The sequence below is a fragment of the Hyperolius riggenbachi genome, chromosome 10 (assembly GCF_040937935.1).
Source record: "Hyperolius riggenbachi isolate aHypRig1 chromosome 10, aHypRig1.pri, whole genome shotgun sequence".
Taxonomy (NCBI): domain Eukaryota; kingdom Metazoa; phylum Chordata; class Amphibia; order Anura; family Hyperoliidae; genus Hyperolius; species Hyperolius riggenbachi.
Genome location: NC_090655.1, coordinates 208,677,003 through 208,748,921, shown reverse-complemented (window position 1 = coordinate 208,748,921; position 71,919 = coordinate 208,677,003). Strand labels below are relative to the sequence as shown.

Genomic DNA, 71,919 nt, shown 5'->3' with positions numbered 1-71,919 from the left:
GTGAAAGACTGGAAATAAAGTAGACGATGGTGATAGAAGGCAGCACAGGTGAGTCTGAGATAAATAAAGTTTGCATTTCAGTGTTTCGTTTCAGGAAAGGTGACAGAAGATGAGGTGGAAGACTGGAAAAAAAGAGGAAGATGGTGATAGAAGACAGCAAAGGTGGGTACGAGATAAATAAAGTGTGCATTTCAGTGTTTCGTTTCTGGAAAGGTGACAGAAGATGGGGTGGAAGTCTGGAAGAAAAGAGGAAGATGGTGATAGAAGTCAGCACAGGTGAGTGCGAGATAAATAAAGTGTGCATTTTAGTGTTTCGTTTCAGGAAATGTGACAGAAGATGAGGTGGAAAACTTGAAAAAAAAAAAAAAAGAATATGGTGATGGAAAGCAGCACAGGTGAGTCCGAGTTAAATAAAGTGTGCATTTCAGTGTTTCGTTTCAGGAAAGGTGACAGAAGATGAGGTGAGAGGCTAGAAAAAAGAAGAAGATGGTCAAGGAAGGCAGCACGGGTGAGCCTGAGATAAATAAAGTGTTCATTTCAGTGTTTAGTTTCAGGAAAGCTGACAAAAGATGAGGCGAAAGACTGGAAAAAAGAAGATGGTAATAGAAAACAGCACAGGTGAGTCCGAGATAAATAAATTGTGCATTTTAGTGTTTTGTTTCAGGAAAGGTGACAGAAGACGAGGTGGAAGACTGGAAAAAAAGAAGATGGTGATAGAAGGCAGCACAGGTGAGTCTGAGATAAATAAAGTGCATTTCAGTGTTTCGTTTCAAGAAAGGTGACAGAAGATGAGGTGGAAGACTGGATAAAAGAAGAAGATGGTGATAGAAGGCAGCACTGGTGAGTCCGAGATAAATAAAGTGTGCATTTCAGTGTTTCGTTTCAGCAAAGGTGACAGAAGATGAGGTGGAAGACTGGATAAAAGAAGATGGTTATAGAAGGCAGCACAGGTGAGTCCGAGATAAATAAAGTGTGCATTTCAGCGTATCGTTTAAGGAAAGGTGACAGAAGATGAGGTGAAAGACTGGAAAAAAAGAGGAAGATGGTGATAGAAGACAGCAAAGGTGGGTACGAGATAAATAAAGTGTGCATTTCAGCGTATCGTTTAAGGAAAGGTGACAGAAGATGTGGTGGAAGATTGGATAAAAGAAGAAGATGGTGATAGAAGGCAGCACAGGTGAGTCTTTGATAAATAAAGTGTGCATTTCAGTGTATCGTTTAAGGAGAGGTGACAGAAGATGAAGTGGAAGACTGGAAAAAAAGAAGAAGAGTGTGATAGAAGGCAGCACAGGTGAGTCTGAGATAAAGTTTGCATTTCAGTGTTTCATTTCAGGAAAGATGACAAAAGATGAGTTGAAAGACTGGAGACAAAAAAAGACGATGGTGATAGAAGGCAGCACAAGTGAGTCCAAGATAAATAAAGTGTGCATTTCAGTGTTTCATTTCAGGAAAGGTGACAGAAGATGAGGTGAAAGACTGGAAATAAAGTAGACAATGGTGATAGAAGGCAGCACAGGTGAGTCTGAGATAAATAAAGTGTGCATTTCAGTGTTTCATTTCAGGAAAGGTGACAGAATATGAGGCGGAAGACTGGAAAAAAGAAGTAGATGGTGAATAAAGACAGCACAGGTGAGTCCGAGATAAATAAAGTGTGCATTTCAGTGTTTCGTTTCAGGAAGGATGATAGAAGATGAAGTGGAAGACTGGAAATAAAGAAGACGATGGTGATAGAAGGCAGCACAGGTGAGTCCGAGATAAATAAAGTGTGCATTTCAGCGTATCGTTTAGGGAAAGGTGACAGAAGATGAGGTGGAAGACTGGATAAAAGAAGATGGTTATAGAAGGCAGCACAGGCGAGTCCGAGATAAATGAAGTGTGCATTTTAGTGTTTTGTTTCAGGAAAGGTGACAGAAGATGAGGTGGAAGGCTGGAAAAAAAGAAGATGGTAATAGAAGGCAGCACAGGTGAGTATGAGATAAATAAAGTGTGCATTTCAGTGTTTTGTTTCAGGAAAGGTGACAGAAGAAGACGAGGCAGACGACTGGAAAAAAAGATTAAGATGGTGCTAGAAGACAGCACAGGTGAGTCCGAGATAAATAAATTGTGCATTTCAGTGTTTAGTTTCAGGAAAGGTGCCAGAAGATGAGGCGGAAGACTGGAAAAAAGAAGATGGTGAATAAATACAGCACTGGTAAGTCCGAGATAAATAAAGTGTGCATTTCAGTGTTTTGTTTCAAGAAAGGTGACAGATGATGAGGCGGAAGACTGGAAAAAAAAAAAGAATATGGTGAATAAAGTCAGCAGAGGTGAGTCCGAGATAGATAAAGTGTGCATTTCAGTGTTTCGTTACAGGAAAGGTGATAGAAGATGAGGTGGAAGACCATCTACTGAACCCCATTTCGCTTGTTGGAAGACCACCTTATCATTGGATTAAATGGGCAACTGGCTACTTCATATAATAATAATAACATTTATATCGCGCTTTTCTCCTGGTGGACTCAAAGCGCCAGAGCAGCAGCCACTAGGGCGCGCTCTATAGCAGTAGCAGTGTTAGGGAGACTTGCCAAAGGTCTCCTACTGAATAGGTGCTGGCTTACTGAACAGGCAGAGCTGAGATTCAAACCCTGGTCTCCTGTGTCAGAGCCGTAACCATTACACCATCCAGCCACACCTACTACATCCCTCCCATTTCTAATACAGGAGCCATGTAAAAGGAGCAGGCGTATCTTTCATTAACCACCCTGGCGTCCAATTGATTGCGCCAGGGTGGCTGCGCAGCACAATTTTTAAAAAATTTTTGGGGTTAAATCATGTAGCTAGCCTAGCACTAGCTACATGATAGCCACTGAGCAGCGGCATCCCTCCGCCGCTTCCGATCGCCTCAGGCGATGAGAGCAAACAGGAAATCCCGTTCAGAACTGTTACGTGGCGGGTAGCGGCGGTCGCGTCCTACATGCAGCTAGCAAAGTGCTAGCTGCGTGTTTAAAAAAATATTGTGAAAATCGGCCCAACAGGGCCTTAGAATCACCTCCAATGACCTAAACTGGATGGTTACAAAGTTCTGTCAGTCTTCAATGTGTTTGCCCGAGGAAGCTGTAGAATATGGAAACTGATAACAAGATTTAAAGATGTTTAGAAAATGTATTTTGTCAATGAAAGAAATGAAAGTGTTTGCTTTACAATTCTCTATCTGGGAATATCTTCTTGTAATGAATTTACTGCAGGGTTAGATGTACCTCCATTTACAGAATAGTTAACAATTTAAAGCAAATGTGAAGTGAAATTAGAATAAAATAAAAAAAAAATAGATACGGCTTTGGGTCATATAGAACCTTCTTGTTCCGCTCACGGTCCCCTCGTTCCAGCCATGTCTAAATCTGCCACCATGGGAGGTTTTGGGAGCTTGAGTAATCCCAAAGATGGGCAGCTCCATACTGCGTATGTGTAATGATCTGCTCTGCTGTCTGCACAGGCAGACAGCTTTTTGACCATTTTGTAGGTCTGAGTGCTGCAGGTCCCTGGAAAGGAGACCTGTCTTCACTCTGCAACTTGCTGAGCTGCTGCTCTGGTGAGGAATTTGCATCCACTTGGAATGCAAATTGCTTAGCTGCTTCCTTTGATGGCTTGCAGTATAAATACCATTTCCTCCCAGAATCCCTTGCTGGTCATAGAGGTTTGTTCCTGCTAACTTACCTGGAGTCTCAGCCTTTGCTAATTGTTTGCTAAGATTATCTTAGAGTAATTCCTTGGGAGTGCACTAGTATTCCTTCTAGCGTAGTCAGGTTGTAATTATCTGTATTGCCTTTTCTGTTTATCTGTTGCGATTGTCTTGTCGCCAGCGGCGGTCGACAGGAAATCGGTCTGTCTGTCTAGATCGCATCCGCCCTAGCGGTAGTGGCGGTGGTTCCTTCTCTACTCTGTGAGTGTAGGCCAGAGCTGCGGTTGCTACTGGTTACTCCTTCTGTCTGTCTTGTCTGTGTTTTATTGCTTAGTTAGGGTTGGCGCGTTTTGTCTCTGTTGCGCTTTTTGTGCGGAGACTGCGCCATTAGCGTGTTTTGTCGCTGTTGCGCTTTTTGTGTGGCTACCACGCTTAGCGAGTGTGTTTGTAATTTTCCTTGGCGTTCTGATCATTGTTGTTTGCTGTGTCTTTCTCGCTACACTTGTGCTCTGTCTCTACTCGGTCTTGTGTCACTGTTGGCAATCGCCACTCTTGCGACTGCGTTCCCACCTGGTTTCCGCTGTTGTGTGTTCACCGTCGCCGGATGGCGACTAGATTGGTGGACACACATACACCCAGGTCATTTCCTGTCAAAAAAGTACTTGCTGGTTGAATAAAAGTAACTTTAAGTAAAAATTTGCCAGGGGTATGAATTATTATGGGCAAATCTATCTATCTATCTATCTTTTGGGACCTCTTTGGGGGTATTGCTCATATCTTCACATTTATTGTATTTTATATATTTTTTATTTAACGTATATTCAAGAAGTGTATCATCATTAGTTCATAGCCAAAGCTAATTATACATCTATTTTGCAACTCAATGACTTTTGCAACATGAATTGTGGTGCTATGTATTTTTTCCCAGTAACCCTCCAGGACAGGTATACTACGAGATCTGACCCCTCCCAGGAAACATCCAATAGATCTCTCTATAAGTATCAACCCACCGCAGGTGTCCGGCAGTATGGGTGTTTCCTGTTCCCTGGAACAGGTCTCTCTATTGTATGCCGGAGTCCTGGAGAGCCTGGGTGGCTAGGGGCTAGTAACGGCATGCTGCCTGGAGGAAATGCACAGTGGTCGCAAGGTGGATGGGTGCCAGGCGGCTTACCTCTTCATGCCGCAGGATATCGGAGTGTGGGGAAGAGATGGCTGCGGCGAAGACGCTGTTCGCGGAGGCGACTGGCTGAGAAGTGGGCGTGTGGGAACAGAGCGGTGAGCAGGAGGCCGTGCGCATTGGGTTCCCTCTTCCAAAATGGCGGAACGGACGTTTCCGGTTTCCGTAATGACGTCACTTCCGCCCGCCAGCACAGAAGAGTCGCAGCAGCCTGGCGTCCTCTCTCACTAATTGGAAAGCAGAGTGAGAGATGGACGCTCCTCAGGATGCCGGGGAGTCCAAGCAGGAGGCTAAGAGGGACCCCAGGGCGGACAAACCTGAGGGAGCAGCCACTAAAGACGCAGGAGCGGTGAGATGAACGGTGGTTCTCTTATGGTTGACAGCTAGCCTTAGCTGTTTTGTACTGAGATATTTGTGCATATTTTGTTACATCTGTCCTCAGTGTTTGTTTTGTTTGTTGACAGGGGCATGGTTTGTTTCTGTTTTATCTTTTACAGAGCAATACAGCTGATAAGCCCAGGTCAAAGCGGTGCCCAACATGTAATGTTAAACTAGCACATGGCTGGGGCAAAACTTTGTCAAGCTTGTACTATAACAATACTTAATCAGGAGTCAGCTACATCATATAAGTATCTAATGAGTGCAATGAGAAACGAAATGGCAGAATCTATCAAAGTATTTAGAGATGCAATGGCGGTTTCGGTGACGCCAGCAACAGTTGCTAATATTGTACCTGATAATGCCTCGGGCTCGGTTGGGGTAGAATCTACTAACACTACACCAGCAGGGGTTCCCTCAGGACCTCCAGAGGGTGGGGATATGCCGGTTGAGGGGGATACTGCCGAGCGAGGTAATGTACATAAGAAAGCACTATCTAAAACTAATAGACAGGTTTTGTCGGATTCAGAGCCAGAGGATCTTGAGTTTGAGGATCTTTCTGATTCTGAGGAAGAGGATGATGACGGTGGATTAAATTCTGATAAACCCACAAGATTTAAGTTTGCAGCAAATGAGACAGAGGAATTACTTAAAGCGATTTATGATGCTTTGGATTTAAAGGCAGAAAATCCACAGACAACCTCGGTTCACGATGAATTATATGCAGGGATGGAAGGCGAACAACCTTTAGTATTCCCGGTACACAAATCAACTAAAAGTTTGATTAATAGTCAGTGGAAAAATCCGGACAGAAAAGTGTTTTTGTCCCGGGGATTTAAGCGTAGATTCCCCTTTGCAGAGGAAGACAGCAAACATTGGGACAAATGTCCCAGATAGGATGCAGCATTCTCTCAGGTGAATCGTGAAAATGAGTTGGCCTTTGAGGATGTAGGTAATCTCAAGGAGCCATCAGATAAGAAAGCAGAATTCGCATTAAAGAAAACCTGGACGGCGATTGGTTCAAATTTTCGGCCTGCAGCAGCTACAACGGTGGTGGCCCGTACGTTAAATCTGTGGATGCGGCAGGTTGAAAGGCACATCAAGATTGGTTCAAGTAAAGAATTGATTTTGAATTCATTCATGGTTATGTTCAAGGCAATCCACTTTATAATAGATGCGGCGTCGGAGTCAATCCGACTAACCGCCAGGGCCGCAGCATTAGCTAACGTGGCCAGACGAAACCTTTGGATTAAAACGTGGGAAGGTAGTAATATATCCAAAAGCAAAGTATGCACAATTCCGTTCTCGGGGGATTTATTATTTGGGCCCGAATTAGATCAAATTCTTGAGCGCACGGCTAATAGAAAGAAATCTTTTTCAAAGAAAAAAGAGGTTCAACCGACAAAGAAATTTTTTCGTCCACCAGGTCAGTTTAAGCCAGGTCAACAGAATAGACGTAAGCAGTGGTCATTTAACAAAGTTCAGAGTAAGCCGAACGCCTTGTTCAGAGGCACGGATGCTCAGCCCAAACGTAAGTGACAACGAAAGTCAGGTGGGAGGAAGACTGGGAAGATTCCTCTCATACTGGAAAAAGATCGCGACAAGTCCCTTTATAATAAATCTGATCGAGAACGGATATCACATAGTGTTTCAGGAGAGGCCTCCGAAACGTTATGTAGTGACAAAGCCAGAAAAAATTATAGAAAATTCAAGAGATCTCGAGCAGACGTTGCAAGAGATGCTACAAAGACAGGTGCTAACAATTGTCCCGATAGGCGAAGAAAAAAGAGGATTTTATTCAAAAATCTTTATGGTCAGGAAGCCGACAGGGAAACTGCGAATGATTTTGAATCTCAAACCAATAAATCCATTTATAAAGCATGCCAAATTCAGAATGGAATCAATCTATTCAGTACGGAATCTTCTTCTTCCAGGCGGTTACATGATAAGTATCGATCTAAAAGACGCATACTGGCATGTGCCGATCGAGGAAAGATCGCAGGCGTTTCTGAGATTTGCCGTGAGAAGCAGCAACGGTGTTCAACACTACCAGTTCCGTTGCCTCCCATTTGGGATAAAGTCAGCACCTCGTATTTTTACGAAGGTGATGGCGGAGATCGTGGCAGAGCTTCACAGGAGGGGGATCATGTTAATCCCGTACCTGGACGATCTATTGGTTCAAGCAGATTCAATTCACGATCTGGTAAGTCACAGAGAGATTGTGATAACAGAGTTACAGAAAGCAGGATGGGTGATCAGTACAGAAAAATCACAGATGGAGCCTGCACAGATAATTCAGTTCCTGGGGTTCTCAATAAATTCGGTGGAACAGAAAATTTTTTTGCCCGAACAAAAAGTGATAAAGTTGATACAACAAACAGAAAGATTCAGGTCCCTCTCAGTGATATCTATCCGGGAAGCAATGAGCTTGCTGGGTCTATTGACTTCATCAGCACCAGCAATACAATGGGCAATGCTCCACACAAGAATTCTGCAGATGTGGATATTAAAGAACTGGGGAAAAACAGTTCAGACGCTAGATCGCATGGTAAAGATACCACAGCAGGTAAAAGTGTCCCTACTGTGGTGGGGGAAAAGTCAAATTCTATCAGAGGGAAGGCTTTGGCAGTTTCCAACCGAAATAGTATTGACAACGGACGCAAGCTTGTCAGGTTGGGGAGCACACGTGCAGGCGTTCGAGGTACAAGGTCTTTGGGATCACTGTTTGAGAACTCAGTCCTCAAACTACAGAGAGTTGATGGCAGTGAAGTTAGCTCTAGTGGCAGCAATGCATTTGTTAAAAAACAGACACGTGCAATTAAGAACAGACAACGCAACGGTGGTTGCTTATGTAAACAGACAAGGGGGGACGAAGTCGTTCAAGTTACTAGAATTGACATTAGAAATTCTGACATTGGCAGAAGGCAGTCTAAAGTCCCTGACAGCAGTGCATCTAAAGGGGTCATTGAACAGTCAGGCGGATTTTCTGAGTCGCACACAGACATCAAATACAGAATGGACCTTGAATATAGAGGTGTTCAGATGGCTAGTCGAAATGTGGGGAGTACCTCAAATAGATTTGTTTGCAAACAGGGAGAATGCGAGATGCAAACAGTTCTTCTCTCTGAATGCAGCGGACCATCCAGTAGCAGTAGACGCGCTGGCCCAGAGGTGGGAATTCACACTGGCATATGCATTTCCACCTCTGAACATATTACCCCTGGTTCTCAGGAAAATATGGAGGTCAGACGCAACAGTTATATTGATTGCACCCGATTGGGACAAAAGGTCATGGTATCCACTAATGTTGAGGATGAGGATAGCCGGTCCAATACGATTACCCATGTCAAACAGATTAATCACAGTACAGGGGGAGGAAGTAGTTCACCTAGCAAAGTGGAGGCTAACGGCTTGGTTACTGAGAGGGTTATCCTCAGGGGGAAAGGACTGTCAAACAGGGTGATTGAAACCCTTTTGAATAGTCGCAAATTGAATACTCGTAAGATTTACAATAAATACTGGAAAACTTATAATCTGTGGTTACAGGAATCTAAGTTTGAGTCATCTGAAATTGGCACAATTCTGGAGTTTTTACAAAATGGAGTTGATAGTGGGTTGGCCCTAAGTACTATTAGGGTCCAAATATCAGCGTTATCGGTTTTTTTAGACAAGCGATTAGCGGAGGATCCGTTAGTTATTCGTTTTTTGAAGTCGGTGGACCGTAAAAGGCCGGTTCGAGTGAAGCCTTATCCAAAGTGGGATTTATCGACGGTTTTGAAGGCATTAACAGTTTCCCCTTTTGTGCCAACAGAAGACTTAGATTTGAGGTTCCTAACACTAAAGACGGTTTTTTTGATAGCCATAACTTCAGCAAGACGTATTAGCGAGTTAGAGGCATTATCATGTAAAGAACCCTTCTGTATAATATATGATGACAGAATTATTCTCAGAACCAGTGAGGAGTTTTTGCCAAAAGTTGGGGACAGATTTCATAGATGCCAGGAGATCATACTTCCCTCTTTTTATGATAATCCGATAAATGAGAAAGAAAGGACGTGGAGTACGTTGGATGTAAGGAAGTGTCTGATAGAGTATCTCAATAAAGTAAAAGATATCAGGAAGTCAGATAGTTTGTTTATTAATTTTTCCGGTAAGATGGCTGGGCAGAAAGCTTCAAAAAAGACGATAGCTAGATGGATTAATTTATGTATTATGGAAGCATATAAGGTCAGCAATTTAGAAGTGCCGGGTGAGGTAAAGGCTCATTCTACTAGGGCAACTGCAGCGACCTGGGCTTTCAGAGCAGGGGTGTCTCCAGTAGAGATATGCAAAGCGGCGACATGGAAGAACATCAACACGTTCATGCGCCACTACAAACTGGATCGGATGACGGCAAAAGATCAGGAATTTGGAAGAAAGATCCTGCATGCGGTCAGCCCGCCCTAAGGTTGGTGATGTTATTGTTTCTCGCTCATCATCTCGTAGTATACCTGTCCTGGAGGGTTACTGGGAAAACCCTAAGCTAGCTAACGGGTAGATTTATTTTAGGTAACCCTCCAGGACAGGTTACGAACCCGCCCTGGTAAAATAAATGTATTTACTATAAATATATTGTGGAATATGTATTGTTAACAGAGTTCAGTGTATAATATAGGTAATCTGGTGTGTAGACCGTGTTCAGGGTTTCTTGGATACATACTGCCGGACACCTGCGGTGGGTTGATACTTATAGAGAGATCTATTGGATGTTTCCTGTTTCCTGGGAGGGGTCAGATCTCGTAGTATACCTGTCCTGGAGGGTTACCTAAAATAAATCTACCCGTTAGCTAGCTTAGGGTTTCTCTGGTTGTATGACACCCCCTACCCCCGACATGTGACCAATGTTCATTATTAATTATTAAAATTACATGGATTAAGTACTTCTGCTTTTTTCTTAATTGTTTTTATTTTATATGTTCGCTGTTGATTATGGACTTAATGAAAATTGTACCGTGCTACAAATGTAATCCCTTTACTTTTTTGTTTTTGGTAATACTTGGGCATTATATAAATTATCATTAATAATGATAAATAATAATGCAGGACACACCATTGCCTATATTATTTAGAGACATAGGACCTGATGGACTAATTTGCGGTAATACTGCCGTGCACAGACAGCGCACAGCAATATTACCATTCCTACCAGCAGCGTGTAACATGCATTACGGCTACTTCAGTACTGTGGGTGGCACGAATAGTTGTTATACATATATATGTACTGTATATATATATATATATACATACATACATACATACATACATACATACATACATACAGTGGCTTGCAAAAGTATTTGACCCCCTTGAAGTTTTCCACATTTTGTCACATTACTGCCACAAACATGAATCAATTTTATTGGAATTACACATGAAAGACCAATACATAGTGCTGTACACGTGCAAAGTGGAATGAAAATTATACATGATTCCAAACATTTTTTACAAATAAATAACTGCAAAGTGGGGTGTGCATAATTATTAAGCCCCTTTTGGTCTGAGTGCAGTCAGTTGCCCATAGACATTGCCTGATGAGTGCTAATAACTAAATAGAGTGCACCTCTGTGTAATCTAATGTCAGTACAAATACAGCTGCTCTGTGACGGCCTCAGAGGTTGTCTAAGAGAATATTGGGAGCAACAACACCATGATGTCCAAAGAACACACCAGACAGGTCATGGATAAAGTTATTGAGAAATTTAAAGCAGGCTTACGCTAAAAAAAGATTTCCTAAGCCTTGAACATCCCACGGAGCACTGTTCAAGCGATCATTCAGAAATGGAAGGAGTATGGCACAACTGTAAGCCTACAAAGACAAGGCCCTGAACATAAACTCAAAGGCCAAACAAGGAGAGCGTTGATCAGAAATGCAATCAAGAGGCCCATGGTGACTCTGGATGAGCTGCAGAGATCTACAGCTCAGGTGGGGGAATCTGTCCATAGGACAACTATTAGTCGCGCACTGCACAAAGTTGGCCTTTATGGAAGAGTGGCAAGAAGAAAGGCATTGTTAACAGAAAGCATAAGAAGTCCCGTTTGCAGTTTGCCACAAGCCATGTGGGGGACACAGCAAACATGTGGAAAAAGGTGCTCTGGTCAGATGAGACCAAAATGGAACTTTTTGGCCAAAATGCAAAACGCTATGTGCAGCGGAAAACTAACACTGCACATCACTCTGAACACACCATCCACACTGTCAAATATGGTGGTGGCAGCATCATGCTCTGGGGGTACTTCTCTTCAGCAGGGACAGGGAAGCTGGTCAGAGTTAATGGGAAGATGGATGGAGCCAAATACAGGGCAATCTTGGAAGAAAACCTCTTGGAGTCTGCAAAAGACTTGAGACTAGGGTGGAGGTTCAGGACAACGACCCTAAACATAAAGCCAGCGAAACAATGGAATGGTTTAAAACAAAACATATCCATGTGTTAGAATGGCCCAGCCAAAGTCCAGATCTAAATCCAATCGAGAATCTGTGACAAGATCTGAAAACTGCTGTTCACAAACGCTGTCCATCTAATCTGACTGAGCTGGAGCTGTTTTGCAGAGAAGAATGGACAAGGATTTCAGTCTCTAGATGTGCAAAGCTGGTAGAGACATACCCTAAAAGACTGGCAGCTGTAATTGTAGCAATAGGTGGTTCTACAAATTATTGACTCAGGGGGCTGAATAATTATGCACACCCTACTTTGCAGTTATTTATTTGTAAAAAATGTTTGGAATCATGTATGGTTTTCGTTCCACTTCTCACGTGTACACAACTTTGTATTGGTCTTTCATGTGAAATTCCAATAAATTTGATCAATGTTTGTGACAGTAATATGACAAAATGTGGAAAACTTCAAGGGGGCGAACACTTTTGCAAGCCACTGTATAGATATATACATATACACATATATATATATATATATATATATATATATACAGTGGAGGAAATAATTATTTGACCCCTCACTGATTTTGTAAGTTTGTCCAATGACAAAGAAATGAAAAGTCTCAGAACAGTATCATTTCAATGGTAGGTTTATTTTAACAGTGGCAGATAGCACATCAAAAGGAAAATCGAAAAAATAACCTTAAATAAAAGATAGCAACTGGTTTGCATTTTATTGAGTGAAATAAGTTTTTGAACCCCTACCAACCATTAAGAGTTCTGGCTCCCACAGAGTGGTTAGACACTTCTACTCAATTAGTCACCCTCATTAAGGACACCTGTCTTAACTAGTCACCTGTATAAAAGACACCTGTCCACAGAATCAATCAATCAAGCAGACTCCAACATGGGAAAGACCAAAGAGCTGTCCAAGGATGTCAGAGACAAAATTGTAGACCTTCACAAGGCTGGAATGGGCTAAAAAAACCATTAGCAAGAAGCTGGGAGAGAAGGTGACAACTGTTGGTGCGATTGTTCGAAAATGGAAGGAGCACAAAATGACCATCAATCGACCTCGCTCTGGGGCTTCACGCAAGATCTCACCTCGTGGGGTGTCAATGGTTCTGAGAAAGGTGAAAAAGCATCCTAGAACTACACGGGAGGAGTTAGTGAATGACCTCAAATTAGCAGGGACCACAGTCACCAAGAAAACCATTGGAAACACATTACACCGCAATGGATTAAAATCCTGCAGGGCTCGCAAGGTCCCCCTGCTCAAGAAGGCACATGTGCAGGCCCGTCTGAAGTTTGCCAATGAACACCTGAATGATTCTGTGAGTGACTGGGAGAAGGTGCTGTGGTCTGATGAGACCAAAATAGAGCTCTTTGGCATTAACTCAACTCGCTGTGTTTGGAGGAAGAAAAATGCTGCCTATGACCCCCAGAACACCGTCCCCACCATCAAGCATGGGGGTGGAAACATTTTGCTTTGGGGGTGTTTTTCTGCTAAGGGCACAGGACAACTTAATCGCATTAACAGGAAAATGGACGGAGCCATGTATCGTGAAATCCTGAACGACAACCTCCTTCCCTCTGCCAGGAAACTGAAAATGGGTCGTGGATGGGTGTTCCAGCACGACAATGACCCAAAACATACAGCAAAGGCAACAAAGGAGTGGCTCAAGAAGAAGCACATTAAAGAGTAACTGTCAGGCTGCAGAAGCTAATTTAAACCTCTATTCTCCTGTGTTAAACAGTTTAGACAGAAGCCAAAAAGGCATTACTAAAGATAAAAATCTCTCTTACATTTGATGTGTGCTTATCAGCAAAGCTAAGCTCCTAAGGAGGACGCAAGCCGCATTCCATACTGCAAAGCATTCTGGGGCCCTCCCCTCGGCTGCTAAGGAGAAGACGGGATCAAGTTTCAGCAGCTTCTAACTCAGTCCAGCCACAGCATAGATAAATCTCCGGGCAGAGTACACTGCAGGAGTCCGCTATTGTTCCTAGCCACATGGCTCATTAATATTCACTGCACACTGTGTTATTCTGTACGAGCTCCTCTGTGATCAGGAAGCAGGCAGGACATGACGACACATTTGGCTTCACAAACATGGAACCTGCCATGGGCTTTCAGGAGCATCATTCTCTGCATATACTATATACAAATTCTGTGAAATCCAAACGTGGACAGTGAAATGCATATGTAATTTTAAGTACAGCCAATCTTTAGCTACTGATATATGTGTTTATTTTCTCTGAGACCTTCTACCTAACAGCTCCTCTTTAAGGTCATGGAGTGGCCTAGTCAGTCTCCGGACCTTAATCCAATAGAAAACCTATGGAGGGAGCTCAAGCTCAGAGTTGCACAGAGACAGTCTCGAAACCTTAGGGATTTAGAGATGATCTGCAAAGAGGAGTGGGCCAACATTCCTCCTAAAATGTGTGAAAACTTGGTCATCAATTACAAGAAACGTTTGACCTCTGTGCTTGCAAACAAGGGTTTTTCCACTAAGTATTAAGTCTTTTATTGTTAGAGGGTTCAAAAACTTATTTCACTCAATGAAATGCAAATCAGTTGCTATCTTTTATTTAAGGTTATTTTTTCGATTTTCCTTTTGATGTGCTATCTGCCACTGTTAAAATAAACCTACCATTGAAATGATACTGTTCTGAGACTTTTCATTTCTTTGTCATTGGACAAACTTACAAAATCAGTGAGGGGTCAAATAATTATTTCCTCCACTGTATATATAAATATATATATATATATATTTTTTTACATGTCCTTACATTGTTTCCATTCATAAATGTAACGATCTGGCGGCGGAAACCGCCAGAAATCAGCGGCGGGAGATAGTGCGGCTGCTCTATGTAAGAATAAAACACTGTTTTTGAACAAAAACAGTGTTTATTCTCGGCGGACATGCTCAGATTGGCACAGGGGACTGACTGTCGGGTCGTGACTAGCGTGTCCCTCCGGCTCTAGCAGCTGCCGCTATGGACATGAAGCTCACGTCCGCGCGGCATAAATGGTTAAGTACTTTGCAGTACTGGTCGGAGTCTTAAAGGCATGCACATGAGAGGTGCTCGGAGTCCCTTTAATGTGTCTGCACATAATTCAGCCTTAGATGAAATAGTGTTAAATTTGACACTGTAATGAATAGCGACATAGCAGCGGCGGTGAATGGCATTACCACCGCAGCTGCTTCTGATTCTCTGCCTGCCAGTCTTCCCGCACCTTGGGCGTCTAGCACCCCGAGGACGGGTGTCTCTGTTGTTCACAGGGGTGCATTAGCGCGTGCGCGCGCTCACCATCAGGATCTTTAAGCCAGGAGGAGGCGCGTCAGCTGACCGGCTGGTCGGCTGACATCACAGGGCACGCTCGCCGCCGCTGATTGGTTGAGGTGCGGTGGGCGTGCCTCAGGGGTCTACTCCGCTTCTTAAGCACGGCGGATTCAGTAGCAACTTGTTTGCTGTTGCGAATACTTCGTGTTAGCGCTCAGACCTTAGATAGATCCGGTGTGCTTTGATCCGAGAGAAAACCGGGGCTTTCACACAGTGATAGGATTGTTTGATAGCCATATAATTGAAAATTGTATTATCTGTTATGACTCTTGCTCGTTCTGACTATTCTTACTCTCAGTGATTTTGTACTTCTGCCCATCTGATCTTGCTGCTGACTCTGCCTGCTATAACCTTCTTGTCTTTGCCTTCTGACTTTGTACCGTATGTGCCTGCCTGTTGCCAAACTCTGCTAGTCTGACTACTCTACTCTCACCAGAGAGCCCTAGTCTCTGGTGAGGGGTCTGGTACTGTTAGTGCCCACCAGCTCCTCTGGTGTGGCATAGTCAAACTTATCAGTACTATTGTTGCACCAAGCACTACACCTATCTACACTCTTTGCTATTTGTTGCCTCCTCAGCTCTTGTATATCTGTATTATAGGTGATTCTGCAGATCACCTAATAATCAGAACTCTTAATGCTGACACCAATCGTTACAGACACACTCCCTCTTTGCAAATACTACCTCAAAAGATCTCTATAACAAAAAAGGCAAATCACAACTTGCCTTTTCTCAAGAATCCTTCTACTACTCACGACAGTCAATCACATGATGAAATAAAGGCACTCTAGTCATGTGATCTCTGCTCAAGGAAAGGTGGAAAAAAACAAAGATTCTAGAGAAAAGCTGTTTATTTCTGACTGGTTACATTTTGTTACTGTCCCTGCTTACGGGGATTATTTTTCCCATTGATTGTTGAAATTGATATGTATACAAACTGGCCAATCACAGTTCTACCTGGTGGGTCAGGTGTGAAAACATTTGTTCTAAGGTGACATTTTCTAAGTTCAGAACAGTCACAGGTTTATAATCTCTTGGCTATGCCTCTTCTTATGGGCAACAAAACCAGAGAAATTGGAGAAGCACTTGCCACACACTGAGCACGAGTATGGCTTTTCACCTGTATGAATCCGTTCATGAATGTTAGCAGAGAAACGATGAGCAAACTTTTTATTACAAAAGGAACAGGAGAAGGGTTTCTCCCCTGTATGTGTCCGCTCATGGCGCTCAAGGTCTGAGGCACACCGGAAACTCTTTGGACAGTATGGGCAGGGCAACTGTTGCTTCTGTCGATGGATCCTCCTATGGAGGCGTAGTGAAGATCTTAACTCGTAACAATTCCCACAGTCTGGACATGAATACTGCTTCTCGGCTACAGGAGTTCTACAGGGGTAAGTCAAATCTTCTTTTTTCCTCATTACCCCACTTTCAAAGGAAGAAATTGTACCATCTATAGCATAACCATTCTCCTGGTTAACAGAGTTCTGACCACTACCAGCACTCTCCAGATTTGAACCCACATGAATCATCTGATGTCTCACAAAATGGGATCTGGAAAAGAAGCTACGGCCACATTCATGGCATTGAAAAAACTCTCTGGCATGGACCTTCTTATGGGTGCATAATCCGGCCAATTTCATGAAGCTTTTGCCACATTTTGAACACTTGAATGGTTTTTCACCTGTATGAATGCGGAAGTGTGTTTCAAGGGCTGAATTACAAGCAAAAGATTTGCCACAAATGTTACATGTGAATGGTTTGGCTGTCTCAGAAACACCTTGATATGCGTTCAACAATCCCGTATGGTGTTTTGGTATGGTTTCTGAAAGTTCTGGGATTATTTTGACACCTGCAGGTAAACTTTGACTTCTTGAGTGGGAATGTCCACAATCTTCTTTTGGACCTGAAGTTATAGCTATGTCACAATAATCATCATTTTCTTCCTCCAGTTTGACGTACGTAACCAGGTATTCCTCATTTTTGACAGACAAGGTATCTACTGGTGGGGATCCTTTCTCAAAAAAAGACTTAGGTTCCATCAAATTCATGTTCTTCTTAATTTCCAAGGCCATTGTTTCAAGCTCGTTGATCTCAAGAGAAATTGGCTCCTGTTTGATGATTACAGAGTTGTGGAAATGGTCTGGATTTGCCTCTATGAATGTATCTGAAGATCCTAGTATCATGTTAGGACTCTCTTTCCTCTGACAGTCTCCAACCCCACCTATGTCATTGTCACTGCCATTTCCTTTTCTGTTAGTTGGTGCTGGAAACTCCACAATCTTGTCAACTGTGGACAAGAGATATTGAAAAAAAAAAAACATTAATGTCAAGATCAAAAACAAACTGTATTGCTATTTAGACAAAAACTGCAGACAGAATAGTTAAACAATTATACTTAGAGATCGTATTAAGAAAATTGAAAGCCTTACTTAAGAGAAAATGTAAAACAAAAACAGTAGTTCTTGTGCTGCCTAGCTCAAACCAGCTATATAAGTTTCACTGCTCTTCACTATGATCTTCCATACTATAGTGTTGTGAATAGCCTTCTCCCTTTGTCATGTGTCCTTCCTATCTTTTGAGTAGGGACCATAGTGTCATCATCTAATTCTGGTGGGCCTAGCTACTATACAGTAACACCAGATGAAGCTTTAGTTTATGGGCGCTGGTAGAGCTGGACAACAGCATCATGCCCCTAACCAGGGGAAGAGGAGTTCACATGGACGTCTGGTAGAGGAACTATGCCTTGCAACCCACTACACTATGAAAAATAGCAATGGAGTGCAGGGCTGGTTCTCTAATGAAGCAAGGTGAAACACTTTCATCAGGTGCAGAGATTACAGGGGCAGCTGGTTTGTACTGTGTTTACACACACAGCATGCAGTCAGAGTAGGAGTAGAAGCGAGAGGAGAGTGAGTGAGGTGAAGAGGTCATCATTGGGGAAAAGCAGATTGTTGTGCGGTGTGAGGAGTCTGACAGTGAATGAGGAGGGGGAGGCAGGAGAGCAGCAGTGTTTCATTTGACTTGTACAGCAGAAGGGAGAAGGTGGCACTGCTGTCCTGACCGAGGAGGAATGGAGGACGGCTGACTGGCTGAGGGTGAGCAGTTTGTTTGTCACAGACTTGCAGCCAGCCAGTGTGTTATTGTGTTGAGCTGCAGCATGTCATGTCTCAAGTTGTTGCATATCCTCCCTTGCAAACTGAGAGCATTAAATGAAGCAGAGTAAGCTGTCGGTTGCTGTGCAATCATTCCAAATCAGGAGGGGGGAAGCAAAACGTCTAGAACCGGCCCTGATGGAGTGTGTTGTATCACTGCAGTATACTGACACATGGGGATCTTTTAGCTGCAGACTGCTGCTGAGGATTTTAGCACAGATTAATTCAGTTTTTAGAGACTAGTAGATCATCAAAAGCCACAGTAAAAGCAACTGTCACTATTGGTAGTTAGTGAGTGTGGGGTAATACAGCTCAGCCCATGGGATCCTGCTGTAAGTTCATCTGTACCTCACTGAAAGCAGTCAGGCCACAGACTGTACAGCAAAGCCTTTCCATTTGAATTTTTGTGGGACTTGCTCCCCAATAATTCCATTATCAGATCTACCATACTCACTGTCTACTTGATTGTATTGGATCTGAAGGAATCGATTACACACATACAACTTTTATCTAATGTTCATATATCACAAAGGACCACTGCTATTAAACAGCTCAACCTAAGTTAAGCAGTATTTTGCCTTCTTAAAGGATACCCGAGGTGACATGTGACATGAGGAGATAGACATGGGTATATACAGTGCTTAGCACACAAATAACTATGCTGTGTTTCTTTTTTTCTTTCTCTGCCTGAAAGCGTTAAATATCAGGTATGTAAGTGGCTGACTCAGTTCTGACTCAGGCAGGAAGTGACTACAGTGTGACCCTCACCAATAAGAAATTCCAAATATAAAGCACTTTCCTAACAGAACATTACTTCTGAGAGCAGGAAAGAGATAAAAAGAGCCAATAGTTCATAGATTTTAGCTCTGGCATACTTCAATGAATGTGTCATTGAGCAAAAACAATAAAACAGTTAAAACTTAAAAAGTAGATTTCATCATAAAATAAAACTGGAATATCTTAAAAAGTCAATTTTAGGAGAAGGAAGATAGATACAATCGTTTATTTCATTAGTTTATTTTCGCCACGGGTGTCCTTTAAAAGGGAGTCTGAGGTGAAAGTAAAAAAAAAAAACTCACCTAAGGAAGGAAGGTCTGGGACCTTCCTGGTCTTCTCACGGTTCCCACGTTCCCCCGCTGGCTCCCCCGTTAGCAGCCTACGACCCATGGAACATGGACTGCTTTCTTCCACGTTGGGCTGGCTTTGGGAGTCTTCGGAAGCACTTGGGCTTCCAAAGATGGCCGCTCCGTACTGTGAGCGCCCTCTCTTGCGCACTCGCCCGTGCACAGTACAGAGCCACTGGTCTTCAGGAGCCCAAGTGCTTCCGAAGAATTCCTAAGTCTCCTGCGGAAGAAGATTCAAACAGAGGAGCCTGCAGGGGGGTCGAGGACACCGTGAGGAGAACAGGAAGGCTCTAAAGCTGGCCACTAACGGTCCAATTTCTAGCGAAAAATCGTTAGAGCGATCAGAAATTCTGATCGGATTGGTTGTAAATAATCTCCATTGGTGGACACAATCGATTATGAACGTGTGAAAAAAATGTCGCCCGAATGAATTTTTGTCGAACGAAAATTTGGATTTTCTTGGTGATCGTGATAGATAGGAAGCAATGATTGGTTAGTTGATGGTGTAGTGAACGATTTTTCGTCCGATCAGAATTTCTGATTGCTCGAACGATTTTTCGCTAGAAATTGGACCGTTAGTGGCCAGCTTTAAGGACCCAGAGCCTTCCCTCTCCTTAGGTGAGTATCTGTTTTTTTTTTATTTCCCCTCAGACTTGCTTTAAAACAGAAGGTATTTGCAATAATCCAGGTTGGAGTGAGCATCTGAGGTGTCCCACAGTGCTTCACTGCTGAATATGCAAATCATTCCTTTGCTAAGCTTGATGGGTAATCTGTCACTCAACATAAGTTAAAGCAGCACATCCACCATCATTGGACATAAAGGCCACCTGAAATGGGATATTACAAAGGTGTACTTAGGAAGTAACACTGATTGAGATCTGCCCTCCTATGATCTGCTGTTTACTTTGAGTTAAGTGCCCTAAAAAGGTAAATTATCCTGTATTATATAGGAGCTATCAAAGTGACAAAATGTATAACTTTATGAAATAAGCACTTACCAAAGGAGCCTAAGAACTGATTGCCTGTAATGATGTCCGTGTAGAGATCCTGGTGTTCTTCTATATACTGCCACTCCTCCGTGGAGAAATGGATGGAGACATTGTCACACCTTACAGGAACCTGAAACACACAGTGATACAGTCATTATTCATTATATATTCACATTATTACGCCTTTCACAATAAGACAACGGTAATATTGTTTAAAATGAGAAGCACTAGTATACAAAAACCATTTCATAGCTCTTCACTCAGATCAGTATCAGCAATAACTCTGTACCAGCAGTGACCCCGAACCAGCAATGACCCAGTACCGGCAAAAACCCTGTACCAGCAATGACCCCTAAATCAGCAATGACCCCTAAATCAGCAATGACCCCGTACCTGCAATAAAACTTGTACCAGCAAAGACCCTGTACCTGCAATAAAACCCGTACCTGCAATGACCCTGTACCTGCAATGACCCTGTACCTGCAATGACCCAATACCTGCAATGACCCTGTACCAGCAATGACCCTGTACCAGCAATGACCCTGAACCAGCAATAACCCTGTACCAGCAATGACCTCGTACCAGCAATGACCCCACACCAGCTATGAACCTGAATCAGCTATGACCCTGAACCAACAATAACCTTGAACCAGCAATAACCCCATACCAACAATAACCCCATGCATAGCTTTACAAACAGAAGTCATAAGGATCATGTCTCATTGGGAGCATGCAACAAGCATTTGGACAAGTGTTTGGGGAGAAATCAATAACTTGCTTTGTTTACAAAATGGGGATGGGCTACCAATGTTATTTAACTGTACCTACAAACAGGAGTGACCTTAAAGTGAACCCGAGGCAGATTGTGAAAAAAAAAAAAAAAAGAAAGAAAGAAAAAGATAGGTGCTTACCAATGAAGAGGAAAGCCTCCAGATCCTTCAGTGGCTTCCTGTGTTCCCCTTGGCCCCACCCTTGCCACGCACAGACCCCTGAAACATATCCAACAAGAGCTTGTCAGATATGTTATCGTGGCCATGCTCTTTATGGAAGGGCCTTCGCAATAAGACGGAGCCACTCAGCCATGATTAGTTTAGACAAGCAGGCAGACGTCATATGCGCAGGCATGCTCGAGCATGAACTTCCAGAGGGTGGGGTCGAGGAGGGCACGAGAACCTCTGAAGCAGGGAGGTCAAACTGCAGTCCCCAGAGGCGGAGGTCCTCACACATTTTTGGCACATCTCAAATTAATTGATGGGACTGAAACCTGAAGGGCGTGGTTCCTCAAGTAAATGCATTTCTCTGTTTTTCTATCCATCCTAAACACTGCCATATGGATATGACCCTCGAGGACTGGAGTTTTGACGCCTGTGTTCTAGAAGATCCAGAGGCTTCCCTCTTCCTAGGTAAGTATCTTTTGTGTTTAAACCCTCTTCTGATTTTCTTGCTGGTTTTAAGCAATTTAAGACCAACTACTTTATACCTTATAACAAGTTACCCATAATATGGAATTTGATTTAATAAAGCTGAAAGAATTTCAAAGTTATAAATAATTCTTAAGAGGTGGGTACCAGAACAGATATAAAAAAAATATACTGTGAACAGTAAGCTCGACTATTCAAATAGCAACATTCAGCAAGAAATGGTCTGACGCATTTCGTGACCAAAGGTCTACAGTCTCAGAGGATCTGTAAACAAACAGAGACTCTACAATTCTTTTTTCTGATCACTACATTTTCTAAAGAAAGCCCTCTCTGAGGAATTCCTTCTTCACATTAACCCTGTACCACGCACAGCACTTAAGGCCCTGTACATCATGCGTCATTGGGAGAAAACTCCGGCTCTAAAGAGCAGCAAAACTAAATATATCTAGAGGGGGCTCTTTAGCACCTCAATCCAGCCTATTTACAGGTACACTTTGATGCATATGTGACATCACCGTCCTGGACACATCCCTGACCATTGCTGCATAATGTCCCAGAATTCCCAGCACTGCTCACCTCTCCTGTCAGCAGCTCTGCGATCTTGTTGGTGACTTCCAGGATCTTCTTGCCAGAGTTTTTATGCAATCTTCCTGACACGCGGGAGTGTAAGCTGGATGTCAAGCTCTCGCTGGATTTCTTTACAACAGTATAATCCTAATTTAAGAAGCAAAACATTAACCCATTTGCGTTCCGTCGTTTTCACTTGAGCAATGTTCACCTCCCATTCATTAGCCTATAACTTTATCACTACTTATCACAATGAACTGATCTATATCTTGTTTTTTCCGCCACCAATTAGGATTTCTTTGGGGGTACATTTTGCTAAGAGCCCCTTTACTGTAAATGCATTTTAACAGGAAGAATAAGAAAAAAACTTAAAAAATTCATTATTTCTCAGTTTTCAGACATTATAGTTTTAAAATAATACATGTCTCCATAATTAAAACTCACGTATTGTATTTGCCCATATGTCCCGGTTATTACACCGTTAAAATGATGTCCCTATCACAATGTATGGCGACAATATTTTATTTGGAAATAAAGGTGCATTTTTTCTGTTTTGCATCTATCACTATTTACAAGTTTAAAATAAAAAAAAATATAGAAATATTTCATCTTTACATTGATATTTAAAAAGTTTAGACCCTTAGGTAAATATTTACATGTTTTTTTTTTTTTGTTGTAATGTTTTTTTTTTGTTTTTTTTATATTAAACATTTTATTTGGGTAGTTTTGGGAGGGTGGGATGTACACAATAGTTTTATAATGTAAATGTGTGTTGAGTGTTATTTTTTTTACTTTTAGTTGTAGTTTTACTTTTTGGCCACAAGAGTTTGTTTACATGTCGTCACTCTAAGCGTAACATACGCTTAGAGAGACGCATGGGGGACGCTACAGCCAGAAAAAGCGAAGCTTCCGAGAGAAGCTGTCGCTTTTTCAGCGGGGGAGAGTAATCAGTGGTCGGGCACCATAGCCCGATTCACTGATTACCTGGCTAACGAACCGCGGGCCGGGAGCGCGCGTGCATGCGCACGATCGGCCGCGGGAGCGCGCATGGTTCCTGGACGTAGTTTCTACGTCCAGGAACTAAAATAGGTTAATATAGAGACACATCACAGCCAGTTTCACATTTGCAGCCCTTCACCTCTCCAGTCAGGACCAGTGTTATTAATGAAGACAAAGGTGATTTTATGTGACACTGCTAGAACCCCCCACCTTTCCAATACCTCCAGTTTTCACAGTGGAGCAGCTTTCATGGATGGGGTAAATACCACTAGACCAGAGCGTAACTACAAATCATGGAGCCCCTCCTGCAAAATTTTGATGGGGCATCTTTAATATTCACACCCTTCCCTTTCCTCTTCTTGGTGACCCTCACAGCCTGAGTGCCTATCTTATGAGGATCATAAAACAAGTGTGGCCATCCGGATCTTCACACCCATAACAAGTGTAGCCACAAAAACACCTGATCTGGAGTATCAGAGGGAGGAAAGGTTAGTAGTTGGGGCTTCCCCACAGCTCTGGACCCCCTACAGTTGCTGCTCCCCTATAGTTACGTTCCTGCACTAGACTTCGTCGCCAGCATGCTAGAGCCGTAAAGCAACCTCAGCAGACCTTGGGAGACATCTGTACCTACACCAGATTTTAGTGTGTGTAGCTGGTCTAAGCTGTTCCCAACGGATAATTTATCAGCTACAGTCATGAAATATTGGGGATAGGATTCATAGACATCAGGTCTCTATTAACCGAGAACAGCTTTTCCTATGTATAACGTAACACTGCAACCCATGACCCCATGTGTCACAAGTACAATGCTTACTGGCTAACATAAACAATATGTCTACATTAGTTTGCAAACCAGCACAGTAAAAGTGACAGCTAGAACCTGGGCAAATGTTCCTGGTAAATCAGTACTGCTTCACACATACACCCACTAACAACATGCAGGGCATACCACAGACCTTCCCTTTCCCCATGACACTGGAAACATGAACTTAAGAAACACAAATTAGAAAACAGTTGAGAGGCATTTCCTTATTATCGCTACTTTCTGTACGTTTTCTGCTTATGGATAAAAATAAGGAACACCAAGAGCCCCAATAGTGTAATATGTACTGGTAAATGGTTACTAGATAGAGTAAATATTAATACTCACAAACCAGGGTTACCATTAGGCAACCACTGTAAAAGCAGGTGGGGAGATTTTCCTGACCCCACTCAGGAATAAGAAGTCGCTCTCTGTAGATGAGAAAAAGGGGGTTCAACCCTCCACCCAGGGTGGACTCAATATTATGCAGGAGAACAGAGGCGCCAAAAGGATAAAAGGAAGCTAAATGAGCTTAAAAAAACAAATTCTTGGTAAATAGAGGAGGTAGTGGTGGACTTACCTCCTCCAAGTAGACACACAACGACTGTAGTAAAGACAGTCAATATATTTTATTTATGAACTCCAAATATGCAACGCGTTTCGCAGGTTTGATCCCGCTTCATCAGGCAATAACAACGGAGCAATAGCATATGTGGTCAGTAGAAGAGCCAGGCACCTCTGTCTGATGAAGCGGGATCAAACCTGCGAAACACGTTGCATATTTGGAGTTCATAAATAAAATATATTGACTGTCTTTACTACAGTCGTTGTGTATCTACTTGGAGGAGGTAAGTCCACCACTACCTCCTCTATTTACCAAGAATTTGTTTTTTTAAGCTAATTTAGCTTCCTTTTATCCTTTTGGCGCCTCTGTTCTCCTGCATAATTTTTGCTTATGGAGTTCATTTTTGGCACGTTTGCTTTACAGCCACACGACTGAAGTCATGTAACACTCCCAGAATCCCTTTGAGTGATCACTATTGAGAAACATTTCAATATATGGGTTTTCTCTCACACCATGTGGATTGGAATGCAGAGAAACATGTTTTTCAGAAAAGCACAATGTATTTCATGGAAAAACTGCATGTTGTGTTTAGGAATGTACAGAGAGATGTAATTTTTTTAAGAAGGAAAAGAAAAATGCAGACAATGTGACTGGCCCTTTAAGTAAAAATTGACTGTACATTAGTGATGCTCCGATACCCCCAATCACGAATTTGAGTGATCACGAATTCGACTCCGCCCACTTACAAATTGACTTGTGATCACGATCACGAATAGAAATAGATATCCAACTCAAATGCAGTTTTGAGTCGAATAACTGCATGTAAACACGAATTACGAGTTAAAGTTTCAAAGGAAAAAAGTATTTACTAGTCGGTATTCGTGATGAATACAGACTAGTGATCACGAGTAAATCATGATCACGAGTCGGGTAACGAGTGCAATCACAAGTGCTTTCGTGATGGGCATTCGTGGTCGAGAGCCAATCACGATTGCCGATTACGACCTCGTGATCGGCAAATATGAGTCATGATCACAAGTTACTTGTGATCACGAGGTCGTGACGAGCACCACTGCTGTACATGCAAGGGGAGTTCCCGCACTGCATAAAATGCATGCGCACAATGTAAGTGCGGTACCTGCCTCACTTGCCCAGTTATGTCTCTGTGTAACTGACAGGAACAAGAGTTATGACATCACAGCATCTCCACACTGCTCAGGTATACAGATAAGATTTTACATAATGCTCCCAGAATCCTCCTCACCTCTCCAGTCAGCAGGTAGAGGATTTCCATGGTGAGGTTTAATATCATCTCAGTTATACATCTGCCTTCTTTCTCCATCTTCGGACATCTAACTGGATAGTCTCAACCAACAGAATTGTAATCACAGATCATATCTCAGATATGATTTCTGCAAAATATACAGAATATAAACAATGTATTGACAATATGAAGAAGCAACTACAAATAAGCCTCATACTGTACATACACAAATATGATACATTACATACCTAAAATGCCTTCAAGAATTGTGATGCCTCCAACTGGGGCAATCTTTCTAATTTCACAGTCTGCTTGAGGTGGAAGCTGATTTGCCTTCCAAGACAAGCAGCAGTAACTTTGTCCACAAACCCAGCTTGTTAACCCCATTAGCTGGGCTGCACCAGGTCTTGTGACCAGATTTTCAAACATGATGACAGCAGCAGACGCCTCCATGGAAAGATCCACTTCGGTTGAAGAAACACAATCCATTCATTTTTAAATTAATAAAATTAATGGCAAATGTTAGATTAGCTTGATTCCCTTGTTTTTTCACGCCAACATTTGGTATTTTTCACTGTTCTTGTCATGATTGTTGTGTCAAATCAAATCAATGTAATTAAGAATACTGGCAGCTGTGGCTGAGAAAAAAACAGTATCAGGGGCACTAAAATAATGGGGGTACTAAAGGGAGCACTATATTTAATCACTGGGCCGGATTTACATCACAGGAGCTTATATGCACAGATATCCTGGCACCCTAGATTTCACCCTCCATGAAATTACAAACCCCTCCGAACTGCACCACAGGTGTGCTGGCTGTCCCAGCTGTCACTTCTCTCTTACTTCCCTTAACCATCATTGCTACAGGTGTCCCTTAAGAGAACCCGAGGTGTGTTTAAAGAATGTTATCTGCATACAGAGGCTGGATCTGCCTATACAGCCCAGACTCTGTTGCTATCCCAAACCCCACTAAGGTCCCCCTGCACTCTGCAATCCCTCATAAATCACAGCCGTGCTGTGAGGCTGTGTTTACATCTGTAGTGTCAGTCTCAGCTGCTCCCCCGCCTCCTGCATAGCTCCGGTCCCTGCCCCCGTCCCTTCCCTCCAAATCAGCAGGGAGGGAAGGGATGCAGGCGGGGACTTGAGTTCTGCAGGAGGCGGGGAGAGCAGCAGACTGACACTATAGAGATAAACACAGCCAGTTCTGACAAGCTGTTTGTCAGCAGCGTGGCTGTGATTTATGAGGGATTGCAGAGTGCAGGGGGACCTTAGGGGGGTTTGGGATAGCAACAGAGGCTGGGCTGTATAGGCAGATCCAGCCTCTGTATGCAGATAATATTCTTCAAACCCACCTCGGGTTCTCTTTAGCATTAGATAGCTAGAGGTACCCTCAGAATTAAATAGCTAGTGGTGCCCCCAACTGAAGAGAAGTCTTTTCAGTGGAATGCTGAGAGGTGGGTTACCTCTCATTTACACTCTCCTCAGCACTCTGCATAGGGAAGGAAGGAGAGAGGCACTAGGGGAGGGGAGTGAGACACCTTTCCATCATCAGGCGCCTGTAGGCACGTGCCTACAGTGCCTTATGGTTAATCCAGCCCTGTTAAATCGTATCAGTATAATAATAATAACAATAATCAGGTCAGTATCATCAACAACTGGGGGACTGGGATGGAAGACTATGATTGGTACAGTATGGGGGAGCACTATAATAATGGGTGGAAAATTATAGTAATTGGGTTACTATGGAGGAGGCAGACTATATTTACGGGGGCAAAAGGGCAGTGCTGTCAATGGCACAAAATAGTTGCATCAAAACATGGAGGCTCTGAAATTTCGCCACATACTACTACTAGCACTCAACCTTTAGCAAGCTTAATTTGCCGACTCACTTTTCAACAATCAAAATGGCTTAAAAGAAAACCTAGGGAGAACAGAGTGAGGCCCAGTGCGCACCAAAACCGCTAGCAGATCCTCAAAACGCTAGAGGTTTTTGGAGCAGATTTCAGAGCGATTCTAGGCTTGTTTAGAGACGTTTTCTGAACATGCCTAGCGTTTTTGGGAGCGTTTTTGTGTAGCAGATCACAAATATTGTTACAGTAAAAGCTGTTACTGAACAGCTTCTGTAACAAAGACGCCTGGAAAACTGCTCTGATATAGCGTTTTCCAGAGCGGTTTGCGTCTTTCCTATACTTTACATTGAGGCAGAAACACTTTTGCAAACGTGCTGCAGGAGGCACGTTTGCGGTTTGCTAAAAAAAACGCAAACCGCTGGTGTGCACCATCCCATTTAAATACATTAGCCAAGCGTTTTCACAGGCAGAAGCGGTTTGCGTATCGCTGCAAAATACGCTCAGTGTGCCCAGGCCATAGGAACACCACAGTTTAAGAAAATTATCTGTCTATTTCAGCTTGCAGCTAACTATGCATTTGCAAAGCTTATAGTACTTGAAATGGCACTTCTTGCCATCATCTGAACATCGCTGTTTGGAATGCAGACTATTCAGGAGTAATTAGCTGCACAAAGCAGCAGCCATTGCTATTAATTTTCTACACTTGCACTAATCTAGAGACTGGCATTAATGTTAATTTACATAAAGCTGTGTACTACAGTGATACAGATGTGTGCTTTGGTAGTGATGCGGGTTTTACTATATTCAGTCTACACATAGGGTAGTCTGAAGAGCTAAAGATAATCCAGTGGGATGCATAGAGGCTGGCCTTTAGAAATTCACACATTCTGCAGATAGCTCACATGCATTGTATCAGCTAAGCAGTAACATAAACATGATCTACCTCCTCCTGGTACACAACGAGGTCTGCCATCATCACACTGTACCTGCAGGCTGCAGCCTCTCCTCTCTCTCCCACTGGAAGTCATGCCATTATAGCTTGCTGATGAGTGCCACCCTATATCAGTCTGCCAGGAGGGATTCTTTCATCTTTCTCATTCTGCAATAATCCAAGCCTCTCTTCCGTTCCAAGAACTGCCTCAGTGCTGGACAGTGCATCGTGTGACAAAAGGAAGCCGTAGGAATTCTGGGAGTTGTAGTTTAGCTGATATTTAAAGGAATATTAAAATTTAACAAGAAATGAAGTGATGTGACAGTATATTTGTTACAGTATGTTAAACCATAAACTCCTACCAGGAGTCTATGCATATATATGTCCTAAAATATGTTCACAGAAGTGAAAATATTTGACATTTATCCTTTTGTATGTATTGTTCTGTAATGTCATAGATAGCAGTCTCTTAAATGGAACCTGAAGTGAGAGGGATATGGTGGCTGCATAGCTCCCAACTGTCCCTCTTTTGGAGGGACGGTCCCTCTTTGGGAGCCCTGTCCCTCTCTGCTCCTCATTTGTCCCTCTTTCAGGACTCTGTCCCTCTTTCTATGTAAGGGCCCGTTCAGACTACAAAATGCGGACCGCAACGCATGCGGACCGCAACGCGTACGAACGCACGCATGTCCGCGTTCGTATGCGTTGCGTGGCTGATCCCATCACTGAAAAGTGAATGGGACAGCCGCGCGTTTTTGTAAAATCTGCGTGCAGCATGCGTTCCCGGACCGCACAGGTCCGGAACGCATGCTGTGTGAACATCAGACATTGCACTCTATGCAATGTCTGATGTCGTGCGTTTTGGCCACCTGCACGCGTTTCCAAAACGCGGCTGGAAACGCGTGCAGTGTGAACGGGCCCTTAATATAAATATTTCTCTACTAAAAAATGTTAATAATGCAGGAAAATGAACCAGGATAGAAAGGACCAGTGTGGTTTGAAATATAAAACAACATATTTTTCTTATGAACTCTTTATGGTATGCGTGACTAGGGTTGTGATGAGGCGTGATCAGGGGCGTGGCAGGGGCGTGGCTTAAGTGTCCCTCTTTCTCATCTCAAAAAGTTGGGAGGCATGCGGCTGACATATTTAATTTTACAATACCAGTTGCCTGGCAGACCTGCAGATCCTCTGCCTCAAATAGGTTTAGCCCCTGAACAAGCATGCAGATCAGATGTTTCTGGCAAAAATCTGACATGATTAGCTTGCATGCTTGTTTCAGGGGTTTGATTCAGACACTACAGATGCCACAATGATCAGCAGGACAGTCCGGCAACTGGTGTTTAAAAGGAAATTAATATGGCATCTTCCATATACCTCTCGCTGACATGATGCATATTCTAATTTTTGCTTACAGACTGGTTAGGGAGGAACACGAATAGGGTGACGGACTCATGGCAATTGCTGGGAAATAGCTGAACTAAAATGTATACAGGTATCTGTGTTCTGGCTGTGTCTTTCTCTTTTGTTACAGGTGCTTGGCTGTGAGGAGAGACATCTCAGCTTCCAGAACAATCTGTTGCTGAGGATGCTGCTGGACACTCACCAATCAGGAGATGGACTGAGGGCAAGGGTGGTGATTGGCTCTGGTCTGGGTGCTTGGGTCCCCAGGTGACCCAATGAGGGTTCAGCTTTGGACTGTATAAAGGCTGAGGTAACCTGGGTTCTGGGTCAGTTGGCTGGGAACAGGCGAGCTTCTCCCACCCTCCCTCCCTATTTTCAAGCAAGGATTGTCGCGGTACCAACTTATTGGGGGGGGGTAGTGCTTCCCACTCAGAGGGGCGGGCAGTTGGTGGTTGCTATGGGCAACGGTGATATTGCCTGGGTCTACTGACCAGGCAATAATTCCTGGTGATACACAAAACAACAATGGAAAATAAAATAAAGGTTTCAGTTTGGTTTAAACTGACGTTATAGTTTAAAGTTTAACATTTATTTGGTTAAAACCCCCAATAAAGAAGGGCCGCGGCCTTTAAACGCCTTCACGTGTGTGGTCTCCATTTACTTAGATACTATTGTGTATTAATGTTTAGAGTATAAGTATTGAAGGTATGTTCCCATGCAATTGCCATGCTTGGACTATTGACTTAGATGCTTGCATGTCTCCTTATCTCCTGCTTTTTGGAATTGTATATACATTTTGCAGTGAATACAGCGCATTCCAAAAACAGTGTGTTGACTGAACTACTATCACTTTTAGGCTGCTTACACACCAAGACGTTACAGGCGCACGTTAGTGCGCCTGTAACGCTCCCCCAACGCACAGCAATGTAACACAAGTGGGCTGTTCACACAGCCCACGTTGCATTACATGTAACGCTGCACGTTCTCCGCAAAGTGCAGCATGCTACGGCGTTGGAGCGGCTATAGCCGCGTTAGACTGTTTGCACATGCGCAGTGGGGGGCGGAGAGGAGGCGGGGAGAGCCAGCTACAGTAGCCTCGCACATGGCTACTTAATATTCACTGCACTGGCGGGCGCTGATTGGCCGGCGGGACCACGTGATGCGGAGTGTCTCGCTCCGCATCACGTGGACCCGCTGGCCAATCAGCGCCACTCTAGGAGACATTATAGGAATCGAGCCGCCTAACGCGGCTCACTCTACCGTCGGCTCTTGCAGCACCATACGTTGTGTTAGGTGCACGTTATGCAACCTTAATGTAGCACCTAACGCAACGTCTTGGTGTGCAAGTAGCCTTAAAGAGAATCTGTATTGTTAAAATCGCACAAAAGTAAACATACCAGTGCATTAGGGGACATCTCCTATTACCCTCTGTCACAATTTTGCCGCTCCTCGCCGCATTAAAAGTGGTTAAAAACAGTTTTAAAAAGTTTGTTTATAAACAAACAAAATGGCCACCAAAACAGGAAGTAGATTGATGTACAGTATGTCCACACATAGAAAATACATCCATACACAAGCAGGCTGTATACAGCCTTCCTTTTGAATCTCAAGAGATCATTTGTGTGTTTCTTTCCCCCTGCAGCTATCTTCCACTGAAGTGTCAGGCTGTTTCTTCCTGCAGAGTGCAGACAGCTCTGCCTGTATGTAATTCCTCAGTATGTGAAAGCCCAGCCAGCTCAGAGGAGGATTTATCCAGCTTGTAAAAGATAAGAGAGAAGAGAGAAGCTGCTCTAATCTAAATAATATACAGGCAGTGTGCAGAGAGGGGCCTGGATGGGAGAGATGCATCACAGAACCACAACACTAAAGAACTTGGCAGCCTTCCAGACACAGGCCTGACAAGTCTGACAAGAGAGAGATAAGTTGATTTATTACAGAGATGGTGATAGTAGAACGTGCTGCAGTAAGCCAGAACACATTGGAATAGCTTTTGGAACTTGTAGGATGATAAAAAACAGGATGCAATTTTTGTTACGGAGTCTCTTTAAGCCCCATACACACACTCAACAACAGACAAAACGTGCGTGTGGACGAGTAGACGACCAAGCGAGAAAATAGATAAGAGTCGTAAAACGCGAGATAAGGAAAAGTTTAGTCTTTCCACAGTTCGGTTTGATTTTGGAAATGACAGGAAGATTCTCATGCAAGGTAACCACGTGTACAAAAGTCTGTTGCCTGTGCTAAGCTGTCCACAGGAAATACGTCAACGCGTATGGTAGTCTTCAGCCACAAATCGCTAGACAACAATAGGTGTGTACAGTTCCAAATGTAAATCCACAGCGCTAGGCGATCACACTGTTATCTGTAAACACCACAGTGCATATCCTCAGACAGTGACCATCACCAGGATAGAAATCACCAACAGGTCACTCACTGTCATTAAAAGCAATATACTTTAATAAACTTTAAATGATACCACATATACAATATCTTACTTTAGGGGTCCTTTTGACAGGGACCCTTAGTAGTAATAAGCATATAGTGTATATAGATACACAAAAACAGTCTCACGGTCTCTTTGTACAATTGCCCAGTCTCCAGCTACCGTTCCGACCGGTTTCGGCCTTCCGCCGTCGTCAGGGAACACTGGAGACTGAGCTTTCTGGGCAAATATATAAAAGATTACCTCCTCCGATGATAATTGAAATCGCCGCGGGCTCATTCACCGGCTGATTCAATTCCCCGGTGCGCTCTGCTCTGATTGGTGGGCAAGCGTCATCTGATACTGGCGCAGGGGTGCTTGGGAGTGACATACGTCACAGCCCATTCCCTCAATGCGCTCCTATTGGTCGAGCGGGTATCCATAGCGATACTACGCTAGCTACCAGTTCCGGCCAGAGAGAGTGTCGGGAGATGTAGTCAAAACATCTCCGTTCACTCGTTTGTTCATTATGCACAGAACAGTTAATCTCATATCCTGAGCGCGGATTCCGTACCGCATATCATAATACGACTCCACATAGTTGAAATATATACCTATTTAGTGTTATATACAGTATTATAAATCATATACAGTTATTCCCCAATATACTCCTATCATATATCTTATTGCACAGTTTCCCATATAAATAGATATCTGACATCTAGTGTCCAAAGTCATTATTGCACCTATGAATTATCAATAAAACAATTCATGTTAAAATCAATATTCAAACCCCTTGGTTGCATGGTTTTCAAGGTGAAGATCCATTTGGTCTCTAATTTATATAAATCTCTGTCCCTATTCGATCCCCTCCAGTCCTCTTTGAGTTGGTCTATTATACAATATTTCAGGACAGAGGGATCTTTATTATGAGCACTTTTAAAGTGGTTAGGGACTGAGTGGTCCATTTCTGCTTTCCTTATGTTATATACATGCTCATATAGTCTTCGTTTAAATTCTCTCTCAGTTTTTCCAACATATTGGAGGCCACAGGGGCACTCCAATAAGTATACAATGTACGTGCTGTTACAATTCAAGAAGGGTTTGATTTTAAATGTTTCTCCCGTATAAGCACTAGTGAAGCTGGTCATTTTTCTAGGTTGATTTAAACATGTCCGACATCCAAAGCATTTCTTACATTTATAAAAACCCTCCAGTTCCAAAAAAGTAGGCTTACATACAGATTGCTTGTACAGGGTGCTGCTCGTGATCCGATTCTGCAGATTAGGTGCTTTTCTAAAAATAACTTGGGGTTTGTCAGTAATTAGCCCCGTTAAGTCAGGGTCTAATCTTAATATGGGCCAATGTTTATCCACCAATTTCTTAACTTCTTTATGTTGCAGATTAAAGTCAGTGATAAAGGCACAGGAAAATAAATTATCCCCTTGATCCCTTGGTTCACTGCGTCCCTTAATCATTTCCGTTCTATTTTTTGTGCCAATCTCATCTCGTAATTGTACTAATAAATCATTCTCGTAACCTTTTTCCACAAATCTATCAATCAGTACATCAGATTGTCTCACGAAGTCTTCATAATGGGTGCAGTTCCTAAAAACTCTCAAAAATTGTCCCGATGGTATAGCCTTTAACCAGCTGGGATGATGGCAACTTTCTAGTGGTATGTAACTGTTGCGATCCGTGTTCTTAAAAAAGGTGGAGGTGCTGCATTTTTTTGCCTCATTAGTGATGACTAAATCTAAAAAATTGACTTTGTCTATACTGTATTCACAATTAAAAACAAGATTATCATTATTCAAATTAATAAAAGCAATAAAATCCTTCATCTCCTCATCTCCCTTCCAAATAAAAAACACATCGTCTATAAATCTCCTCCATAAAATCAGGTTCTCATGTTGTTTGCTAAAAATAAAGTTATCTTCCCATCTGGCCATAAATAAATTAGCCAGGCTTGGAGCATACCTGGCCCCCATAGCCACGCCCTTAATCTGTTTGTAAAAAGTTCCATTAAAAGCAAAATAGTTATGGCTCATTGCAAAATTCAAAGCTTCAATCAAGAAGTCCACCATATTCTCTCTCATATTTGTAGCATTAACCAAATAGTGTTCTACAGCTTTAAGTCCAGCATGTTGGTCAATCACAGTGTATAAGGAAGAAACGTCTGCAGTGACTAAAAAATGGGGTGATAAAAATTCAAAAGTGTCTAAAATCTCAATAAGGTGCTTCGAATCTTTGAGGTAAGAAGGTGCTTTTACAACTAACGGTTGCAAGAAAGTATCTAAAAAGTGTCCCAATCGGGAAGTGACAGAATTTATTCCACTGACAATGGGCCTCCCAGGGGGGTTTGTTGCATCTTTGTGCATTTTCGGTAAGCAGTATAGTACAGGGGTTCGTATATATGAGGGCACTAAGTACTTGCTCTCTTTTTCCATAACTAGACCCCCTTGGGTTCCTCTCTTCACCAGTTCTTTTAATTCCTGGTGATATTTGTAACCTGGATCTCCTCTCATAGTTTGGTAGGTTTGGGCATCTTTCAATAGATCATTTACCATATTTATATATTTACATGTGTCCATAACCACTACGCCCCCCCCCCTTTATCTGCAGGTTTAATAGTAATTTGCTTGTCAGTAGCTAGTTTTTTCAAAGCCGCGTCCATATTATAATCCCTCCAGACTTTTTTGATGGGTAGATTTTCAATATCTCTAATAATCAAGGATTTAAATGTTTCCACAGAATGATTGTTAGATAGCTGTGGATTAAATGTGGATCTATTTTTCAAGCCACTTTTTAAGTATTGTCCATTGGTACTAATATCAACAGTAGAATTTGTTGGTCCAGGATTAGTGGCAAAAAATTTCTTTATACTCAATTTTCTTGCAAACTTATGTGTATCCACAAACATTTGAAATTTGTTCAATGATTTAGGGGGCGCATACTTGAGCCCCTTATCCAAGAGTTTAAGTTCTGGTTCTGTCAGTGTCTTACTGCTGAGGTTAAATATGCCACCTCCTAATTTCCCTTTGGCTTTTTGTTGCGGATTTCTCCTTTGGAGTTTAATCCCTCCCCTTTTTCCTCTAGTTCTTCTTCTAATGATCTTTTCCTCCTTTCTCTCTGAGGCACTGGTTTCTCTAAAAAATGATTATTAGGATCTTCCGTGATAACGGGACTTTCTATTTGAGTTTCCAAAGCTGTAAATCTATTATTGACTGGGGGGTAATATTTTGGTGCTGGAATGGTGGGGTTATACCTTGGTTTAGGTCTCCAGTGCGGACGTGGTGATGGTCGATTGTATTGGAAGTCTCTATAGGGTCTCCTTGGTAGAACAGGAGGAGGTTTGGGTCTATAGAATGGTTTAGGAGGACCATAAGCTGGTCTTCCAGGTCTTTTAGGAGGATAATTTTGATAAGGTGTGTGATACACGAACTTTTTCGGGACCAAGGTACGTGGGGTCTTGTACCCTGAAGGATCAGGGCAAGGGTGAGGTACAGTGGGTCTAGGGTTATCCTGGGGGATGGTAGGGACTGCTGGTGCCGACTTAGCCTGCCATTGATAAGCTCTATTCTGATTATAGTCATTAAAATCCCGTACATACTTCTTTTGTTTTTTAATCCTCAAATCCTCATCTACTTTTTTTAAATGTGATTGAAGATCACCAGAGGTCTTTTTATAGTCCTCCAATTCTCGGAATGGGTCTAATTTATCCTTGATGTCATCTATCGTTTTGTTAAAATCCTGCATCCTTAATCTTTTTGCTTTTAAAAGCATTTTTATTAATTCCTTTCCACAGCCATCAAAGAATTTTTGCCACTCTTCCTTTGGGACGTATTTTAGTTCCTGTTCATTGGGAGCAAACTCCCATCTCAGTCTCCTGGGTACATAGCCATCTTTATTTTGTTTTTCCAGAGAGACTATCTCCCACCAAAGGGCTAATTTTTTCTCCGAAACAAAGCCTAAGTGCTTAAACTGAGACTCCAGATTGTTATCATCTGGTTCATTTGTTTGATCAAATATTTTATCAATATCAATAGATCTGTTCTCCAGAAAATCAAATACATCAATCATTGTTGCAAGGAACGCTGCTCCGTATATAAGAAGTATGGAAACAATATAGTCACGTTTGAAAGGACCCCTAAAGTAAGATATTGTATATGTGGTATCATTTAAAGTTTATTAAAGTATATTGCTTTTAATGACAGTGAGTGACCTGTTGGTGATTTCTATCCTGGTGATGGTCACTGTCTGAGGATATGCACTGTGGTGTTTACAGATAACAGTGTGATCGCCTAGCGCTGTGGATTTACATTTGGAGTTCTATTAAAACCTATTGTGGATATGGTTATCCTGAGCAGCTGGTGAAAAAGACATTTATAGAGGAAATTTCAAGTTGGAGCAGCGCCTGTATTTGCATCTTTCACAGGTGTGTACAGTTGTTGTAAAGAGTTTTGTTGACTGTTCCTCGTAGCTAGCGATATGCATATTGAGAGTTCTGTGTCAAGTTGCTCGTTAAGTCGTGCAGTGTGTATTACAGTCGTTTGCACATCAAGACGTATTTTTTCACGTCACAATTGCTCAAATATCTCTAGTCGTTTGTCTTTAGATACTTTGGTTGAAGGTGTGTATTGGGCTTTAGTATACATCTGCATGGAATCCTGTTGAACTGGAGGGGAGTCTGCTGGTGTGTGGTGTGAGTGCTGTAGATGTGTGGGAGTTGGCTACTCCAGGGCTGCACTAAATTTAGCTTGTTATATATTTCTATAATATTTACTAAGGTATTTTTGAAGAACTGAAGATGGGGGGGAGCAGCCTAATCCTGGGAGAGCACATCTCGCTATCTATAATGTACTGGGGGTGGGGATGGGGTCGATACCTAAGATGGGAGGACAGCTGGCTATCTATCCTTGGGTGGGGGCTAACTAATCCTGCAGGGCACTTCTGAAACTCTTAATCGTTTAATTGTGTACTCCTACCTTCAGGTGGCCATACATTTGGCGATTTTGCAGCTGATCAACTATCCGACTCGATAATTATTATTGAATCAGATAAAAATTGTTGCCGCAACAAGCATGCCCATTTGACCAAATTAAGCCGAAATTGATTGATTGTATCGACCGAACATGCTAGGAAACCTCGGGCCAATGTGGTCGATCAGGTGCACGGCATAGATAAGATTGCCGCATAAGGTACTATTGCAGGGGAAGCTCCGCCCCCTTCAATAGCACCTTAATCAACCTATTAGCGCCAAGCATGTTGCTATGGTGAATAAACTCCTATTACGCCATATCCCTGATTGGTGGCAATTTTGGCATCCGTACTACTCCTGCACATGGCCTAAAATGCCCTGTATCTGCCTGTGAGGGAGATGCCAGAGAGAATATCTAGACTAGCAGATTAGTGAGCATGGAGCGGCCGGCCAGAGCCCCATCAGTCTGCACACCTCTGAACTGTGCTTAGTAATCTAACAGTTTGCACACTTATATTTCCCCTGGAACATCAATATGAGGATTTAAAGATCTGATTTACTGTCCAGCTTATGTAGGTAGAAAAAAAACAAAGTCTTGTACAAATAATACCTTTTATTGGCTAACTGATAAAGTTAAATGATGCAAGCTTTCTGGGATCTAGTCCCCTTCTTCAGGCATATTTCCAGATGTAAGCTGAAGTAAAACACTGATGCAGGTAAATAGTAAACACATAGATGGCAGTTGTGCTGGCTACTGCCATCTTTGTGTTTACTATTTTTATTACTGTCCAGCTTTAAAGAGTAACTGTTAGCCCCCAAATTGAATTTTAAAACACTATTGCAATGTTTTATTTATTATATAAGTGAGCCAAAACGCCAATGCACAAGTTAAAAATCAATCTAATTTTGTTACTATCTAACCTTTTCCCCCAGCTCCGGACGCAAGCCGCATATCAGATACTATAGCATGCAGAGCATGCCTATGTCTGGCCGACCCCCCTCTCCCCCCAGGACCAGGTGCCAATATATTCTCCCCACCGCAGCTGACCGCTCTGACACGGAGACAGAGCGGCAGCACTTCCAGCACCGTCACCGCAGAGCAGCCGCCGCCGAGTCACATGTGAGAGAATCACATGTGAGAGATGCACGGCGCTGGCTGCTCTGCGGTGACGGTGCTGGAAGTGCTGCCGCTCTGTCTCCGTGTCAGAGCGGTCAGCTGCGGTGGGGAGAATATATTGGCACCTGGTCCTGGGGGGGAGAGGGGGGTCGGCCAGACATAGGCATGCTCTGCATGCTATAGTATCTGATATGCGGCTTGCGTCCGGAGCTGGGGGAAAAGGTTAGATAGTAAAAAAATTAGATTGATTTTTAACTTGTGCATTGGCGTTTTGGCTCACTTATATAATAAATAAAACATTGCAATAGTGTTTTAAAATTCAATTTGGGGGCTAACAGTTACTCTTTAAAGGGACTCCGAGCAGTGCAAAAACTATGGAAAGATGCATATCATTTTAAAGCTCTCTTTCTCCTCTTTCCAATCATATATAAACCGCCACCCTACGCCTTTTAGTTTTCGCTATTTTCGCGATTGAAATTGCCGCGGCCGCGATTTGAAAATGACTTTCTCCTCTTTCTGGCGACACCTAAATCGTCGCCCTACGCCTTTTAGTTTTCTCTATTTTCGCGTTCTAAATTGCAGCTGCGAAAATAGCGAAAACTAAAAGGAGTAGGGCGGCGATTTATAGATCATTGGAAAGAGGAGAAAGAGAGCTTTAAAATGATATGCATCTTTCCATAGTTTCTGCACTGCTCGGAGTCCCTTTAAATTTAGAAATAAGAAAAACGTTGTTTTTTTCTTCTTAACCAAAAAGGAGAAAAGGTTCCTACATTACATGGTATATGCATTATTCACAGATATGTTTTAGCAAGATTACAATAATATTAATAAAGGAGTATAACAACAGGACATATTTAATATACATGAATATCGGAAAAGAGGATCTAAATGCGGGTAATAAAAGTGTATCACTACTAGGGGTCTTAGGGGTTAAAGTGAAATTAACACCTGTAACGATTGTGGGATTCTCTCCGTGATCAGCGCACATGACGTGCGCTGACACTGCGGAAATCCTCCACAAGCGTATAATTTGCGGGAAACCCAGCAAAAGGTGCAATGCACCTGTAGAGGGAAATTCCTGTCGACAGGGGGAGCTGTGGAGTGCAGAGGAACAGCTCCTCTGCCCTACCACACACGCCAGACAGGAATTACACGAAGGGACGGAACGCAATCGCAAGAGAGGCGATTGAGAATGAGCACAGAGACAGATTGTATGTGTGTGCACCAAACTAGTCGCCAACCCGCGACGGTGCACACACCACAGCAGATATGAAGTTCGTTTACACCGATACATAGAAATAAAGGGAGTGACGCCGCTGTATACAAACTTGCACTACACAGACGGATTTGGGCGATCTAAGAACAGAGGTCTCCACTGGAAGTGAATGTATATGCACTGGTGGACAGTAGCTTTTATGTAACAGGGAAAAGTCAAGCGCAGCACAACCTTTTGGGTACTGTGTTTTTCTACTATATGTATTGTAGTCTAGGGCCAATTAAGGGGAAGCCGATTGGCTTGCGTACGAGAGATATCGGAGCAGGAGACTTGGGCACAGGATACAGCCGGTATATGGCTGATCCTGCTGCTGTACAAGTTCCCAGCTGTGTTAAATACTATTCCCCCTCCAGGCCGCCATTCATGGTGGGGAATGTGTTTTAAAAGTAACTTCAGCTGTCTTCTGACAGTGCCGAAGTTACTCCCTGTGCGCTGCTATTGCCGTAATTCCTATTACGGCCTATAGTGGCGCTGGCAGCGCCCCAAGTCTCCAGCGCTGGAATCACTGTGTTCTAATTAGCTTATCTGTATGTTTTTGTGAAGTGGGAGGAAATCAGAGTACCAAAGGAAACCCACACAGACACAGGGAGAACATACAAACCCTGTGCAGATGTTGCCCTGGCTTGGATTCAAACCGGGGACCCAGTTATGGGTGTATTAGAGAAATTCCGTTAATTACTATTCTTCCTCCAGGTCCATGTGGATGGTAGGGAATGATGTAATTCAGCTTCCAGCTATTGCTGGTGGACGAATTGCAGTGTTTTAAAAGAAACTTCAGCTGTCTTCTGACAGCGCCAGTTACTCCCTGTGCGCAGCTATAGCCGAAATTCCTATTACGGTCTATGGTGGTGACGGCTGCTGCCAAATCTCCTGCGCTGTAATTGACATGCTCGCAGTTATGGCAGTCTCTGCTCTGCTCTTGGCCTTCTTCTCTATGCTACATGCCAATTCCCTTTCTAGGGTCATACACCACTAAGTTGTACTTGTCTGAGGTTGCCCTACGAAGTATATCTGAAAGTTTCTCATTTATGAAGAATGGCTACTCGTATGATTATTTGTTATACATATCAAATCACTTACAAATGTATTTCCTCCACTCGTTTCATATTGTATATGGTGCTTTCGCTTGTTTGTAATGCATTATTAGTTGGACTACTTAAATGCCTGTTGTATTATTCCTCCTATGAAAATAGCAGCACGGGCAGCATGGTGGCATAGTGGTTAGCGCTCTTGCATTGCAACGCTGGGTTCCCGGTTCAAATCCCAGCCAGGTCAACATCTGCAAGGAGTTTGTATACTCTCCCACTGTCTGTGTGGGTTTCCTCCGGGCACTCCGGTTTCCTCCCACATTCCAAAAACATACAGATAAGTTAATTGGCTTCCCCCTAAATTGGCCCTAGACTATGATACATGCACTACACGATACATACATAGACATAGGACTATGGTAGAGACTAGATTGTGAGCCTCTCTGAGGGACAGTTAGTGACAAGACAATATACTCTGTACAGAGCTGCGTAATATGTCGGCGCTATATAAATACTTAAATAAATATTAACAAACCAGGGACCCAGCACTACAATACAAGATTGCTAACCACAACCCCACCACGCTGTCTCTGAATCCAAATCTGGCCAATGATGCTGGTAAGAATGGCCATTCTGAAGCATCAAAGGCCCTGACCGTGCCTAGGGATACGACAACGCACTAACCTATATTTGCATGGTTAGCATGAATGTTAACATCCTTCTAATGTTCAGGAACATCTTCCCCCACATGAAACCGGTTTGAACCCCATGGATTAAGGTTAGAATGACTAGGTTTAGTCTGCCAGAAAACATTTTTACATCTTGGGATAAAAGGGACATGGAACAAAAGGAATCGCTGCTTGTGGGGTCTGTACCTGGCTTGGGTATTAATATTATCAGGGCAGTATGCATAGAAGTAGGGAGGACACCCTCTATGCTGGAAAGTTTGAGGGATGGGGCAACTTTGTCAGCAAATCGTTTATACACCTCCCCGGGGAGGCCATCTACTCTGGGGGCCTTCTTGTTGGTGAAAAAGTGTATGGCCACTTCTATGTGCTCCGAGGGATAGGGCTGTTTAGCAGGTCTCTACAGAGCAAGTCTGGGAAGGTCAACTACAGACAGGATGATTTCTACTGCTATTCTAGTAAAGTAAGATTTGGAGGTATATAGGTCTTTGAAGTACGCTGTAAACCGATCATTGATTCCATGCTTGGATTGCCTCTAGGGATGATCTGTCTCATGCCATCTTGGCCAGAATGGTGCCAGTTCTATCACCCTGTTCATAGAATTGCTTATAGAAAAAGCATTTAGCTTACATTTTCTCCTGTATAAGACCCTTAAAGCTGGAATTGCGCCTTTTTCCAGCTGCCACAGTTCATGTGAGAAGGATCAGCAACATAGGTTTGCTCTAATAAAAGAATTAGAGTCTGAAATTCCTGACTTTCAGAATTAGCCTCTCTTTTACAATGAGAAACTGCGCTAATAAGCAGGACTCAGATTGGTTAAAATCTATCCCAGTGTTCTTCACATTAGTGAACAAAGAAGTAAGATTGGAGCCCGTCTGTGAGCCAGTGCTCCCAGGTGAAGAGCAACAGCCAAAAGGGGTTAAATTTATATAAATTGTTTGGGGGAGTCATACCATTGTATCATTGCAACCGCAATACTTCACTAGTGCGGCCGCCACTGTTAATTAACATAGTAGCGGCCATGCTAGTGAAGTGTTGCGGTCCCAATACTTCACAGCACCCAGGAGTGCACGTTACTATGTAAACAGGGTGCATAACTAAGAAAGACACGCTACGCAACACGACCGCATAGCATGCAGCCCTGTATTTAGCTTGCTCTTCAGCGCAGCTTCATGCACCAGCCCTCTTATCCTCAACTGAAAAAAACATTGAACGTTAAACAGGCTGAAGCCATAAGCCTGTTTATTTGCAATGTTAATTAACTCCTTTAAAGTAAACCTGAAATGAAAATAAACTTATGAGATACTGAATTGTATGTGTAGTATGGATGATAAATAGTCCATTAGTAGTAAAGAAGAGTCTCATTTTTATTTTTAGTTTTTTTAAACTTTATTTTTAAGATTACTTCAGACATCCACTGCTGTTTACAATCCAGACCTTGCATTGTTTAGCTGAAAATGATACAGAACCAGCGACCCTTTGGATTTTCTTGCAGTAAAACATCGTTAAATCCCTTATCTAACAGTTTCTTACCCATTTTGGCTTCTTTTCACTGTTCAGGAAACTGGCCTGAATTAGACAAGCTGCCGACAAGCCGTTTTGCATAGATAGCTCAAGTATTTTAACTCTTGCTGTACTGGGAAACAGAGAGGGACTTAGGAGAATTTCTTTGTAAGGATAGTGTGCATGTTTATCTCATCATGGGGGTTGATTGACTAAAGAATGTTAATCTTAAAGAGAATCTGTATTGTTAAAATCGCACAAAAGTAAACATACCAGTGTGTTAGGGGACATCTCCTATTACCCTCTGTCACAATTTCGCTGCTCCTCGCCGCATTAAAAGTGGTTAAAAACAGTTTTAAAAAGTTTGTTTGTAAACAAACAAAATGGCCACCAAAACAGGAAGTAGGTTGATGTACAGTATGTCCACACATAGAAAATACAACCATACACAAGCAGGCTGTATACACCCTTCCTTTTTAATCTCAAGAGATCATTTGTGTGTTTCTTTCCCCCTGCAGCTATCTTCCACTGAAGTGTCAGGCTGTTTCTTCCTGCAGAGTGCAGACAGCTCTGCCTGTATGTAATTCTTCAGTATGTGAAAGCCCAGCCAGCTCAGAGGAGGATTTATCCAGCTTGTAAAAGATAATAGAGCAGAGAGAAGCTGCACTCATCTAAATAACACACAGCAGTGTGCAGAGAGGGACCTGGAGGGGGGAGATGCATCACAGAACCACAACACTGAAGAACTTGGCAGCCTTCCAGACACAGGCTGACAAGTCTGACAAGAGAGAGATAAGTTGATTTATTACAGAGACAGTGATAGTAGAACGTGCTGCAGTAAGCCAGAACACATTAGAATAGCTTTTGGAACTTGTAGGTTGATAAAAAACAGGATGCAATTTTTGTTACGGAGTCTCTTTAATGTGTGCAGAGAGCACGTTAAGAGTATAGGCATTTACGCAATTTACATAGTAATTTACAAAAACTAACTAGTAATGTGCTATGTACATACACCACTTACATAGCTTGAGTAACAGGCAAAGTAAGTGGGGCATGTATATAGCACGTTATGCAATTTGCACAAGTCGCATGTAAATTGTGTTATGGGACGTAATCTTAACGTGGGCTATCCGCAAACATTGGATCAACCAGGGCAGTGGAGTCGGGGAGGTAGAGGAGTCGGGAGTAATTTTGGGCACCTGGAGCTGGAGGTTTCATACACTGAGGAGTTGGATGATTTTTGCACCAGCTACTGGCAGTGACCGAATTAACTTTTTTTCGAATTTGAGCTCTGGCAATCGCTGACGCCCAAATAAGTCGCTGAGTGCCGCTATAGCCGTAATTCACATTACAGCCTATAGTGGAGTCCAAATCATTGGCATTATAAATGTAAAATATATCTAGGATTTTAGTCACAGACTGACAATTCAAAAGGATTCAAAAATACCTCACAATGCTTTGGAAAGCATTTATAAAATCAGACATGGCAGAATGATGCCTGTTATTCTGTGTGAATTTCATGAAAGACCTTGTCATTTATTTTTTGCTCATTTTTTTAGAAAAGCTGGAACCTCCTGAGAAGGCTGTGCAACCTATCAACATCCTATCAGAGGGAGTAGCAGGATACGGCAGTTTCTATTGGCCTAGTATTTATACATACCTGGGGCTTCCTCTGGAAGGCTCTATAGGACCCAGGGCCTTCCCTCTCCTTAAGCGAGTATCTGGTTTTTTTTTGGGGGGGGGGGGGTTAAGGCTTCAGACTCACTTTAAAAACTATCGATAAGAATTTGTAAAAAAAAAAATAAAAAATAAAAAAAAAAAGCTAATGTACCAGTACACTTAAAAGAGCAATACATGAAAGCAGAAGTCTGGCTCATCGTGTAATAATGGCCAAGTTTACCAAGGTAACTTCTAATTAGCAAAGCGCTGATTGTCAGTGTTACCATGCAATTCATTTCATTGGGATGTCAAACTCCAGTTCTCAGCGGCCGAGGCTCTCACACAATTCTGGCACAGCTCAAATGAATTGATGGGACTAAATCAGAAAAGCTGGGATTCATCAAGTAGAACACATAACTCCATTTCTTAGTCCATCCTAAACACTGGTATGGATTATGCCCTCAAGGACTGGAGTTGTTTGATACCTGTAGCTTGAGGTGAGGTGCATTTACATGGACTTGAACTCATATACAGGACACAAGGAATACACAATTAATCCACCCAGTATCTATTTAGAGAGTTTAGCCTGTGTAATACTTCCAGGAGACATTTTACACATGCCATGCTTAGGTGATTTCCACACTAGCTCCTCTGCATCTTCAAAACGGGAACCTAAATGGTCAAATGGCCGAAGGGTGGCAGGGGAAACCCGTTTTGTTTTTTTAATCTCTCTCTGCTTGCTCCCTGGGGGGGGGGGGGGCGCCTGCCCAACCTATTAACTTTCGGTCAGAGGAAGCAGGAGACGGGCTGTTTCTATTGGCTCTGCTCCTGTCAGTCATAGCTTCTCCCTCTCTGCTTGTGTGAGTTCTGGAAGTCCTGCACTGTTTCCAACAGAGGAGAACGGCCGGTGATGATTGACCATGTTACTGTGTTTTACTGCATGCTGTAACTTTCACGAATTGACATTTACTGACATTTGCTGAGGTGTGTACTGCACAAGTTGGTAATTTACCTCACTGCTCGGTAATTTTATCTTGCCATGCGGTAACGGCCTTGATGAATTGACATTTTCCTAAGTTCTCGGTAAAGTCAACTGTTGCTTGATGAATTGACGCCTTGTTAGCGGCAGACACAATGCTCTTTTGGTATTCAAAAAGACAATATACACTTGCAAAAAAAGATCAAATAGTCCCATGTGTCCACAGTTCCCACAGTACAATGTTGCAGTAAGTTTGTGAAACACCTGGGAGTCTGTATCAAACCTGCAGTAGACAGCTGTTACTCCTTTTTAAGCACAGCAATTTCCTCCACAATAAAGTCCCGCGAACACCACTTGCTCAGGTTTCTTCTTATGGTGGACTGATGAACACAGATGTTATCAAGGGCAAGAGATGCCTGCAGATCTTTTGCTGTCACCCCCGGGTTTGTTGTCATCTGTTTAACGATAGTACGGCGTGCCTTTGCACTGATCTTTGTAGGTCTCCCGCTTCTAGGGAGCGTGGCAACAGTGCTAAATTTCTTCCACTTGCAGATGATCTTCCTAACTGTGGTAATGGGAAGGTCTAACTCTTTAGAAATACTTCTGTAGCCCTTTCCATTCTTATGAGCTTCAACCACTTTTCCTCTGATGTCCTCGGAAATCTCTGATCGCCGTACAAGCATTGGCTTGCGACGCCCCTTTGCATTCTTGGTGCGGGGTGTATCCCCTATGACAAAAGACTCAACACCTGTAAGATCTCCAGAAGATTCGTCTTGCTCAGAACACGCGTCATCCTCTCTAGAAGACGATTCCTCTTCTTTAACCTGAACAGTTTTATAGTGGGCAGAAGAACTTACGTGACTACCATCCATTTGTTGCTCTTCATAAGAGCTGTGTTCAGGTACAGAATCATTATCTCTCCCTTGTGTGCATGTCTGTTGTGCCTCTATAGAGGATTTTGAGGTAGATTCTTCGTCAACAAATGAAGATACACAACGATATACCTTCCTGGCGGGGCGTTTCCTCCTCGAGGTCGACTTGTTAGGGAGGTCATCTTCACATTTACCGTTATCAATGTCTCTTTCCACAAAACAGGTATCCTCCTCTTTTTCAACTGTTTGACAGACAGCTAAATCATCCTGATCTTCGCATTGATTCTCCTCATAAGGTTTTGATGTCTCCTTATCCCCCATTACCTGATTGTGTAGCGCAGTTACAGAGCATAGTGAGGTGGACTGTTCTGGGCCAGATGAAGGCATTTTACGTATACTGCCCATAGGCAGTTTTGTCCTCATATTTGACTTATGATGAAGGTCTTCCACACACTGGGCACAATCACTGTCACTTTTAGCTTCATTTATCTTCCATCCAAAGAAAAGGATTGTGAAATACCCAATTTACTGGTTACAGATCCATCTGAAATTGAAGAGAAAAAACACAAGGGTAACTTTTAGCATCAAATTTCATTATTTAATTTGAAAGTCCAGGGTTAAGGTTAGGCACCACCAAAGGAAGGGGGGTTAAAGTGAACCTCCAGACTAAAAATCGACTCAGCAGCACTGAACAGGCCTGGTGTTTCTTTAACAGTTTCACAGCATCAGAACTTTGTTTCTCTTATACAAGCCTCATTTTTAGCTGCACAGAAGAAAACTGCCCGGGCATTTTTCCCCTGATGCTGTGCAAAGCATGATGGGATTTCTGATGTTGTTGTTCTCGTTCTGCTGTTTTGGTGCAATTTTTTTTTTTTTACATTTTAAATTTGACATTTGAAGCTTAGTGTGTGCAGCTGGGAGGGGTGTTCAGGACACAGGATAGTTGGAACTGTCTCATGCTCCCTGTCACCTCCTTTCAACCAAAAAGATGGCTGCCCCCATGACAAAGATGGATGCCCCCATGAATCACAAACATTTGCCTGTTCTTTTAAAACAGGGTGGGTAAAAAATTATATTACCTATCTATTCTAATTAACATAACTAATGTAACTTAATGACAGTATGTTTGTTTAGGCTGAAGTTCCCCTTTAAGGTTCGGAACCACCAGCAGGGAGGTTAAAGTGTACCAGAGACAGTATAGTAAAAAGTTATATATACCTGGGGCTTCCTCCAGCCCCATTCGGCCTCATCGCTCCCACGCCGCTGTCCTCCACCCTCTAGATCCTTGGTTACGGGTCCCGTAAGCAGGGCTGTGGAGTCGGTACAAAATTAATCTGACTCCTCAGTTTATGAAACCACCGATTACGACTCCACAGCCCTGCACGTAAGTTCTGCCAGTCAGCGAATGTGCAGTGCGGCTGCGCATGCTCCCAGTCTCGATCCCATCGCTGGGAGCATTCTGCGCCTTGCACAGAACACTCCCAGCCCCTGGAGCGTGACGGGCCATGCATGTGCAGTAAGCCCCGACTGGCAAAATTTACGGGACCTGTTACTGAGGATCCAGAATGTGGAGGACAGCGGCATGGGAGCGATCAGGCTGGAGGAAATCCTCGGTATATATCAATTTCTTCTATCCCCCCGTCTCAGGTTCCCTTAAGGTTAGGCACCACAAGGTGAAGATTCCGTGTGAGAGTAGGGAGAGGTTAGGTCATAGTGAAATATCGGCAAATATTACCGATATTTCACTATATCAATTAAGTAGTAGACTATTTGTAAATTTACCAATATTCTACTACAGTACAGCTATTTTCTTGCAGCCGCGGAAGTGAGCAGTCTCGGAATGTTCGGTTGGTCAGAGAATCCCAACAGGGGAGACCGCTGTGGAACAAGGGGACAGTAGGAGGAGGAACAGGAAGGCTCTATAGGACCCAGGGCCTTCCCTCTCAAAGGGGTTCTGTGGTATTCTAAAAATCAAACAAGCTGACACTTACCTGGGGCTTCTACTGGCCAATTGCAGCGGTAATGTCCTATGCCGTCCTCCTCCGATCCTCCATTCCCCGCCGTCAATCCCGATGTAATCACGCGAGCCGTGCGTGTGCTTGCTCCTGCTTGCCTCATCGGGAGCTTATGGCGCAGGACAAGAAAACTTCGTACTGCGCCGTAAGCTCCCGATGACACAAGCGGGAGCGAGCATTATTCATCTGTTTAGACGATTATTACACCGGGACCGGCAGCAGAGAACGGTTGATCGGAGGACGACGGCACGGGACCTTACCGCTGCAGGGGGCCGATAGAAGCCCCAGTTAGGTGTCAGCTCGTTTGATTTTTGGGATACCACAGAACCCCTTTAAGCGAGTATCTGTTTTTTTTCTTGGGGGGGGGGGGGGGGGGGGTTAGGCTTTAGACTCACTTTAAAAACTATCAATAAGTATTTGTAAAAAAAATTAAAATAAGATGCTAATGTACCAGTACACTTGAAAGAGCAATAGATGAAAGCAGAAGTCTGGCTCATTGTGTAATAATAGCCAAGTTTACCAAGGTAATTTATAATTAGCAAAGCGCTGATTGTCAGTGTTACCATGCAGTTCATTCCATTGGGATGTCAAACTCCAGTCCTCAACGGCCGAGGTTCTCACACAATTCTGGCACAGCTCAAATGAATTGATTGACTAAATCAGGAAAGGTGGGATTCATCAAGTAGAACACATAACTCCATTTCTCAGTCCATCCTAAACACTAGTATTGATATTACTACGGACCTACTACGAGTTATTTACGGGAAATCACAAAACACCCACCATTTTTACCATTACTTTTCTCCTATGTTGCTGTCACTCACAGTAGGTAGTAGAAATCTCACAAAACCAACAGGTTTTGGACTAGCCCATCTCCTCATGGGGTGTTCACAGGGATTTCCTCATTTTCAAAATGCACTTAGTGAAAGGCAGTTGCTCCGTCCAACTGCCAAAAAAGTGCATGAAGGCAGGCCAGCATCTTTGTATAAATCATTTTCACGGAGTGTGTTTATTGTGTTTATAAAGAATAAAGGCCAAGCTCAGAATCCTCTATGGAGAGATGGACTAGCCCAAAATCTGTCAGTAATGTCAGATTCTACTACTTACTGTAAATGCCAGCAACATAGGAGAGAAGTAATTTATGGCTCATTTTACTCAGGAAGAAACATACACTCACCTAAAGGGTTATTAACCCTCTGGGCGATACAATAAGATCGCCCAGGAGGGGGCGCAGCACTTTTTTTTAAATTTTTTAGTTTTTAAATCATGTAGCGAGCCCTGGGCTCACTACATGATAGCCGCTGCCCAGCGGCATCCCCCCACCCACTCCGATCGCCTTCGGCGATCAGAGTAAGCAGGAAATCCCGTTCAGAACGGGATTTCCTGCTGGGCTTCCCCGGTCGCCATGGCGACCGGGCGGGATGACATCACCGACGTCATGGACGTTGTGACGTCAGAGGGAGTCCCGATCCACCCCTCAGCGCTGCCTGGCACTGATTGGCCAGGCTGCGCAAGGGGTCGGGGAGGGGACTGCGCGGCACGGCGGCGAGCGGCGGCGATCGGAAGTTACACGCAGCTAGCAAAGTGCTAGCTGCGTGTAACAAAAAAAAAATTATGCAAATCGGCCCACCAGGGCCTGATAACTCCTCCTGCGCGACATACCCCGAGCTCAGCTCGGGATTATCGCTCAGGAGGTTAACACCTGTTCAATTTCTCATTAATGCAGTTATCTACTCAACCAATAACACGGCAGTTGCTTCAATGCATTTTATGGGTGTGGTCCTGGTCAAGACAATCTCCTGAACTCCAAACTGAATGTCAGAATGGGAAAGAAAGGTTATTTAAGCAATTTTGAGCGTGGCATGGTTGTTGGTGCCAGATGGGCCGGTCTGAGTATTTCACAATCTGCTCAGTTACTGGGATTTTCACCCACAACCATTTCTAGGGTTTACAAAGACCCCACCTGGAACCACTCATCTCCACTACAAATAGGAAAAAGAGGCTACAATTTGCACAAGCTCACCAAAATTGGACAATTGAAGACTGGAAAAATGTTGCCTGGTCTGATGAGTCTTGTTAGAATCAGAATTTGGCGTAAACAGAATGAGAACATGGATCCATCATGCCTTGTTACCACTGTGCAGGCTGGTGGTGGTGGTGCAATGGTGTTGGGGCTGTTTTCTTGGCACACTTTAGGCATCATTTAAATGCCACGGGCTACCTGAGCATTGTTTTTGACCATGTCCATCCCTTCATGACCACCATGTACCCATCCTCTGATTGCTACTTCCAGCAGGATAATGCACCATGTCACAACGCTCAAATTATTTCAAATTGGTTTCTTGAACATGACAATGAGTTCACTGTACTAAAATGGCCCCCACAGTCACCAGATCTCAATCCAATAGAGCATCTTTGGGATGTGATGGAACAGGAGCTTCGTGCTCTGGATGTGCATCCCACAAATCTCCATCAACTACAAGATGCTATCCTATCAATATGGGCCAAGATTTCTAAAGAATGCTTTCAGCACCTTGTTGAATCAATGCCATGTAGAATTAAGGCAGTTGTGAAGGCGAAAGGGGGTCAAACACTGTATTAGTATGGTGTTCCTAATAATCCTTTAGGTGAGTGTACTTCTTATTTGTATGTGTTTTAAATTTTAAGATTTTCACAGCAGTTCCTCTTTAAAGGAAACATCCAAGCTGGGGAAAAAAAAAAAAAAGATCCACTTACCTGGGGCTTCCTCCAGCCCGTGGCAGCCATCCTGTGCCCTCACCGCAGCTTTGGTGACTCCCAGTTTTCTCCTCCTCGACAGGTCGGGTTCCGGGTCGGCTTCTGCGCTCCACTGCGCGGGTCACGTGGCCTCTTCGACGTCATCAGAATGGTACTGCGCAGGCACAGTAGTTCTGTGACTGCACTTGCCATTCTTCTGTGTTCCTGGTGAACGCGATCCCATCAAAAACCACGTATGTAAAACACAGGAGAAAGGCAAGCATGGCCGCAAGGAGGATAAATCGGATATACAGCGCAGATGAGTAGTAGTATTTATATAGTGCTGGCATCTTCTGCAGCGCTGTGCAGAGTATATTGTCTTAACTGTCCCTCTGAGGAGCTCACAATCCAATCCCTATAATAATCATACATATGCTTCATGTAGTGTACGTGTATTAGTCTAAGGGGGAGCCAATTAACTTCTCTGAATTTTTTGGGAATCTGGGAAAAAACCAGGGTGCCTGGAGGAAAACCACGCAAACACGGGGAGAACATACAAACTCCATGCAGATGGTGCCCTGGCTGAGATTCGAACCGGGGACCCAGTGCTGCAAGGCGAGAGTGCTAACCACTACTGGAGCAATTTGCAGGGGGGAAAAGACCATCAGGTGAGTGATCAGGAAGAACGGTAAGCTCTGCACACATTCCCCCACATCTCCGCAGCCTCCATTTCCAAACAGCAGCTCTCTTCAAGTCTACTTTAGGACTCTTTTTCAAGAGCATCTCACAGGCAGTGAACTCACCGCCTTTCAGCGGCTCCTGTCCATGTGCCTGCTAGCCCTCGGCATGGGTGCTGGAAGGGCTGCCCCCCATGGAGTTGCATCTGAGCAAGGCTGTTGCTGTGCTCAGACACGACGCTGTTTTTTGCTGCATGGTAACGACTCCACGTGTTAAAGAGACTCTACACCGCTATCCCGCTAAACAGGGGTCCCTTACCTCCCAAATCCCCTTGTGGAGTCCCGGGGATTTCTTCCGCATAGAGGCAGGGCTAACCGCCGCAGCCCTGCCTCACGCACGTCTATCAGCGCGTATCTCCGCCTCTCCCCCGCCCCTCTCAGTCTTCCTTCGTTGAGAGGGGCGGGGGAGAGGCGGCGATGCGCCGCTGATAGACAGCGCTGAGAGGCAGGGCTGCAGCCGTTACCCCTGCCTCAACAGCAGCAAAATCTACAACCAAGTTGGTCGTTGATTTTGCAGGGGGGATTTAGGGGGTAAAGGACGCCCGTTTAGCCGTGGGATTGCGGCGTTTTAGCAGGGGCACGCATGCCCCTGCTGAATATAAGCTCTGAAGCGTCTCTATAAGCTTCAGTGTCTCTTTAACGCTTGATGTTACAACTACTGCATTTTAATTGTACCCAAATGGCGGATTGCTGAACTGCTCGACAAACAAATAGTTCAGACGTCTGTGGAAAAGAGGCCTTAAAAAGGTTAGTGCCCCATATTCTGACTGTATTCGAGATGTCCTGTGTGCACGTCATATATACCAAAGGCTGACTCTAGATAGCTTCTTCAGTGAAATCTCCTGAGCACCCCCCCACCTTATCTATAACTAAAAAGAAAGTTGGGGTAATTAGAGTTCCAGCCTGATGCCTCATTTTTGGCATACCTTACTCATCTAGCGTAATAACATCCAGTTTCATATTAAATGATGAGATCATTTAGTACAAGACACCTACAGAAACTACAGCCCAGTACAGTCAACACACAGAACAAACTCCCAGCTTTCCTCTATACCCTGTAACACTGTGACCTCACCAGGCACGAATCCATTGCCTAATGCTGACACCTGTGTGTTTTGTGGCTGGCTGGCAGCGTTGGTGTAGCTCAGCTAGCTAGTAGAGGAAGGTCATGTGATCAGGGAAGCAGAGAAGTAACCTGCACAGCATGCTGTGCATTATGCTATTGTCCCATTACCTTACATTAGGTTCCTGGCATCTTGCAGAACAATACTTTTCTCCTCCATGCTATTTCTCCGTCCTCTTCCCTAGGCATGTCACTTCCTTTAAACGAAGGGTAAACTTCCAGGTTACGGCCATCTTGGATGTGGGCAAACAGACTTCCGAGCATGCTCAGTGGGAAGGCAATGCTGGTCACTTGCTGCAATTAGCGGTTCCACCTGTAGGTGGCCTATTTGAGCCTTGCTCGTCGCAATTACCTGGAGCATATTCTTATTACTCGGCCAACCTGCATTTTTTTCTACTGGGACTGCTTTGCTAGCTATGCAAGCTATAAACTGACGAGATAAATAAAAAATGACTTATGCCACAGTTTTATGTTGTTTAAAAATGTAAAAACTTAAAGAAGGAGATTTATAGTTTTGTCTCAGCTCAATGTGCCTCCTGTTGCCCAGTGCTCTGTCCGTGTCCGTCGCTGGCTATTGGACCTGTCCTTCGTCAATACACGCGCCCCCACGTGGTTGCCGGAGTAGTGTGGGCACATGCGCGATGTTACATACATGCTCACATGCACGCAGGCTACCATGTGGGGCGCATGTATGGACAGAGGACAGCACCCTGAGGCAGCCTGGAGCTAGTGTCAGCCACGGACAGGTAAAGTATAGTGCTCTGGGTGGGGCACATTGAACATCAGAGGAGACAGGGTTGGGGGTTTTGTCGATCGTCCCGATATCGCTTGCTGTTACCATGGCCGGATTTCTGGCAAGGCCACATAGGCCATGGCCTAGGGCACCAGATAAACAAGGGGCGGCCTGCAGACAGTGGGCATTATTTGCAGGGCATTATTTGCAAGTGTCCAAACAAATGAAAGTGGTCAGGATAACTGCACTATTAGTACCAGCTGGCACCTGCCTGTGCTGTGCTACAGGCAGCTGCAGTCCGTTAACCAAATGTTTGTGAACAGTGTGTGACTAGCAAAAAGCCAGACTTTGTCCAATGACATAGCAGCAGCTCCAGGCAGTTACAGAAGGCCGGGTCTCACACACGGTGTGGGGGATGAAAGGACCAGGGGCAGCACCTGCAAATAGTACAGAATACAGAAGGCAGCCTCTCACAGTACCCATTTCTTAATTATTGATTGGCCAGCGCTGTTACCCTGGAGACAGCAGTGGGTACAGGACTCACTTTTACGTATTGCTGACCCCACCCAATGTCCAATTGTGAGCCACTTTTGACTATGTGTGTGTGGTGGACGGCTCCCACCACGCCCATCACCTGTAGATCGCTTGATTGACCAGTTCCCCCGTGTAACATGATTGATTCACTTCACGTTGCCATGGAGACCTCGTCACTAGCTCCAATAGTGGACACCATCGTCTCAAAAAATTTTGGATGGGTGTGTGTGGAGAGAGGTGGTAGGATACGGTTTCGGTTGGGGCGGCTGGTAATAGTCGGCCTTGGGCGGTAAGAAGTACAAATCCGGCCCTGGCTGTTACTGCTGCACCGTCTACCAACCACGACGGCCCGACATCAAGCAGCATGTCCGACCATTTAATGTGACCAATTTCTGCCCATCGATTGGCCATGCCCTTCACGGCACCGATTTTCATCTGATTTAATTATAATGATCTAATTGGGTGGTCGATCGGCTGCCAAGTCGCCTAATGTATGGCCACCTTAACTCTCTTAGGGCTGGTTCAGACGGACGTGTCTGGAGGCGTCGCGTTCGTTAGAGTCGCGGCGGCAATGCGTTCGGGCTTTCAGCAGCATTCGCGTTGCGTTCGGATGCGGTCGCGTTTTTTCTTCCCCTAGGGGGACATTACCCGTCGCGGTTAACTGCTCCTGGAAGCTACATGTAGCTTCCGGGGGCTCCTTGAACGCCAGGGAAAATCGGGACCCGAACGCAGCAGTTGTGTAAACGCGCATGAAAGCTAGGTACAAACGCTCCCATTCACTTGAATGGGAGCGTTTAACGCCAAGCCCCAAACGCTGGCAGTAAACGCTCCGCAAGCGTCCGTCTGAACCAGCTCTTAAAGAGAACCCGAGGTGTGTTTAACCTCCCTGCCGGTTATCCCGAGCTCAGCTCGGGGTAACCTGCCGCGGAGGATTCCTCAGGCCCTGCTGGGCCGATTTGCATAATTTTTTTTTTGTTACACGCAGCTAGCACTTTGCTAGCTGCGTGTAACTTACGATCGCCGCCGTTCCCCGCCGATTCGCCGCAACCCGCCGCGACAGAGGGTGTCCCCCCCCCCGAGACCCGTGCGCTGCCTGGCCAATCAGTGCCAGGCAGCGTCGAGGGGTGGTTCGGGACTCCCTCTGACGTCACGACGTCGATGACGTCGGTGACGTCATCGCGCCCATCGCCATGGCGACGGGGGAAGCCCTCCTGGAAATCCCGTTCAGAACGGGATTTCCGGATGGGTATATGCGCCGGCGGCGATCGGCGCATTCGGGGGGACGCCGCAGGGAGGGGGGAAGCATGTAGCTAGCGCTAGGCTAGCTACATGCTAAAAAAAAATAAAATAATGCGAAAAAACACCCTCCCTGCCGTGCGCAGCATTTTTTTATAACGGCAGGGAGGTTAAAGAATGTTATCTGCATACAGAGGCTGGATCTGCCTATACAGCCCAGCCTCTGTTGCTATCCCAAACCCCCCTAAGGTCCCCCTGCACTCTGCAATCCCTCATAAATCACAGCCGTGCTGTGAGGCTGTGTTTACATCTGTAGTGTCAGTCTCAGCTACTCCCCCGCCTCCTGCATAGCTCCGGTCCCTGCCCCCGTCCCTTCCCTCCAATCAGCAGGGAGGGAAGGGATGCAGGCGGGGACTGGAGTTCTGCAGGAGGCGGGGAGAGCAGCAGACTGACACTATAGAGATAAACACAGCCAGCTCTGACAAGCTGTTTGTCAGCAGCGTGGCTGTGATTTATGAGGGATTGCAGAGTGCAGGGGGACCTTAGGGGGGTTTGGGATAGCAACAGAGGCTGGGCTGTATAGGCAGATCCAGCCTCTGTATGCAGATAATATTCTTCAAACCCACCTCGGGTTCTCTTTAAGACAGCGAAAAGACAATGCTTTCTTGCACACTTGCAGAAAAGCATTCCAGCGAGATGCCAAGCAGCCAGTTCATATGCCTGTCTGAACCAGCCCTCTGCAGCTACCCTGCGCCCGCAACGTTACCAAATGATCCTCCGGTCCCCAGCCACGGCTCTGTTTCTTTACCGCAGACTTACAAGATGAAGGCCACTGCACAGTGGCCCGCCAACTCACAAAATGATACCGAGCTGTGGCGAAGGACCGGAGGATTGCTTTGTCCTGGTGCGGGCACAGGACGTCTGCAGGGGACTATCTGCAGCCCCAGGTAAGTTAATCTCTTTTTCCCCCCTTACAGGTTTCCTTTAAGTGTACCCGAGGAGAATCTCTGGTCAAAAATCTGATTCTTATTTTAGAAGAGGGAAGCCTCTGGATCCTGCAGAGGCTTCCTACACCATTTATTTCTTGTATTTATAAAGCACCAACATATTACGCAGCACAGGACATTAGTTAAAGAGAATCTGTTTTGTTAAAATCGCACAAAAGTAAACATACCAGTGCGTTAGGGGACATCTCCTATTACCGTCTGTCACAATTTCGCCGCTCCTCGCCGCATTAAAAGTGGTTAAAAACAGTTTTAAAAAGTTTGTTTGTAAACAAACAAAATGGCCACCAAAACAGGAAGTAGGTTGATGTACAGTATGTCCACACATAGAAAATACGTCCATACACAAGCAGGCTGTATACAGCATTCCTTTTGAATCTCAAGAGATCATTTGTGTGTTTCTTTCCCCCATGCACTGAAGTTTCAGGCTGCTCTTTTCTTCCTGCAAACAGCTTTGCCCTTGTCTGAATTTCCTCAGTATGTGAAAGCCCAGCCAGCTCAGAGGACACTTTATCCAGCTTGTAAAAGATACGAGAGCAGAGAGAAGCTGCACTAATCTAAATATCACACAGGCAGTGTGCAGAGAGGGGCCTGAAAGGGGGAGTTCATAGCAGAACCACAACACTGAAGAACTAGGCAAGCCTTCCAGACACAGGCTGACAAGTCTGACAAGGGAAAGATACATTGATTTATTACAGAGACTGTGATAGCAGAAAGTGCTGCAGTAAGCCAGAACACATTAGAATAGCTTTTGGAACTTGTAGGATGATAAAAAACAGGATGCAATTTTTGTTACGGAGTCTCTTTAAGGTTACAGACAATATTTAGGGGTGACATACAGCAATAAGACAATACAGTAATATAAGAAAAAACAGAATGCGCAGCACAGTATGAGTACAAGGTAATGCTTAGTTACTGGATGAGAGAATGGAGATCAGGCAAGTTGAGTTCACTCAAGAGTTTGTGCAGATCCATAGGATGGGTGTACAGTAATGGAGGTCCATGAACAGGCAGGACACACAAGGAGGAAATTGACAGGGAAATTGGAGACAACCTGCCAAAAAGTCTCACCCTTTAATCACGTTTATACTGCTGGACAGGAAAAACATCATCTGAAAATCTACATCTGTGCACTGCAAATGCATCAAAAATTCTAAATTTTCATGTTGTCATTGACTTTAGAGATGGCCCGAACGGTTCGCCGGCGAACAGGAACCGGCAAACTTCCGTGGTTCGCGAGCACGGAGAACCGCAAACTTTTTCGGAAGTTCGATTCGCTCCTATACTACATCATTAGGGTCAACTTTGACCCTCTACATCACAGTCAGCTGGCACATTATAGCCAATCAGGCTACACTCTCTCCTGGAGCCCCCCCCCCCCCTTATAAAAGGCAGGCAGCGTCAGGCATTTCACTCACTCGTGTGCCTGCAGTAATTAGAGAAGGGAGAGCTGCTGCAGAGAGAGATATAGGGAAAGCTTCGTTAGGCTCTTGTAGGGTTGTTAGCTTGCTCCTTGCTGATTCAAAAGAGCAACAGCTCTTTTAAGAGCTAATCTTGTTCTTGTGATCTAATTTTTTTTTGTGTGTGGCCCACTTGCATTATATACAGCCCTGTCAGTCAGTCGCAGCTGGCCTTTGGCCCCTTGGTGGTAATTCCTACTGTGCCACTGCCAGGCCCAGCACATTCAGTGACTACCTGTGTGTGTGACAGGCAGCTGCACATTTCTAATCCCAATCACTGCACCTTTTTTACTGCTCAGTGCACCCACCTACCTACGTGAGCGCACGCATTGTTAATACCACCAGTCATTGCAACTGTTCACGGTGTGTGTGTGTGTGTGTGTGTGTGTGTGTGTGTCAGCTGCACATGTGTAATACCAATCACTGCAGTGCATACCTGTAACCTGTTCAGTGCACCTACCTGAGCGCAAGCAGTGTAATACCAATCCCTGCATACCTGTTCACCGCACCTGTGTGACCACACACTGTTTAGTATACCAGTCCGTGCATACCTGTTAACTGCACCTGTGTGACAGCTGCACATTGCATTGTAATACCAGTCACTGCTACCTTTCACTGCACCTGTGCGACTGCACATTGTATTAGTCCAGTCAGTGCATACCTTTCACTTCATTCCCCCCCCCCCCTGATATGGACAAAACAACAGGCAGAGGCAGACCCAGGGGCAGGCCACCCGGCAGGTCTGTTTGAGGTCGTGCTGACGTGATTTTGTGCGGCCCTAGACCAAAGTACAGTGCTCAGAAGAAGGCACGTCGCATCAACTCTCAAGACTGTCAGGACGTGGTTGACTATTTTTTTTTTTTTTTCAAAAATCAGTTTTTATTGAAACATAGAAAAAGACAACAACAAAGCCAAGCATCAAATGGAAAATTTGATACATAAGGACAAGGCCAATAGTAGTAAACATGGATACAGAACAGGCAAAAGACCTTAACTGGAGCTGAGCTGATAACGATTGTGAAAGGGATTAGGGAAGGGAGAGTGGGAAGGGGTAGGATGGTAGGGGTGGGTACTGGGGGAGAGGAGGGGATAGATGGGTAAAGGGCAAGGAGGGGAAGATAACAGAATACGAAAAACCAAAGACAAAAGTGCCTCAAACGTACAAAAACTGCAACCCTTATGTAGTATGTACTGGAAAGGGTATAATCAAAATTCACACTTATACCTTTTTGCAGTGGATTAATAATGTATTATTGGTATGGATTTGAATTAAAGTGGATATGTAGGTAGGTGCAATACTAGTTCCATATAAGTAATTGCTCAAGGGCCTAGGAACACACTTAAAGCATCAGAATCACAGAAGGCAACCCACAACGCCCATTTCTTAGTAAAGGTAGCACATTTATTCTGGGCCGTTAGTAATAATTCGTCAATTCTTTTAATATGGTGAATTTGAGAGATTAAGTCAGGGAGAGAAGGTGCTACAATCTGGTTCCTGGCAATTAGGCCTCTTGCTGCAATTAGAATTAACCTGAAAATTGATTTTTTTTTTTGGCTGCTGATAGCGAGCCGGGGAGAATAGAGTAGGCCAATATCTGGCAGGCAAGGAAGAGGCTTGCCATATAGTAAGTTTTGTAAATCAAATACTTTGGCCCAGAAGAAAGGAAGTTTACTGCAATTCCACCATATATGCAAGTAGTCACCTACTGCAGACTCACATCTCCAGCAGACCCCCTGAACAGTTAGGATTAAATTTGGAGAGGCGAGCAGGGTCTCTGTACCATCTGGTAAGAATTTTAAAGTTCCTTTCCTGAGCTAAGACCGAGGGGGACATCTTATGTGCTAAAATGAAAGCTTTATCCCAGTCCTCTGGGTCTAATTCCTTCCCAAGGTCCCTCTGCCAAATGTCCTGCAAGTTGTTTAAGTTGCTTTCTCCGGATCTCTCATTTATGATTTTATATATCTGGGATAATTGATGAGAGGGTTTATCTAAGGACACGCAGAGCATCTCAAAAAATGTCAGGTCTCTGTGTATTTGATTTTTAGGAGAGAGGGAGTTTTAAAATTCCCATAATTAAAGGGTGAGAAACCATCCCGGTTGCCGGACAGAGTCATCCTTCCGCCATTCGCTTCCCGGTAAAAGGGAGGATCTAGAGATAAAGTGTCTAATCTGAGGCCAGGTCTGTCTGTCCCTACCCAGGAAGGATGTTTGATGTAAGCCTGGGCCAAACTCTACATTGTAAAGGAGTGGTGTGAGAGGGCTTAGGATGGAAGATATCTTGTATTTGGCTATTAGGGAGTTCCATCTCTGAGATATCACCCCAGTCCAAAATTGGAGTTCAGACAGTGATGGGTACTTCGATTTGGGTGTCCATAGAATGGCCCTCTGATCAATAGGATCATAATGAGCTTCCAGAGAAACCCATTGTTTCTGGGTGCAGCCATGGAAAAAGTCCATAACCAGAGATAACTGAGAGGCTACGGTTCAGAACAATAACGATGTGGGGAGTGAAAGAAGAACAGGTTGGAGAGATCTCACCCATCAATGGAGTTCTGTGAGGCAGCTGTGTTGCTGCGTCTGTTTCCTCGGCCTGACGTTTGCCAGCGTGCTCTTTGTGGAATGGCACCTTTGATAGCATGAAGATCTTCTGGCCAGTCGGGAAGATTCGTCGTAGGAGGATCCAAGATGTCGCAGAATTTAGGTAGGTCTGCAGGGGAGGATAGAAAAGCTGATTTCCTGCAATGTTTGACTTGTAGCTGGAACGGGTATCCCCACCGGTAATAATCCGAACATTTGTATAGGTAAGGGATTTGTCTCTCATGAAGGGTAGTGAGAACCGGTTTCAGCGCTCTCCGCATCTGGAGGGTAAGGCTGGAGAGGTCTGCCAGGATGGAAATCGTGGCGCCATCGAAATCCACATGTCCCTTGTCCCTGGCAGCGGTCATAATGGCGTCCTTCACCTTGTAGTAGTGAATGCGGCAGACTACGTCACGTGGTCTATCTGGATTAGTGCTTACTGGGCCCAAAGTACGGTGGGCTCGGTCAATCTCGATAGGTGAGTCGTGTTGAAGATCCAGGAACTTGTTGAAAATAGCCATTATTGTGGGAACTAAGTCCTGGGTTTTAGTAGCTTGAGGGTTACCTCGGACCCGAAGATTGTTGCGGCGTTGTCGATTTTCCTGGTCGTCTATTTTCAGAAAGAGGTTTTGTATCTGTAAGGAATGCTTATCCAGCGTAACTTGCTGCGTATGTTGAGTTTTTTTAATATTTTCCAGGGTTTTTTTCCGTCTCCTCCACCCTGTGTCCGACATGTCTAATCTCTTGTTTCACCTCCTCCAGTTCTTTACGGTAGGTCGCCTCAATCCTGCTGACATACCGCTCTTGGTCGTCTTTAGTGGGTAATGATCTGATGTAGTCGTGGAGGTCCATTTCCACAAACATCGCGGCATCATCCAACCTGGATGGAGAGTAGGGCCCGCTGGACTGTTTGGTTAATGAGTAGGAGAAACGTTCAGGAGAGATCTGCTGGGAGAAGCCGCAGCCTGTTCTTGTGAGGTTTGCATGGGCGCCATATTGGAAATATCCGAGGTGCTTGCGGATCTCGTCAAGGGTCATAGAAATTGTTGTATACAACCTTTATGTGGGGTCTCCTGAGTTCTGGAGGACTTGTCCTTCTTTCTGGCCCCCATGTGAGTCCGAAAGAGCTGCTACTTATAGCTAATATTGAGCTCGGGAGACACGGTCAGCGGGAGCTCTTAGCAGAGACGTCTATCGCGCACCATGAGCAAGCCACGCCCCCTTGGTTGACTATTTAACACAGAACATCTCATCTTCTGCAGCCACCAGCGCTACTCCAAGTGCCACATCCGCTACATTTGACACTTCGCACGAGTTATTTGTTCGGGAAATCACTGATTCACAGCCATGAATGTTACAAGATGAAGGCGCTAAGCAAGTTACACTACCTCATATGTCTGAGTTAGGCAACACTATGGATATAAGGTGTGAGGAGGAAGATGATGAAGTACCTGCTGTTGGTGCAGTTTTGGAGGTGTTTGATACAAGCGAAGCTGGGGAGGATGATTATGATGATACGGATGCCGCGTGGGTTCCCAATAGAGGAGATGAACAGGGGGACAGTTCAGAGGGGGAGTCAGAGAGGACTAGGAGGAGACGAGTTCCGAAAGAAGCAGGGGGAGCTCATCATCAGAAACAGCTGGTGGCAGTGTCCGGCGCCATGTATCACCACCTCTGAACAGCCAGCCAACATCCCCTTCAACATCAGCTGCTGACGCCACTATAGTGCCCACACCCCAGGGTGGCTCAGCGGTGTGGAAATTTTTTAGTGTGTATGCCAAAGCTCAGAGCAATGCCATCTGTACTCTGCCACCAAAAATTGAGCCGTGGAAAGGCCAACACCCACGTAGGGACAACTGCCTTACGAAGGCACAAGCAGAAAAGGCACAAACTGCAATGGGAAGACCACCTGAGCAAAAGCAGCACACAAAAGCAAAGCCACCCTCCGTCTCCTCTTCCTCCTTCAGGTGCATCTTCTTCAGCCGCTTTCTCCCTTGCACCTTCACAATCACAGCCAACCTCCTCCACTCAGCTTCTCACCTTGAGCGGCTCCTGCTCCTCTGCCCACAGCAGCAGCCAGGTGTCCGTGAGGGAAATCTTTGAGCAGAAGAAGCCAATGTCTACCAGTCACCCCCTTGCCTGGCATCTGACAGGAACTGTTAGCTCGCCAGCTGTTACCATACCAGCTGGTGGACTCTGAGGCCTTCTGAAAATTTGTGGCCATTGGGACACCGCAGTGGAATATACCAGGCCGCAATTATTTTTTTGCAAATGGCGATACCCAAACTGTACCGTCAAGTAGAAAGGCAAGTGGTGTCATCTCTGGCACACAGCGTTGGGTCAAGAGTCCATCTGATCACGAATGCCTGGTCTGCCAAGCACGGTGAGGGCAGGTACATTACTTACACATCCCATTGGGTCAACCTGATGACCGATGGCAAGCAGGAAGTACGTAGCTGTGCAGCGGACCTACTTGTGGCACCTCCACGGCTTGCAGGCAGGCCTGCCCGAAGACTAAGTCTGTCCCCACACACAGCATCTCTGCCTGCAAGCAGTGTGACTGGCTGCCTGCCCCAAGACTAAGTCAGTCCCCACACAGCATCTCTGCCTGCAGGCCGCTTGACTGCCACCACCCACAGGGTCCACCAGGACTCCAGACGGATTCCTGAATTTTTAAGGCCACTTCTAGCAGTAGCCGCTATAATAATTTTTCTGGTGCGTGTACATGCAAGCCTAATTTTTCTGGCTGCACTGCAGCTGCAACAACAAAAGGCATGTACATGTGTCAATTTCCCTTCATGATCGTTACCTTGCCGTGGTGAAGGGGCTTGCGTATCACAATGAAGCAATGACCGCCAGCTATATGAGTGGGTTGGGGGGCACACCTGACCCAAGAAGATAGATAATAAGGTTGTTGCTTCATTGTGGACAGACCAAATTCGATCAGCTGGACCCTCAGTCAATGTTGATTTGTCATTCAGCTACCTCAGCCCGACCATATGGGCTTGAAAACCGCCATCGCCTGCACTCTGGCCATGGTGCGCACCAGTCCAGCACAGCCGTCACTACACAAACAGCTGTTTGCCGTGCGTTACACAGTGAGTTTAGTCTCAGTGTGAAGCAGTACACTAATTACACTACCTGATTGATGTATACACATGCAATATATTTTAAAGCACTTTAGGCCTCCAATTTAGCAGTAAAATGTGATGTCTGCCCTTAAAACGCTGCTGTCGGTCAAATCCTCATTTTTCCCGGGAAATTTTGGTGTGTATCCCACTCCGCCATGCTCCCCTCCAGGTGTTAGACCCCTTGAAACATCTTTTCCATCACTTTTGTGGACAGCATAAATGTTTCTAGTTTTCTAAGTTCGCCTCCCCATTGAAGTCTATTGCGGTTCGCGGAAGTTCGCATGTTTGTGAACTTTTGTCAAAGCTTGTGTTTGCGATTCGTGAACCAGAAATGCCATCTCTAATTGACTTTCCTTGCTTCCGATGCCGCGTGCAGTATGCGATAATGCACTTCAGTTTCTGCGTCAGAGCACTTCTGGCGCATAGCATCGCAGGAAGTGTAACATGTTCCAGTGAACTTAATGGCCATTGCGATGAGGTGTGTTAGGTGGAAGTAACACGACAAGTGTAAAAGGGGCCTAAATGAACCGGCCAAAATAGCACAAACCTCCAGCCTGAATTACTTGGCGAGGCTCCAGTGATGGCTGTCAGTCTCCTCGTACCTCCTCCTGGGCTCTGATCGGCTTTTCCGACTTCCCCAGGGCAGTGTCAGTTGACCCTCATCAGCTCATAAAACACTCCAGCTTCCGTACACAGATGCCGGAAGCTGCTAGGAGCTTCAGGAAGTCTGACAGCCATCCCAGGAGCCTCTGTAAATAATTTGAACGGTCGTTAAAAATAAAATTGGTACTTACCTAAGGCTTCCTCCAGCCTACCGTAGGCTGCAAGGTCCCCCGGTGTCATCCTGGCTCCGTTACGGGTGACTTTTGGGCTGAAAGTCGTCCGTATACTTCCTACATGGCCATGCTCCGCAGCATCATGCCAGCTGCTATGTATCATCACATTGTGATGACGCGGAGCATCCAGGAAGAATATAGACAACTTTCAGCCTGAAACTTGCCCATAATGGAGCCACCAGTGGGATAGGGAGAGAAGCCAGGGGACCTCGCGACCTATGGTGGGCTGGAGGAAGCCCTGGGTAAGTACCAATTTCATTTATAACGACTGCTGAGGGTCCCTTTAAGCCTGCCAGCCCCCCAAAAGAGGTCCCTGTTATCCTACAGGCATACCGGTTAGTTGAGACTTCTGGTTGCCTGAATCCTGGATAATGGAGACTTTGCTGTATTAGTATTTTCTGATTAGGTCATTCATTTTACACAGTAAGTATTAATTGTCCAATTTTTTTTTTAATATCTGCTCGAGTCATGAAGGTGCCCAGAGAAGCAGGCCGTTTTGGCGCACAGCGCCGAACCTAAGCACCACATAGCAGAAATGTAATACAACGCGCGGAGCCTAAGGGTAATTCCGAGCTGCGACAGTTGCCGGATCCCGAAATACACCTCCCTCTGAGTTGCGACAACCCGGAGGGGTAATAGTAATAGACCCGTCATTCACCTCAACCTGCACCCAACTCACCGGCGACAGAAGCATATGTATGCCAGAGAAAGATAAAATTTCACTGAACTAAAGCCTTGTACACATGCTAGATAAAAGTCGTTTATAACTTACAATGAATTACATATTTTGCTATTTCGGAAAACATTTGTTCTAAAAAATGTAGCTAAACAAGTAACTGATATTGGGCATTCTGCCTGATCTAACTGGCGGATTAACTCAGACTATTGGGCAGATATCTTGCATTCGACCGGTGTGTACAAGTTGTTCAAACGACATTGTTCCAGAGCATGCGCGCGTCATTTGGAATCCCACTTTCCCTTTGCCTGTGCAGTTTTTGAACAACAAAATCGTTGATAAGTGTGTGTGTGTGTGGCCAGTGTCATTTAAGCTACTTGTCATTTCTCTTTGCTGGGAAATGTCATTTGAGTGACATCGCTTGTTTGTGTGTGCTTTTATCTAGTGTGTCTACAGACCCTACCTTCTTAGCTGCACGGTTCCAGATGTTAGCTTCTGGCTAGGTTCACATATATAACATAGCGTGGAAATCTGGCTTTTCCGCAGGTGCGTTTGCATTAGTGTAATGCGGTTTTACCGCCTTTTTGGTGCGTTTTGTATGTTTTTTTTTCTTTACAAAATCTTTACTTAAAAATGCATAAAAAAAAACACATTAAAACCGCAATGCATATGCGTTACTAGCCTGCATATTGTGCAACACTACCAGCATCTGCAGAACGCTTACTGTAAATCCCAAGGTCTTTCTGAGTCCCATAGACTAACATTGCTGCATAAAACGCAGCATTTCCCGCTCTGCTCCATGTGTGCACCCGGCCTCTAAAAGCGGCACAATGCTTTCTTTGAAAACATTCATACTGCTAAGTAGGATCAGAGAGATGTGTCAAAGCCGGCACTCCAAGAATTAGTCTCTAGGTTCCTAAAAGGGGGTGTATGGATCATATGTGAAACAGATCACAAACTACTAAGGTACCTCAGTTTTTGTATGAATCCTGAGTGTTTTTGATTTTCTTAAAGATGCAAAACATGGATCATTTAGAAAGAAAAAACATAAAGCAGGCACTGCAGTTGTTGCTGATTTGTTCAGTATCCAAATATTGTGCAGTGAATTGCAAAGTAGTTGTTGCATACAAACAGTAGGTGCATAGTTAGCAGTCATTCAGATGGTGCATAAATGACATCATAAGTAGTGGCAATTGTGTCCTACCACTGCTGAGGTAGATGGTTGTGGGTGCAGGGCAGCCTAAAGCTGGGCATACACGGCAACTTGTATCCTTATCAATCGAGCCACTGATGGCTCGATTGATAATATCTGACAGGTCCGATGACCTGCCGGATAGATTCCCCACTCGATCCCCGCCAGTGGACAATAGCGGGGAATCGAGCGGCTGATAAGGAGCGCCGGCGGGGACGGGCGGAAATCGATCTGCACGCACGCGGCGGGGGTCGATCCGGCGGCTAATCGGCCGCCGGATCGACCCGTGTATGCCCAGCATTACGGACGTTTCTCATGACAATGCTTCTTCCAAGACTAATCCATTTGTGGTTTTGTTTACATTTTGTTTTTCAATAGTTTTTCACCTCGGGTGTCCTTTAAAGGGAACCTGAGATGGGGGCAAAAAGAAAAAAAAATATACATACCTGGCACTTCCTCCAGCCCCCTCGCGTCCTTCTGTAATTGGCCCCGGAAAGGCCTCCGAGGCCAGGGCCAACTGCGCACATGTGGTGGACTGCGCCTGCACTGACTGGAAGATTTATGTATATATATTTTTATTCCCATCTCAAGTACTCTATAAGCAGCCAGAGCATATCCCCCAGTTTAGGTAGAGAGTTACCCCCATTATGGGTAGCCCCGCCCAATTTAGGCAGCCAGAAGGTGCTCTTCCCCCGTCGTAGGCAGCCAATGAGGTCTCCCCCCCCCCCCCCTGGTGCAGGTAGCCAGAGACTGCTCCCTGCTCCCTCATTATAGGTAGTTTAGCAGTGCATCCCCCTGCCCCTTGTTATGTCACCAGGGCCCCCCTGACCCCCCTCAGTCCCATGTCACTTCAGGTATGTTCAAGTTACATAGTTATTATGGTCGAAAAAAGACATGCGTCCATTGAGTTCAACCAGTACAAAGTACAACACCAGCCTGCTCCCTCACATATCCCTGTTGATCCAGAGGAAGGCGAAAGAACCCTTACAAGGCATGGTCCAATTAGCCCCAAAAGGGAAAAATTCCTTCCCGACTCCAGATGGAAATCAGATAAAATCCCTGGATCAACATCATTAGGCATTACCTAGTAATTGTAACCATGGATGTCTTTCAACGCAAGGAAAGCATCTAAGCCCCCTTTAAATGCAGGTATAGAGTTTGCCATAACGACTTCCTGTGGCAATGCATTCCACATCTTAATCATTAGTCTTCTACTTTATACAAAAAGTGTAGTTTTTTTGTATTAAATTTAGTAGTAAGGAATATTTTTTGTTTTCCTCTGAATCATTTAAAATATATAAATTACCACCTATGAATATTTTACATATGCAGCCAGAAGTTGCCACTTCAAAATCAGCTCTCAAAGCTAGTTTATACATTGTTGTAAAAAGTGGGTCATTAAATCAAATGAATACACTGAATTTTGTCTATTTGCTTCAGTGGTAGAAGGGGTGCCTTGATACTGATGAGCTCCATTACTGAAACCTCATGGGACTTTGCATCGTGTTAAACTTTTATTTAAAAAAAAAAAAAAAAAAAAAAGGTAACACAAATAATTAATTTGTAAACATGTCAACATAAATAAAGTTATATGAAAATTAGTATAGATTTTTTTTTAAGAATCTGATGATGAATATCATAGAATTAGAAGTACTTCAGCTTCCACTGGCTTTTTTCCGCTACGAATAGCTAGTGAACAGGGGAGACCACAATAGTTTTCCCTCTGCACTAGCTCTGTGTTTTTTTGAAGGGAGGGTCTGACTGTGTAGCGACTGGAAAGTCCAATTCAGTTGCACTGAATAGCAATCGCACCAAAACTGCTGCAGTCAGTGCATTGCAATTACACAAGCATCACATCATAAGTGGTGGAAGGGAGCACGGTTGATTTGTTTGAAAAGCAAGTGTCCTTGTCTCTGCATAATGCATTCACTCCACAAATCGAAGTGCATGCAGTGTGAAAAGGCCCATCACTGATCCCTACAACCAACGGCACACTCTTTATAAGCTTTCCAAACTGAACGAGTTACAGACTACTCAGTAAGCTCATGGTGAACCAGAACTTCTTGGAGTAAGTAAGGGGCTACAAAGGGCCAAAGAGCCCTGATCAACCAATCCGAAACTTTCTGTATGCGTGTTGGATTATTGTGGCTTTGTATAATTAACAAGCTGACACGTCATTGCATTCCAGTGGTTCTGGAGGTGTGGTTAGCTTACAGAGAACACAAAGGATGATTTGCATATTCAGCAGTAATGCATCGTGGGAGATCTCAGAACTCACTCCAACCTGAATCATCACAAATACCTTCTGTTTTAAGAAAGCAAACTTTTGTTTTGCAAACTGAACAAGGAAAGGCTGAAATTTATATATGTCTGTGCGTGTACAGGTGTATCTTGGTTTCCAAGAGCAGCTACCCTCCCTGAGGCACTTTCTCTATGTGCTCCACAAGCCTTCACTAAATGGACTATTTTTCTTTCATACTAGGTTAAAGATCACCAAAGATATTACAGCACCACCATCACAGAAAAGCAGATACAGCAATGCAGCTGGGATATCCCGCTGCACCCGCAATACCTATACAGTCACATGATCATGCATACCAAGTCCACTGGGTGTCAGAGCATCACTGGAGAGATGCAAAAAGTGGGTGGTGAGGCTGATCAATCAAGGAGGAACATGGTTGCTATCGAGCTGTATGATGTTGTGTAGTTAGAGAGACGTTGCTTGACGTTTGCCACGAAGACCACAGAAATTGACCTCTTTTGTACATTTCTAATCTAATATTGAACCAGTTGGAAGTCTTAGACTTTTGCCAACAGGGTACGAGGGGGTGCAGCCTTTGTAGGCAATATCTGATCTCTCATCAATGTACCCATAAGGTATCTGATCAGACCATGAAGCTAATCCAAACACACGCATCTGTCCCTTGCATTACAATTTTTTAGGGATAGAAAAGACACAGATTAATAACTTATCAGAAGAACAATTGGCACTGGTGTCATACACTTTGAGAGACCACCGATTCACTTTTGGGCCTGTCGAGTTGTAAGGTCCAATATCGCCTACATTGTTTTCTTCATTGGCTGTTGCCTGTTCTGTGAGTCCTCAGGTGTCCGTTGGCCTTTGTGGCAAAACATTTACCACATGTCAAACAAGAAAATGGCTTATCACCCGTATGAATTCGTTGGTGAACAATGAGGTTTGAGTTGTTGGTAAAACATTTTCCACAAACTGGACAACCAAAAAGTTTTTCCCCGGTGTGAATTCGCTGGTGGATGTGCAGGCTGGACTTGTAGAAAAACAGTTTACCACACTGCGGACATGCCACCTTATTCCCATTGTGGATGGTCTGGTGCCTGACCAGGCCAAAGCTACATCCAGTGGTCCTTAGTCAGGCTCATCCATGCCGCCAGGGAGATTTTTAGCTGCTGTGCGCCACTGACTCCGCTTTTTCTTTGCATACTGTGGGTAGCGATCTGAGCTACCAACAGTTTTCCAACCTGCATCCATCAGTGAAGCCCACATGGAGCTGGCTGGACAGCTGCAGCCTGTAAGGCAGAAGAAAATGCGCGATCACTGGAGAGAGAGACAGAGAGCCTCGGTGAAAAGTACTCCTTTGTTCATCTCACAGCACCAAGGAGGGATTGGGAGGGATGGTGGAAGCACCTATAGCTACCTTACCTATACTGGGGACACTCATACCTGGGTTACCTATACTATGTCACCTATACTATGTCACCTATACTAAGTCATCTATAGCTGGCTAACCTATACTGGTGCTTATACTCACCATTGGCATGCTGATCCCTCGTCATGTACCTTGGTGGATTTGTTTTTTCCTCGGCAATGACATGTTTTTTTTTTTTATTGAATTAAATTTGTAAAAAAAATTGATTACAAAAATCTTCCTCTCTGCTCTCAAATATAAGCAACAGCATAATCACCTTTAAATAAAAACATTTCCTTGTTACAGCTTATAGAACTCCTACTGAGATTCTGCAGAGTGGTTACTTCCTGGTATGCTGGGAGCACAGAAAGAATTAACCCCGTGTTTACATATTAGCTCAGAATTCAGCAGACAGCTGACAGCTCACATTACACTAGCTCATTTCTTGCTGAGAAGGGAGAATAAGACAGGCTGTTCTCTATATTCAATCACAAGATGGACACAGGGTGAATGTCTCTGTGTTTCCTTGTCTCCTGTGCAAGGGTTCAGGTTCGCTTTAAATGAAATGTCCGATAAAAAACCCTCCCCTACTCTAATTATTCCTCCAGACCCATGCAGCCGACATGTCCCACACTGCAGCTCCGCTCTCAGCCGCCGGTACAGAGGCCTACCTCGAGGTCACTCCTTACTGTACCTGCGCGAGAGCCGCTGTCAATCAAACCCACGTTGTCCGGGGTGTACTGCGCAGCTTCATGCACCAGCCCCCTTATCCCCAACTGAACAAAACAGTGAACGTTAAACAGGCTGAAGCCATAAGCCTGTTTAATTACAATGTTAATTAACTCCTTTAAAGTGAACCTAAAATGAAAATAAACTTATGAGATAATGAATTGTATGTGTAGTATGGATGATAAATAGACCATTAGTAGTAGAGAGTCTCATTTTTATCTTCAGTTTTTTTTTACTTTATCTTTAAGATTACTTAAGATATCCACTGCTGTTTACAATCCAGACTTTGCTTTGTTTAGCTGAAAAGGATACAGAACCAACGATCCTATAAACTTTCTTGCAGTAAAACCTCATTAAACCCTTATCTCACCACTTCTTAGCCATTTTGACTTCTTTTCACTGTTCAGGAAACTGGACTGAATTAGACAAGCTGTTGACAAGCCTTTTGCATAGATAACTCAAGTATTTTAACTCTTGCTGTACTGGAAAACAGAGAGGGACTTAGGATAATTTATTTGTAAGGATAGTGTGCATGTGTCTCTCATCATGGGGATTGATTGAGTAAAGAATGTTAATCTTAACGTGTGCAGAGAGAGCATGTTAATATTTTAGGCATTTATTCAATTTAAATAGTAATTTACACAAACTGAGTAATGCGCTATGTACATACACCACTTATATAGTTTGAGTAACAGGCAAAGTAAGTGGTGCATGTATATAGTGTGATATGCAATTTGCACAAATCGCCATGTAAATTGCGTTAAGGAAAGTAATCTTAACGTGTTTTCAGCAAGGCTTGGTGTACAGAGGCGCCAGAGTAGAATAAAAACGTTTAAAAACCGTCTAAAAGAGGGGGATGTTTAGGTGGACTTACCTCCCTCAAAAATATAAAACTCAATTGAGTCACAATATATCAATACAAAAATATTTTATTGAACTCCACTTAGTGCAACGCGTTTCGCAGGTGTGGTCCTGCTTCATCAGGCAAACAGGAGTAT

At 44.2% G+C, this 71,919-nt stretch overlaps 3 protein-coding genes across 6 annotated transcripts in view; all 3 read right to left on the bottom strand.

Moving 5' to 3' along the window:
- Positions 1–15,802: 15,802 nt before the first annotated feature.
- On the bottom strand, positions 15,803–28,881 carry LOC137536252 (oocyte zinc finger protein XlCOF7.1-like). 2 transcript variants are annotated; one of them, XM_068258383.1, is made up of 5 exons: positions 28,646–28,881; positions 25,853–26,000; positions 22,232–22,369; positions 20,244–20,364; positions 15,803–17,256 (listed from the first exon to the last, which is right to left on the bottom strand). In XM_068258383.1, the coding sequence occupies exons 2-5, from the start codon at positions 25,928–25,930 to the stop codon at positions 15,986–15,988; spliced, it is 1,608 nt and encodes a 535-aa protein (XP_068114484.1). In that variant the 5' UTR covers positions 25,931–26,000; positions 28,646–28,881; the 3' UTR covers positions 15,803–15,985. The 2 variants fall into 2 exon arrangements, with proteins under 2 accessions (XP_068114484.1, XP_068114483.1); XM_068258382.1 differs by having other exon boundaries at positions 28,689–28,881.
- A 14,027-nt stretch (positions 28,882–42,908) lies between these two features.
- On the bottom strand, positions 42,909–53,339 carry LOC137534296 (uncharacterized). 2 transcript variants are annotated; one of them, XM_068255725.1, is made up of 2 exons: positions 53,259–53,339; positions 42,909–47,101 (listed from the first exon to the last, which is right to left on the bottom strand). In XM_068255725.1, exon 2 carries the CDS (start codon positions 46,978–46,980, stop codon positions 45,985–45,987), a length of 996 nt encoding a protein of 331 aa, XP_068111826.1. In that variant the 5' UTR covers positions 46,981–47,101; positions 53,259–53,339; the 3' UTR covers positions 42,909–45,984. The 2 variants fall into 2 exon arrangements, with proteins under 2 accessions (XP_068111826.1, XP_068111827.1); XM_068255726.1 differs by having other exon boundaries at positions 53,264–53,323.
- A 14,718-nt stretch (positions 53,340–68,057) lies between these two features.
- The window catches only part of LOC137534311 (ankyrin repeat domain-containing protein 11-like), a 9,543-nt gene continuing 5,681 nt past the window's right edge, over positions 68,058–71,919 (bottom strand). For both annotated transcript variants that reach the window (XM_068255750.1, XM_068255751.1), the window contains exon 2: positions 68,058–71,919. This exon is cut by the window's right edge and continues 1,752 nt beyond it. The gene's annotated coding sequence lies outside the window, so the exon portion shown is untranslated.

Bases quoted from the DNA above. Each gene is read 5' to 3' on its own strand.
- LOC137536252 (XM_068258383.1), bottom strand. From the start codon at position 25,930: ATGGAGAAAGAAGGCAGATGTATAACTGAGATGATATTAAACCTCACC. The intron at 22,370-25,852 runs GTGAGGAGGATT...TTCTTAAATTAG, and splicing joins TCTACCTGCTGACTGGAGAG to GATTATACTGTTGTAAAGAA. The intron at 20,365-22,231 runs GTGAGCAGTGCT...TGTGTGTTTCAG, and splicing joins CAGAGCTGCTGACAGGAGAG to GTTCCTGTAAGGTGTGACAA.
- LOC137534296 (XM_068255725.1), bottom strand. From the start codon at position 46,980: ATGAGGACAAAACTGCCTATGGGCAGTATACGTAAAATGCCTTCATCT.